Source organism: Heterocephalus glaber, unplaced genomic scaffold, assembly GCF_053883595.1.
Source record: "Heterocephalus glaber isolate CG9 unplaced genomic scaffold, H.glaber_assembly_v1.0 deba00001600, whole genome shotgun sequence".
In the NCBI taxonomy this organism is placed as follows: domain Eukaryota; kingdom Metazoa; phylum Chordata; class Mammalia; order Rodentia; family Bathyergidae; genus Heterocephalus; species Heterocephalus glaber.
The window spans coordinates 1,730,802-1,802,890 of NW_028258372.1; the positions used below are offsets into that span (position 1 = coordinate 1,730,802).

General features: G+C 44.4%; 3 long non-coding RNA genes across 5 annotated transcripts; 1 reads left to right on the top strand and 2 right to left on the bottom strand.

Moving 5' to 3' along the window:
- Nucleotides 1-2,926: 2,926 nt before the first annotated feature.
- On the bottom strand, nucleotides 2,927-23,832 carry LOC110350938 (uncharacterized). Its single transcript, XR_002397896.2, has 5 exons — nucleotides 23,524-23,832; nucleotides 20,950-21,188; nucleotides 17,116-17,209; nucleotides 6,453-6,526; nucleotides 2,927-4,942 (listed from the first exon to the last, which is right to left on the bottom strand). It is a non-coding gene; the product is annotated as an uncharacterized LOC110350938 (long non-coding RNA).
- A 6,981-nt stretch (nucleotides 23,833-30,813) lies between these two features.
- Nucleotides 30,814-31,508, top strand: LOC147823052 (uncharacterized). The gene is made up of 2 exons (XR_015444468.1): nucleotides 30,814-30,858; nucleotides 31,043-31,508. It is a non-coding gene; the product is annotated as an uncharacterized LOC147823052 (long non-coding RNA).
- Nucleotides 31,509-34,581: 3,073 nt separating this feature from the next.
- LOC110350937 (uncharacterized) lies at nucleotides 34,582-44,898 on the bottom strand. Of its 3 annotated transcripts, XR_015444467.1 has the most exons (4): nucleotides 40,901-44,898; nucleotides 40,674-40,778; nucleotides 38,838-38,925; nucleotides 34,582-36,523 (listed from the first exon to the last, which is right to left on the bottom strand). It is a non-coding gene; the product is annotated as an uncharacterized LOC110350937 (long non-coding RNA). The 3 variants fall into 3 exon arrangements; XR_002397893.2 differs by having other exon boundaries at nucleotides 40,674-44,898; XR_002397894.2 differs by having other exon boundaries at nucleotides 39,824-44,898.
- Between the last annotated feature and the right edge of the window lie 27,191 nt (nucleotides 44,899-72,089).

Genomic DNA, 72,089 nt, shown 5'->3' on the forward strand with positions numbered 1-72,089 from the left:
GTGGCATGAGGTTGCATTAACAAGAGCACTGAATTTAGGTCCTACTTTCTCTATGCTAGTCAAGCATGCATGGAATATTGTGTCCAGTTGTGAGTATACAAGTACCATTCTGGAGGGGTGTTGAAGAAGTGGAATTTACACCCAGAGAGCAACCTGAATGGTGAAAAGATCAAAAACCATGTCACACAGAAGTAATTAAGAGAACTGCTAGTGTTTATCCTGGCGAGAAGAGGACTTGGAGACCATGAATGACCTGTGTCTTCGGATATCCACAGAGCTTTCATGTAAAGAAGAGATTAGTCTTGCTGTGGAAAAAGCTAAGGCATAGAACCAGACCCAGTGAATGGAGGACACAGAAAGACTGATGTGCCTCAGGATCAGCAAGAAGTTTCTGACCACCAGAACTGTAGGAAGTCAGAGCAGGCTGTCTCAGAAGGCTGCAAACTCAGAGATTAACATGCAGACTGGACATCTTCATGGGAGGGTGCTGTAGGGTGGATTCAAGGCCCAGGAGGCAGCTGGACTTACATGGTTGCATGGCTGGGGCTTAGAGTTCACAGATTCCTCTCCTTCTCGTTGTCCCTGCCATCTCCAGCTCCTTGGAGTAGGCAGAGTGGATTACAGAGGAGAAAATGTCATCAAGGTTAGGCAAGTAAGACCACCCTAGGCTCCCTGCTCCCCAGTTCCCCTCTGTAGGGGAATCCCTTGAGACATCTCTTTTCTGAATGAGAGACTGACAGGCCAGGGGAGACCCACAGAGGTCACCAGGCAGGAGGCCACTGGCACCTGGCAACTGATCCAGCCCCTCCAAGTGTGGCTCCCATTCTAAGAGAGTCAAACACAAAGTCCTTTTCCAAGGTCAGGACCAAGGCTCTTGACAGATGTTAGCAAACTGGAAAAGGCAGGGGAGAAAATCTAACCTGCCTCTGTTTGTATAAATAAAGTTTTATTGGCACACAGCCTCACCCACGCATTACCAAATAAAGTTTTATTGGAACACAGCCTCGCCATTCATTACCTGTTGTCTGTGGCTATTTTCCTGTTTTTCAGGCAGAGTCCTATATGCAACAGAGGCATATGGCTGGCAAAACCTAAAGTATCTACTCTCTGGCCCTCTGCGGAAAAGGTTAGCAGACCTCTGCACCAGGACATCAGGGTAGAGTGTGGATTCGAGCACGTGCTTTTAAGGTAAAAATGAGAGAAGTCTGACAAGACTTAGAACACAATCCAGGAAGCAAAGTTCCTTTCACAGTATTTCCCAATGCAAGAGAAAGGACCCAAGTTTCTTATAAACTAAAAGTGGTTGGGATTTGTTGTTTGTTTGTCTTGGGGGGCGGGGGGGTTGTCGTACTAGGAATTGAACCCAGAGCCTTCATACTTGAGCTGTATCCCCAGCCCTTTTTCAATTTTTATTTTCTGAGACAGGGTCTCACTAAGTTTCTAAATTCCCCAGGCTTGGCTCAAACTTGCAACCCTTCAGCCTCAGTCTCCCACAGTGCTGGGATTACAGGCGTGCACTACCATGTCTGGCTTAAACAAAACCTTTTTACCTTATGTGTCTTAGGTTTTTATATCCCCTTGCTCTAGGGAACAACTATTACGGCCATTTAAAACACATATAATAAACCAATTGTTCCACCCTGTGACTGTTTTTAATAAGCACAGGCAATGTGTTACAGCATAGTTATGGAGAAGAGAAATTTAATTCTGTGAAGAAATATTAGGATTTAATTAGCCACTGAGCCCAGGCTGATAACAGCTTAACATGTGTTTCAGCCCAAAGAAAGCTCAGGTATAGAGAGAGAAAAAGAGAAAGAGAGAGAGAGAGACAGAGAGAGAAAGAACTCTAATTATGATAAACTGGTTTCCTTGGTAACTGTTTATAACTGCAATGATGTTGCCATATCTTTAATGACAAACACAAAGGTTTGACAGGAGATTATACAGTGCATACTGTCTCAGTGCTGGGTCTACTGTAGCAAAGGTGGAGCCAGCTACAAATTTGAAATTCTGTCAGGCTAGGAAATGAGAGAAGCTTTCTCCAACTCCTGCCTCACACATCTGTTATTCTTTTGCTCTCGGTACCAAGGAGGTAAGAATATAGAAGCAGGCACTGACAGTGCAGTGACTGTCAGGGGCCCAGCCGTCCCTTAGACTTTCAGGTCCAGCTTCGAAACTCAGATCCCCCTGGGTCATCCCTGACCAGACCAGTGGCTTGGGGAGGGACAGGCAGTGAGCCCCACAGAAGATAGTTCCCTCCCAACAAAGCTGCCAGCGTCAGAGTCAACCCTGGGTCCAGCAAATCATCTTATCACATCCTTTCACAAGCATCATCTTTAGGGACGTCTGTACCCACATTTGTGAGAAGTGATTTGGGGAAGTGACTGAATCGTGAGGGAATGAAACCACTGACAATGTCATAATTTGATGGGGACCATATAGGATCCCCAACACCTACCTCTCTGGTTCTTGCCCACTCTCTCTGCTTCCTGGGCCACCATGAACTGAACAGCTTTGCTCCACCATGCCTTCCCGCCATGATACTCTGCCTGGGGCCAGCCAACCATGGACTGAAACCTCTGAAACCATGAGTCAAAATAAATCGTTCCTCCTTTAAGTTGTTTTCTTGAGTATTTTGTCACAGTGATGGAAAACTGACCAACAATGACTCATCAAATAAATATATCCCTTAGGCCAAAAGAGACAAGGTGACTTCCCAACAGGGGCAAGTGGACAGACATGAGTTCCCAGTGATCTGTATACATTAAAGACCTTCATGTGTACATGAAGCCCTACGTAAGTTTAGAGGGTGCTCACTGTCATCTCTTACCAGCACCCACCCAACCAGGGTAGATAACAGCAACAAGGTCACCGAACACCATGAGCCACTGAAACTAATACCTTTACACCCATGACCACCTTAGATCCTTCAACAAGCTCTTGTAGACAGTCTCATTAGCTTCTGTTTTACAAATGAGGAAACTGAGCTTCAAAGTAACTCAGCAATGGGCCCACAACAGAAATGGAACCAACAGGGAAGGGTCTTTGAAACCAACGTGGTAGACTATTTTTAGATTGCTGAAAAGGCAGAGCTGGTAGAACTCAATGGGATATTGGTTCACCTGTGGGGGTAACGGCTGCAGGAGGCCTTGAACAGCAATTGTAATGGGTCTTCTCATTTGCCGCTGAGTCTCTGCGCCTGCTGTCCCCTCTGCCCAGAATGCCTCTCCATCTCCTTTCTATGCTATGGAAGCAGCAGCACCTCCCCTGAATTTCCTTGACATTGCTTTCTGTCCCTTTTTCACATGATGACTCCCCTATCTGAATAGTACAAGAAATTGCTTGTGTTTGTTTCCTGATCTTCCCCAGAGTTGGAAAGCTCACCCCTGAGAAATGCTAATAATTCAGTGGGCTGAAAGCAACACTCGAAGCAACTCTTGGATAGGAAAGGTCAAGTTGCCTCACTTCTGCAGCCACCGCATGCAGCTTTCGTGGTGACGTGACACCTTGGCCTTGGAAGCCACCTTGGTGGAATGGCAGTGAGTGGTGCAGGGGCCAGACAGCCTCAGGGAGACCCTGTAAGTCTCGTTCCTCTCTGCCTCGGTTGCCTCATCCACAAAATTAGAAGCAAAGACTGAGTGCGTGGATTACAAAGGATTTGTCAGATGAGCTGCATTGTTTTGGGCTGGCGCTTTTTAAGTGAGATATTTGTGTTGTGATCTCTACAGGAACGGGTGGAGGAGCACCGATGGAGGAGCATGCCGCTGTGTGCATTCAGTCAATCAGTGGAGATCCCGATCATCACTCTGTCCAAGCATTGCTCGAGACACTCAGGATAAGAAGGTCACAATCCTCAGCCTCCTGAGCTTACACTGTAGCAGGGGAGGCAGCCAGTAAGCACAATAAATTAGTAAATCCTGTGATGTGACAGAGCATATTTACTGTAGAAGTCCCAACAGTTGTCATCTTATGAGTGCCTGAGGACAGCTCTCCACTCTCACATTATTCTTACTTCCTCCCAAGCATTCACCTGGGGTCCTGAGGATGCTCAGCAAGTGGAAGTTGGTGGATTGACTTTAAGTATGGCTAAGTTCCTAACACTATGTACCTTGCACACCTTAAGGGTCAGTGCCACAGTGCTAATCTTAGAGGGAACCAGCAGAGGTCCACGACTGCCTCTGGGCACCAAGACCTCTTCGGTGATGATGGTGGTGGTGGTGATGGTGATGATGACATCATCCCTCAGGCAGGCTTTCTGTTTCTGACTGTGTCACAAAGAACGGAAGTGAGGATGAGTCTCAAGCTTGGTGAGGCTTTGAGCAGCAGAGAACTTATTTCATCACGGGGACACCTGACAGCCAAACGCAACTGGACTAGACCAGGGTAACAGTCACCTTCTGGCTCTGTTACTCCCCACTGTCAGGCAGATTTCTACATGCCTCTTTCCAACTGAGCCTGTCTTCATGGGATGGCTTTCCTTTAGCTCCTGTTGATTACTCTGTCCAATTTCTTTTTCTCACATATTTATTAGTGCACATTGGCTATGTGGATTAATGGGCTTCATCCTGGCAGATCCGTACATGCATGTCACATACATGAATCACCCCCATACCTTCCCTTCCTTTGCCTCCTAGACATTTGGCCTGGAGATACTCAGTCTTACCACCACCACCACCACACTCAACACAATTATATAAAATTGGAAGAATAAATTTCTCAAAGGAATACATTTAATTTACATCCTTTGCACATTTTAACTAATAATTTGTATTTATTACCCATTATGCAGCTCTTATAGCATTTTTATTTTTAAAAAGAATCATCTCAGTTCAAAATAATAACAGAGAACATTGAAGGAAACCTAAGTTCCCTTCTCACCACTTTCATGCAGGTTGCTTCTCCTCAGTGAGCCCCTTCTTCATTACTCTGAAAGTTCTTGCACCTGCAGGGAAAAAAGAAGGGAGAGGAATGGAGGGAGGAGAAATAAATCAGTGTCCTCAGAGGCCTCAAAGCAGCTCTGGGTTAGCAGAGCCCTTGTCACCGTCTCCAGGTATCCAGGCTCCCGAGATCCTGTGGTCTTCTTGGTCAACACCACACTATGCAGTCCTGATAGACATATGCGTCTTTGTACCTGACTGTGCCTCTTAATCCTAGACACTCGGTGACCACTTTAAAAATGACAAAACCCAAACAACATCCCTTCATTCACATACGCATTGTCTAAAATCCTACACAGCCTACATTTTTAGCCAGTGATCACTCCCAAGGCAAAGAACTGCCCAGTCCCCTCTCTGCTGGACAAGTCAGACCTTTGTGTTGGCTCCAAGGCCACACTCACAGAATTCCAAAACTTCCTGTGTTTTTGCAATATCTCAGATTTTGGTTAACGAATTTCCACTTGACCAATTGATACCTTTTGTGCTTTCAGTCATCCTTCATTCAGCATTTAGCTTTTATCCTGACAAATCCTCAACCTCCAAATTCCTTTCATACGTCTCTGCCACAATCTGGCAAGAACATCAAAAAATATTCCAAAGCTTGGCCTTGTCATTCTCCTTCTAAGAATTCATCTTAAAGAAACAATTAGAGATCCCTAGACAGATATGGGTAGAAAGTATTTCATTGTAATATTAATTATACAAGTAAATATGTACTTAATTAACTATAATCTAAATATAAATAATAGAGGAGTAGTCAGATGGTTTGGTGGATTGTTTGGTTTGCAGCACAAGGTTTGCTAAGTCACTAATTTGCCCAAGGTGGGTTCCGATTTACAATCCTCCTACTTCAGCCTCCGCTGCACAGAGTGCTGGGATTGCAAGTGCACACCACTGCCCTCAGCTTCACATACATTGTGTAGACCCAGCAACTGCTACATTATATAGTCACTAAAATGTTACAAAAGTATTTGATGACAAGAAAATATATGTCCAACAAGATACAAAACATATAACAAACGGGAGGCAAAATGTTATATATGTATCTGTGTATATTTACATACATATATGAATACATATCTACATTATATGAACATATTATCAACAATTTTGTTATATATGTTTGTGTACACAGAAAAAAGACTGAAAGGAAACACAACAAAATGTTAGACACTGGTATTTCTGGGTGGTAGGATAAGGCTTATATATTTTTTCCCTTGAATATTTTCCAAATTTTCTGTAGCAAGTTATGTTATTACTTCTAAAATCTGAACATAAATGTATATTTTAAACCCACTCCAATGCTTTAATTAATTCAGCTGCCTTGTCCTGGGTCTTCTCCAGCTCCCTGGTATCATCTTTAAGAAGCAGTAGCCAGAGTGGTACATGACTTCCAGGTGTCCACTCTGGGGAAATCTGATTTCTACCCTCTCAGAAGCAGTGCACATGCCTGTACCCTCTCCCTCTCTGCCACATCTGCCCCGAAAGCATGATCCTGTTTGCTGGAGCCTCTACCTGGTCTTCTATGGGACGAAGCTCCTAGATGTGCCCCAGGTCACAAAGTCCCAACGCCACCTGGCAGCATCTGCCTGTGATGAAAAGGAAGAAGGAGGTCAGTTCCCATCCCCAGCTGCAAGATGCATCTCTGCCTGGAACTTCATCCCCATGCGACCCCGGGACGAGGTGTAGGATGTTGTGAAAGAAATGAGAGGCAGAGCAGGGAGAACTGGCAAGTCACAGTGCCACCCCATGCTTCTGCAAGGGAAGAGAATTCAGGATCAGGGCTCTGCCTGAAGAAGGAAGTAAAATGCCATCCCTTAGCCTTTCCCCTGGGTTCTCAATCCACACCTCCCCAGGTGCCCAGCCCTCTGGGAACTTATGGAGAGTGTTCAGACCACCCAGAGGTCACCCAGGAGGGGCAGGATGGGATGAGGGAAGGGCAGGACCCAGCCACAGCCTTCAGTCTGACAGCACCCAGTAGACTGCATAGACCTGTGCATTCAGCATCATGAGCTTCTCTGTCTCTGAAACAGAAATGTTAGTGACCTCACCCTTTGCCACCCACTCTGGGCCATCGCTTCCTGGCCACTAAGACAGCCATCCCTAGGGAACCTTGCTATAATTGGCCTGCTTTCCAACTTTATTTTGAAATACAGCACTGCTTCGTTTCCCATGTGGTCCACACTTCTGTGTTTGAGAAGGTTTGCAGGTTTTATCAATTTGGGCTCAAAGGAGAGATGAGAATAGACCATCAGGGAGGTTTCCCACGGCTCCTCAGGTCCGGTTTGCCAATCTGTGCCCTTTCCAAGGGTCTAGGGCACATCAGCCAATGACACAGGCTGCAGCCAGGGTCCACTGCACAGCGTCCAGAAACAAGAATGTCACATAGGCATCAAGACAACCCCCAACCACATGGAGCCTGAATCCATCCTCCTCTCACTGCCACTAGGGTGTGATGTGTTACCCGCATCCAGGTCAGCTCTGGCAGTGGCAGTGGGACAAGGTGTGAGCAGACAGAGAGCAGGAAACCACTTTCCAATGGCCTGCCTGAATTTTTTTAGGTTATGTTCAAACTGCACAAAGTGTCTTTTTTTTTTGTCTTTTTTTTTTTTTTTTGATACCAGGGATCGAACTCAGGACCTTGCTCTTGCAAGGCAGGCGGTGGAACCACTGAGCTAAATCCCCGGCTCTCGAAGTGTCTTTTTTAAAGGATAAATAATAGATTCTTCCCTTGATTTGAGGAAAGAAAATATCCAAAAGACCTGTATTTGGTTAATAAAAATGTATAAAGACTACATTTTCTTTATGTATTCATCTGTCGATGGACATATAGGCCACTTCCAAGATTTAGCTATTATGAATTGTGTTGCTATAAATGTGGGTGTGCATGGATCACTGTAATATAATGTCTTTAACTCTTCTGGACAGATACCTAGAAGAAGAATACCTGGGTCAAATAAAAATTGTGATATTTACACGCAGTGGAGTACAACTCTGCTATAAAGAAAAATAAAGTTAAGTCATTTGTAGGAAAATGTGTATGCCTTGAAACCATAATGTTGGGTAAAATAAATCAGACACACAGCTTAAATATCATTTGGTTTCTCTTACATGAGAAAACCAAAGTGTAAATAAATTAAAGAGCAAAATAAAAGATAATAGGAAACAAAGAAATAGGTCTTGCAAAAAGGGACCAAGCATTGGAGGAAGGGGGAAGGGATGGAAGGAGGACCTAAAAAGAATTAAGATGTATTATGTGCATGCACCAAGTCCCCATAATGATGTAATCATCATGTACTGCAAATGTACCCATAAAAATAAAAATTAAAAAGAAAACACTCACACATATGGCAACACTACATTCACTGAAATAAACCATACACAAAAGACATTTAAGATGCACAAATAAATAAGTACTCCTTTCCTGAGTTAGTAGAAATTTGGTTTAATAAAAAAAAAAAAAAAAAGAGTAATGAGTAACAGCCAGATAGATGCCAAAAAAGATGAAGAGATTTTCAATCCGAATTTGAGAAAAAGAACCCGGGAATGAAGATCAGTAAGTGTTGCCTCACAGCCCTTCAACAAATCCAATCACTTATTTATGCATTTGCTTGTCTGTCCCATCCAGGAAGCGCTTGCTCTGTCCAGACTCTGAGCTGAGCCCTTCATTCTCACAAGCCTGCTCCATTGGGCATAGTGTATGTGGGGAAGAGAAAAGCACAGAGCTACAGCTCTCCTGTCCCACCCAGGAGAATGTGAACAGCCTTGGAAAACTGGGGCCATGTCCAAGTTTCAGAAATACCAAGCCCTATCACCTTCAACGGTGCGGGAATTTTCCGCTTCCCCTCGCAGACCCTGCAGAGATGGGTGAGCTCAGGGTGGGTGGGCGCCAGGCCCCTGTCTTCCTGTTTCCTCTCTGCCCGCCTAAGGTCAGTGTTGTGACAGCTGCCATATCCAGGCAGGCTTTTCATTTTTAAGAGCAAGGGCAACTTTTATGGAGCCACCCTTGGAAGGTTCCCCCCCATGTCTTACTGGCCAAACTTCGGTCACGTGCCCTAGCCAAAACTGATGCGAAAAAGGATAAAGAAGAGTCGGGCCATCTTCCTGTGTTTATCATCACAGCCCTCTGTGTCACTTTCATCCAGAGACACTAGCAGGCATGGGTTGGAGGCTGACCCTGAAGCCGTCAGGGAAATCAACTGGGAAGCTTAAGAAAACCTCAGAAACACCGAATCAAAATTTCTTGGACCCAGAAATGAACATTTCAACAAGCCCCACGACAATCATTCTCAAGTGCAATGGCTGAGATTTTTACTTTTTTTTTTTTTTTTTGAGATAAGGTCTCTCTGTGTAGTTCAGGCTGGCCTTGAACTCACTATGCAGCTGATGGTGGCCTGGAACTCACTATGATTCTCTTGTCTCAGTCGCTTGAGTGCTGGGATTGCAGGTGTGCGCCACCATGCTCAGCTAAGAATACTGAAATACACCCTCAGATCCAATAAAGAGGGGACTCAAGTCCCTAGTGTGGCCTCCCAGGCCCTGAGGAGTGGCTCCCACCTTCCTTCTTCATGGTGCCACCTCCTTCCAGTCACACTGATCCCAGAACGCACCAACCACGTCACCACTGCAGCCTCTGCATTCATGCTCCTGGCTACACCGACTAACAGCTCCCCAAAGATGGCCATGTCCTAAGCCATCAGCGATAACTGTGACTTTTCACGGTGATGGGGACTTTGGAAATGGGATTAAGCCACATCTACCTTTTTTATTTCTTTCCCATTTCCTATCCCCTACAAGACTGAGTTTTCTTTATGCCTTCATTTTCTTCTATTGATTTGAAAGCTGGAATTTTATATATATATATATATATATTATTATTATTCTAATCATCCATATGTTTTCATATACATAAATAAATTATTTTCCTAATTCCAAAGTTGTTTAAGGTTTCCAATCACCTACGAGATAAACCATGAGCTGTTTATCTCCTTTTTCATTAGTATATGTTTGCAATATATACTAATTACATAATAATTACTTATATAACATTACATCTTGGAGAATCGGCACATATATGTGTCACGTCTTTGTCATTTACTCCACTTCCTCGCTCCTATCTGCCTCTCTCCCTCCTTCCCCACATTCCCTTCCCATCTCCACAGAGTCTGTTTCCCTGTTTCTTACCATCTCTTTTATTTTGCTCCTTAAATTATTTATATTTTAGGGCCGGGGATTTAGTTCGGTGGTTCCACCGCCTGCCTCGCAAGCTCAAGGACCCGAGTTTGATTCCCAGTACCAAAAACAAAAAACAAACAAATTATTTATATTTTGGTGAGCTGTTTATCTTTTGAATATAGATAATTTTTCCTGTCACATCTCCTGTGAAATATTTTTAAAGGTTTTACAATAATTAATCTTATTACAAGTCAATATTAATTTCATTTTCCACCATCTGTTTTCCATTCAATTCCTTCTCTCCACACTGAAAAGATCACTTTTCTTCTCCTGAAGTACACTTACTAATTTATTCTAGAAAGGTTTGGGAATGCTAATCCTCTTGGATTTCGTACATGTGAAAAGGCCTGTGTATCATCTCAAGCTCAAATACAATGAGACTTTTGGCTATAGAACCGGAGTTAATGACTACTGTCACCCAGCACTGAACATACTCCTTTGTTTTCTGGTATTTAGGGTTACAAGAACTATATCATCACTGTATCTGTCGCTCCTGACTTCCACTTCCCCTATGGGGGGACTAGGTGCTTCCGGTTCAGACCCAGCATCCTGAAAGAAGTTTGCAGGGCAGCTCTGCAGCGTGTCTCTCCTCCTCTTCTCCAGACAAGAGGCAAACCTCAAAAACGATGGGCATTCTCTTCACAGAAGTTAAAGAAACACAAGAGCTCAATTATGTTTGCAAAATCACACTGCATATTTATGTACGTACATAGATTTTCATGTAAATAATATCATGTGATACATTTGGTGTGACCCCTTTTCTCATTCACATGTATTACAGACATTATACTATGTTCGTATACATAGATTCTATTTCATGTGGTGTTTTAAAAACTAAGTAAATCAGCTTTAATTTAAAAAGTAACATTTCTGATACCCTCACCACCTTCTAGCTCTTAATCAGTGATGACTACTGTTCACTCTCTCTATTCTTTCTCTGATCAGTTTCATCAGAGGATGAATTCTATGCTTCTCATATTGCTGTACCTTGCTTTGAACTTGACAGTATTGATTGATACCTCTATTCTTAAAAAAAGGGAGAATTTAACTCCCTAATACTACTTCCTACCTCACATCTATTCCTGGAGTTTCACTGGTTATATTTTTATTGTTCTACTGGTTACCCTTATGATGTCAAATATCCAATATTAACTTTAATGTCTGCTGCATTTGGAACTGGAGTGTCCCCAAAGGTCTGCCTGTCAAAGGCTTGGTCACCAGCCTGTGGTACTGCTGGGAAGGTGGCATCTTTACGAAGTCAGGCCTAGTGGGGTCTTCTGGGTCATGGGCCCTGTTCTCAGAGAACACCATGGGGCCATAGTCTCCTCTTTCACAATTGCATCCTGGTCATGAAGTGAGTGGGATTCCTTTGCTATGTGATTCCACCATGACAGCTACCTCACCGCAGGCCTGAACACAAAAGGGCCAAGCAACCATGGACCGAATCCTCCAAAACTGAGCCAAAACAAACCTTTCTTTTTTTTAAGTTGAATGTCTCAGGTGTTTTATTACGAGAGTGTTGACTAACACGGTAACTGTTAGACTCATGACTGAAGGATTTATTTATACTTTTGAGTAACATAAGTGAATGGTATGCTTTCCTTATGATTTTGAGTGAGTCTCTTTCCCAAGATGCTCCACCTAGATGAAGACATCGTGAATATATGGGAAGTCTGACAATCGGTTGACTTTGCTGTAGTACACGAGTTGGGAGCATAGAAACAGACCAGCTCCCAACACAGGCCAAAGTGACAAAAGCTGTGTTCTGAGACACCAAGAGCCACATAAGAGCCTTTCCACATTCCAGCCAGATCATTCACAAGTCGAAGAGAACCGGTATCCATGGATCCAGTACTACTGCTGCTCATCACTCTGGAGAATATGCACTTAAATTTATTAAAAGAATTGTTTTACTAAAACAATTCATATACAAACCTGGTAACATATGAGATGAGAAACTTCTCCAATAATCATTGGTAGCTGAATTCCAAGGATGCAACAGACCATGGCAGGAAAAGTCAGCCTTTGGCCAACAGCAGCACAACCAGCTCCGTCGGGTGGCTTCCCTCTAGAATTCTCTATAGAGGCATCATGTGACTGTGGATTGGGTGGAATCAGACTCATCCCTTCCACCCACTCTCAACTTGCAGAGAAGGCCACCTGGTGCAAACTGAGCACACTGTAGACACTGAGAAGGAGCAGAAGTGAGGAGCACAAGCACAAGAATCCAACAGAGAAAGGAGCATGCACCAACATTGGAGGCAAGAGACAAACATTGACAGAAGAGAGTCCTTACATTGTGTCAGTACTGAGCAAATCACTCTGCTCACACTATCTCACATAATACCTACAGCCACCCCATGAGGTGGCTACCCTGATTACCCCATCTTGCATTTAAAGAGAAAGCATTTATCCTAGTGACATTCAGGCCTCAGAGCCAACTGCTACGTGACTTGGGACAAGTTATTTAATACCTCTGTCCCCTAATGTTCCCATGCATAAGACAAGACAATAAGAGCATATACCTTGTGAAACTGTCCAAAGATTAAATTAATACAATCCATCTTTAAAACAGTGTCTCTGACATAGTAGCTGGTCGATAAATACACTTTTATTGTTCGAAGAGTTAAGTAGTAGGGCTAAGAGGTTAACTGCAAGTGTCTAAGACTCCTGTTCCATGCTCCTGTCCCCCTGTCTGTACAGATGGCTACATGGTAAGGTACCAAGAGGGCCCAGAAATGGTCCTGGAGGCCCAGCATTCCATTAACAACCCACTGACTGGATATTTTATAGGTAGGGTGGTCAATGAAAACTTTACTTCCTATTAAAATATAAATACTCTCCCTTATTTAACTTCTCCCCACACATGAAGTCATCAGTCAGCCATATTTGAGTATGAGTGAGCTCCAGATCTTTGCATAAAAACCACTCTGAACTGGGAAGGTAGTGTGTCCCGGCCCGCGGGTAAGTCAACGGAGACCCTAGAGGGGGAGTGAGAATGACAAGGGACAAGAGACACGAGAGATGGAGACAAGACAGGTTTCTGATCAAGTCTCGTTTATTGTGGAAGCTGCTACAGCATATATACCGTAGGGCTAGAGGGGAGGAACAAGGGGAGGGTACTGGGGCTATTTCCTTGTTGCCGGGTAGACTTGCAGCAGGCCCAGACATGCCCGTAAAAGGCACTCAAGAGTTCTAGCGGGGGGGGGGGGCGGGGGGCAAGGCCCCCCACAGTGGTGGGGCAGCTTGATGCGCATCTGAAGGAGGTGAAGTCAGAGAGGGCAAGCTGAAAGGAGCGAAGGCATCGAGATCCAGAATTTGGCACTTTAAAGACAAACTTTGGCCAGAGACACGGGATGGCACTTGATGTTTCCATACTGTCACTCATCCTAGCTCCAGGGAGCAGGGATTGCCACCATCCCTTTTTGATGCCTTGAGGAACCTGAGGCTCAGAGTTCCTAAGAGGCTTCTGTGAGGTGGGTCAGCTGGTAACGGACAAGTCCAAGACTGGAGTCCAGGTCTCGCAAGCCCAACCTTGCTGTGCCCATGGTGCTACTTGCCCCTCCCTAGCCTGGCAGGGTTTGGCCCTGGTTTTCTCCTGCCCACACCCACACAGATGCAGCTAGGCAGGGCCCGCGGCCTCATGCCCTACACCTCTGTCCATTCACTGCAAGCTCCTGCATTAGGCCCGGATTTGTCAAAATAGAGGAAAGGTCATTGTTCCCAAGCATTTGCAAGAATATCTGAGTTAAAAATGGAAGATTTGTCATTTGCATGGTGAAGGGAGGCGGGGGAGAGGAAGCATTGTTAGGTGTTGGTAATGTAAAAACATAAGTATGCTGTTATTTATGTAATTAGTTATTGCTTTCATTATGGGTGCAGTCTTAATGGTTATAGTATTTATGTATAATTACCTTAATATTCACTGAAATTTCCAAGTAGCTCCCTAATTAACTGTCTCAAATATATAATTACATTGCATCTTTACGCAAGACTTGCCTAATTAATGTAGTTACACCACTTCTTTTGTGAATGTGCATTATTAAATGCTCTTTGCATCATTCTTCTGACTTCTTGTAATTCACGCTTTACAAAAATTAAGACCTCGAATTAGAAACCTTCACAAGCAGCCTAATCCTGCAGCAAAGCAGAGGCTCAGAGCTACTCAGAAAAAAAACAGGGACTTGCTAAGCCTCATTATGAGTTTCTCCATATCCAACCTTCCTGCAGAGGTGACCGAGGCCCACGGTGGCAGGGCTCATTAGCACAGGCAGCCTCAGAGGGAGGCCTCGGTCTCAACTTTCCTGCCCAACTCTGCCTACTACCCTCTCGGTTAAACTTCTCCCAGCTTAACAGGAAAGGTCACCATATGTCCTGGGACCTCTATATGGCAGTGAGCTGAATCCCCATCCTCTTCCAACTAGTACATCTAGGATGACCTCCCTGAGCCTTAGTTTTCTAATATGTGAAATGGGTATGGTGACAATTGCCTGTCTCCCCAAGAAAACCCTACACAAATTAAAGGAGGTGCCAGACATGAAAGAGACTTGAAGTACATAATGAATGCAATGAAGAAGTACAAGAGATTAGTTCTAGAAATGCTTTTGCCTTTCTACCAGCATGGTCTTCTGGTGTGTATTGAACATTCAGAGCTGCCAAGCAAACCATCCCAAATTCAGCGACTTAAAAAACTCCCCATGTTATTTAGGTTACCATGGTGTCGGTGAACTAAGGACTAGGACCAGGCTCAGCTAGGTGATCTTTCTGGTGTGATTCAGGCTCAACTATTCTTGCTGGGCTTTCTCCCAAGTCTGGGGCCACAACTGAAATGACCGAGATCATTCTCCACACAGCCACTGAACTTCTACCACATTAGCCTAGCTGTGTCCAGCATGGGAAGCATTGCCAACCAAAACCGCCATGTGGCCTCTAGATTACAATGTGCACACAGAATCTTTCATCAATCTCCATTGGTTAGAACACCTCACAAACCCAACCATGGGAGGAGTTTGTGGCATTATTTTCACTTTGCCACACAAGGCTGATCTCCAATCCATTGTTTTAGAGAAGGAAATAACCCTTCCATTACTCAATAACCAAGGCTTTATGAAGCACCTGCTATGGAGACTTAGCTTTCTGATAGACCCACTGAGGAATCCAGAAGTTGGAACATAGCTTGTTTCAAAACTACTAAGCCTTAGTTGAAGAGGCAAAACCAACAAATGTGAAGGAAAAATAAAGTATGTGCAAACTATGAGGTGCAAGCTATAAGTCTCATGCAAATGCCCAGAAAGGAGAGCTCAGTGCAGTAAGCAGAGAAGACTTCATGGAGCCAGCAGGACTGGAGATGTAGAGAGGAGGAGGCACCATGGGCCAGACTGCTGCAGTGTGGTAAGAACGGGCATGAGGTGTAGAAAGCAGTGAGATCATCACACCCAGAGCAGGTACCATGCTACAAAGGCCCTGGGAGATATCTTGATTCGATGTAGGGGTCAGTGGAAGGACAAGGCGGGGTTTGAACAGACCAGGCCCAAGATCCATTAATAATTACTTCATCAACATTAAGGAGAAATTTCCCAAGAACACAAGAATTTAGCGAGGCCTTCCCAGTGATCCCATCCATGCTCACACACATCACACACATGCACACACATGCACACTCATACGTACACACAGCCTCACCCATCACCAGCCCCTTATTCAGCTTCACTGTCTTGAGAGAATCTGTCATGAGCACATACAGCACTGCATACTTTTGTGTTTCCTTGCTTCTTGTTTTCTGGCTGCCTTTTCCCCATAGGATGGCAAGCTGCATGGCGGCAAGGACATGATCCACGTTGTGTGGAGCTGTATCATCCCCAATCCCTTGAATGTCTCTGGCACACAGCAGACTTTCAATAAATGTCTGCTGAATGGATGGGTGAGTACCTGTGAACCATATGCCAGGAGACAAGCAGCTTGGACCAGGCAACCACAAGAAAAGCATCAAAATCAATATCCAGAGTGATCAAAAACTACTGGAAGAACTGCCATTGTATCTGCCAACCACTCCTGGAGTACATTAACATGGAGGCCAGACCAGCCAGTCTAGACAGCCTGCTGACCTATACCCATGTCCTCCAGAAGCTGATGGACCAGGTATGTGGAGCATGTAGTCCATGCTATCCAGAGACACAGAGTCAGATACACACACCTATTAGCATAGGTGCCCAAGGTACAGAGATAAATAAATTAAAATACACTTCCCTCAAAGAATTTCCAATGACAGAGAGGCCACCACCCCTTTGTACAATCCCAAGCACATGATTCACGTTGTAGTTTATGTTAAAAGATTGGAAAATAATTCCACAGACTGTAGTGCAGATGGGAGCTTCCAGAATTGCAAAGACAAGAAAATACTAGTAAGTGTAACAAAAACTCAACAGGCAAAATGATAACAAAGAATAGCAATATGGATTTGGAGACCAAAAAACCCTGAACTTAACTTCTGGCTCCATCATTCACTTGCCTGTGTTCTTGAGCAAGTCCCTCAGTTTCCTGGACCTCAATCTCTTCATCTCTAAACTGGCAATAAGAATATCTGCCATAACTGTTGAAAAGGTGTTGGGAGGATTAAATTAGATAAGGTATGTGAAAGCCCTTTGTAAACACATAAACATCCAAGCAAATTTTGGGTGTTGTTATTCATCTACAACAAAAGATGGGCTCTCTCAGGGTCTGTATTCTCCTGAATTAGACACCCCTCATTATCAAGGGTCTTTCTCTTGCCACAAATAAATGTTGAGCACACCTCAATGCCCAAAGTCTCCTAGGAAGTGAACAGAGAAGGACTTTGCATCTGGCAAATGTTGGAAACTGTAGCCCATATCTGTTAACTCTTAAGGTTAATTTTAGTCTCCTTTTACCACTGCTTAGCTCCAGGTTGTTGACTAAATCAACTCACCACTTTAGGTGGTAGATTCAGCCTCAGGAGTCTTGCTGTACAATGAGAAGTTGGGGCTATGTCAGTCATTTTCCAATCCAAATTTGAAGAGATTCTGAAAATTTTATGTTGAATTTCAGGATTAAAAGTGACTTACGAATCAATGGGAAACACACACTTAAATATAGCTTTAAATATATCAAATATTAGTAATTACATACCTTCAATGGTTGAACTTGAGTTCTTGGTGATCTCAAGAAAGTGCTGTACAGTAACTCTAAACTTAAGAAATTAATTTTAATATTATGTTACTTTTATGTCTTACATATTTCTTTTGAGAAATGAAATATATTAATAAAAAGAACTTTGAAAGTCACTAAACTGGATGATGCCTGTGGCCCCTACAGCCTCTGAAATGTCTTTAATTATGTGGATGAACAGAATCCTGCTTTCAAAGAGAATGTAAACTTTCTGAGAAGATAAAAGGCAAATCGTGATGAAATACAGCACAATTGTGCTACCTATCCCTTGATATCATTACTGCCCCTTTTTTTCAGTATCACCTGCATACATGGTTGCCTATATTTCCCACCAACCCCCCTGGTATCTTGATATGGCCACATGTTTGAGTTCGGGCCAAATGAGATTATACATGCAGTAAAATTTGTGTGTATGCATATATACATGCACCCACATACTCACATACTCACATACTCACAAAGAATTCCCAGTAAGTTTACTTAAAAAGAAATCTGTTTTCCTTTATTATTCACTTTCCACTGGCTAGAATGTATACCTCATAGTTGGAGCTATAGTAGCTGCTTTGGACTGTGAGTTAGAAGTTACAGGTTAGCAGAGCAATAAAATAGAGGAATTTCACCCTGATCATGGTGGGCAACCTCCCTGGACTTCCACACAAGTCAGAAATAAATAGCCACCTGATTTAAATCACTGTTATTCATGGATTTCTTCCACTCACAGGAAAACTAATCCTAATTAGTACAACAGCCTATCATTATGTACTTACCTTCCCTAAGGAGCTACAAGCTTTCTGACATCTTGCCCTCATATTGTCATGAAACGTGATGCTCCCAGACTGTCATCAGTCCACATAAATGATAAGTGACCATCAAAGCTGGTTCCTCCCCCATGCATATTTTTGAGACTCAGTTTCCCTGTCTAATAGGATTACTGTAGGGAGGGGTGGAATGGGGAAGCTGTCCTGTCACAATTGATGTATTGTGTGTGTGTGTGTGTTAGCTTTCCAGAGCTGTAGCAAATTGCCTGAGAAAATCAACTTAAAGGAGGAAAAACTGACTTTGGCTCATGGTTTCAGAGGTTTTAGTCCATGGTAAGCTAGCTCTATGGCTTTTAGGACTCTGATGAAGCAGAAACATCAGGGTAGGGAGTATGTGAAAGCTGCTCACCTTATGGTGGCCAAGAAGCAAAAGAGGGCTGAATTTTATAACAAAGCTCTTCCCCAAACCCATCAAGCCATGAATCCACAAATGGATGGATTAATCCATTCATGAGGTCAGAACTCTCAGGATCCAATGACATATGAGTTTTTGGAGGACATTTCAGATCTAAACCTCAAATATACATATTGAGAGAGAGAGAGAGAGAGAGAGAGAGAGAGAGAGAGAGACATCTATATATATGTAAATGCCTATGACCAGGAGCGAATTCATTGTGAAGCTAAGGCACATAAGCATCTGCCCACTCCTTATGAACAGACTCCTAAGGCCCTGAAAGAGGCCTTCACCACATGTTCACATGAGCATGTTTTGCAAAAGTTGCAAACATGAGCTATTTGGCCTGAGCTAATTAAGATCTCTGTCCTCTGTCTCTGACATCGACTCCTCCTCTCGCTGTTCTGGTGCAGGAGGGGCTATAGGTATTTGCAGATTCAGCTAAGGCACATTCAGTTTGGGTTTCATAGCACATATGTGGGTGGCCCACAGGCCCATGTACATTTGCTATTGATGGCCCTAATTCATAGTGACTGCCAGCAGGGCTCCCAGTGCCCCCAATTCACAGAGAATTTAAGAATCATATATGAGGAAAACTTAATGGAGGTGTTTCCAATTTTGACAAAATTTAGAACCACCTGCGCGTCCTTCGACAAGCTAATCAACTTCTCTATGTCTTGGTTTCCTTATCCATAAAATGAAGATCATAGTCTACCTCATCAGGTGGTTGTGAAGATTAACAGTCAATTCAGCCAGAGGGGGTGGCACAACGCCTGTAATTCTAGCACTCTGGCAGGCTGAGACAGGAGGATCATAATTTCAAGCCCAGCCTGAGCAACTTAACAACTTAGTGAGATCCTGATGACTCAAAATAAGTGATAAAAAATGGGAAAGTAGGGGGTAGCTCAATGTGAAGGCTCTGGAATCAATCCCTAGTATCACACGTGAAAAAGAGTTAATCATATGAAGCATGTTGACGGAAGCCTGACCTTAGTAAATGCCACCACGGCTACTCTTATCATCCTGAAACTGGAAGAGCTTTCTAGCAGCTTCCCCATGAGGAGCCAAACCAACTCCTGGTGTTCTCTATGAGTACCTCCAAGCTACTACAAAAAGATGGATCTTCTGAGTATGGGAAGGGGACCAAGAAACAAAGGGTGCAGGAATGGAGGGGAAGGGAACTTAAAAAGAATTAAGATGTGTTATGTACATATGCCAACTCCCCAGGATGAAGGTAATCACTATGTACTGCAAATGTGTACTAAAGGAGAAAGAAAGAGAGAGAGAGAGAGAGAGAGAGAGAGAGAGAGAGAGAGAAAGAAAGAAAGAAAGAAAGAAAGAAAGAAAGAAAGAAAGAAAGAAAGAAAGAAAGAAAGAAAGAGAAAAAAAAGTCCAGTTGTCCTTGACCTGCAAGGAGGGACATAGGAAGGGACTCAGATCAGTCTCACAGCCACACTGCAGAAAAGCAAGCAACACCCAAACACACACACAACCCCTAACTATCACTCTGAGTGGAACACAGCTCAACAGAGCTGTATCCACTGCTGGGCCCAATCATCTTGCAGATCACCCAGGCCTCCTGTGTTTGTGGACAGTAATGGACATGGATCCATCCACTAGGAACAAAACAATCACCATGCTGAGAAATTTTGGGCACCAATACAGTGGACACCCACTGGTTTCCCCTCATTCACAGAACGTCTCATCAAATTCAGGTCTCCTTTTTAAAACTGTAGATGTCTGTGGAGTGAGAGACACAAGGAACTGGGGTCACAGCCATGACAAGAAGTGTGCAGGAATGGTTAGCTGCTGCCTTCCTCTTCTAGGTGGTCTCCATCCAGGCACAAGGGAAGGGCCGAGACCACGATTTCTCCATAAGTATGTAACTGTTGGCTTGAGAGTCACTTCCCACTGTGGAGTGGAAGGAAGTGGATCTGAGAATGGCTGGGGAAGTGGATTCAGTCACTTGAATGGTTGGGGATGAGCCCTGCCTAGGTGCCCACAACCTGATTTTTAGGTCCCCACAACACTGCTCCTCTAGCCGAGCCGCTTGGCCCAGCAGCCCCAAGTTTCCTTCTAACCGTGCACTATCTCCTTTGCCTGATCATGGTATCTCCTGCACCCAATCACAGAGCAGCACCACCCAGAGCTGGTCTCTTTTTTGTCAATTGTTATCTATCAGCAGTGTCACCTGGGTCCTCACCATGGTGTGTGTACCACACAGCAGTGTAAGAGTCAGTTGTCCAGAGATCGGAATTCTGATAGGAGGTGGCCTGGTGTCAGGGCAGAGAGAAGCACTCCCTGCACACAGCCCAGCTCTGCCACCGCCATGGCCACCAGCAGAGACGTGACTAAATGGTGTCGAAGGAAAATGTTTCCCTACCTGCAGGATCTGGCCCACACCGAAGTAGCTAATGAGGCTCTTCCTATAGCTCTGCTCAGGCCAGATTCCCAGGCACTGCTGGCCATCCTGGTGCCAGCGATGTATTAGAGTCCCATCGGAGCAGCATATGTCTTCTTTTGCTCATACAGACAGGCAGGGCTTCTGCTGCCATTTGGTGAGATTACTGCATTGGGGTTTTGTTGTTGTTGTTGTTGTTTCTGCTGTTTTCAAAATGACAGCTAGTAGAGAAGAAGTGTGAGAGATGCGAATTAAAACAACACTGAGATTCCATCTTACTCCGGAAAGAATGGCCGTCAGGAAGAAATCAAACAATAACAGATGCCGTCAAGGCTGTGAGGGAAAAGAAACCTTCTGTATTGTCGGGGGGGTGTAAACTAGTACACCCACCACAGAAATCAGTATGGAGAGTCCGCAAAAAATTAAAACTAGACATGACATTTGACCCAGCTACTCCCCTTCTATGTATCTTCCTGAAAGAGTTAAAGACATCAAATTACAGTGATCCATGCGTACCCATGTTTAGAGCAGCACAATTCATTATAACTAAATCTTGGAAGCAGCCTATAATATGTCCATCAACAGATGAATGTGGTATTTACACACAATACAGAACTACTCTCTAGTTCTCTGTCTTACTGTAATGAAGGATAAACTTGAGGCCTTCACAGGTAAATGGATGCACCTTGAGACCATAATGTTAAATGAAATAAATCAGACCCAAGCTGAAATGACACATGGCTTCACTTCTATGAGAAACCCAAACTATAAATAAAAAGCAAAATGAAAGATAGATAATAAGGAGTAGGGAGATAGACTGTTCTCAAATGGGAAGGGGGTCAGGTGATGCAGGGACAGGGGCAGAAGGAAGGGAAAGGGAATGAAAATGTGTTCTGTACATGTGCCGACTCCACACAGGGGACGGAGACATTTTGCATGGCAAACATCTGCTAAAGAAAAAGAAAAAAGGGCTGTCAACCCTCACACCTAAAACTGACCTACAGGGAGGATCGGGTGCTCAAGACATTACATGCAACTGACATCTACTAAGAGCCAGGGAGGCACGGGTGTGCCACACAATCTGGTACTAGAGGAGGGACTGACCACATTGCAGATGAGGTCCTTGTGACAGCACCTACCTGACCCCTCTGAAGCAGTGCCCAGCCTGGGATATGTGTATGGAATTTTTTTTCCAATATAGTTTTTTTCCATTGTCTTTTTTTTTTTTTTTAAGATCTTGTGATGCCCAGATAGTCACCAAAATAAGCACTGGCTGCAACATCTGGGAACCCAAACAGACACAGGAAAAATACAGCAGAAGGGGAAGATCCATGAAAACAGGAAACACGGAGAGGAGAGTAAAAAGATTTCAGAACAAAGGCAGTGTGGACAGGCAACAAGCGAGGGGGCCAGCGAGAGAGGCCGCAGGTTCAGTTCCTCAGCAGTCTGCAGAGAATTGCCTGCTGGCACGGCCCCATGCCTGTCTATTCAGACTTTTCACCTCTGTTTTATTCAAAAAGCCAATAATACTGTGGCACCACCACCAACTTTCTGTCCGGGCCACCAGCCCCAGACATGAGCAGGCCTGGAGAGGGGAGAGTTGCAGGGACCTTGTCCCGCCTGCACCCAGCTTCATCACAGAGGCCTCCAGATGCTCCTGTTCATCTCCTGCACCCCTACATCCCTGCATCCTGACTGGGCGAGGCCTGGGTACATAGGTGCTCAATTAATAACTGAGCAATCTAAACTAAAAATACATTTGACCTTGCTACTTATTGCTCTTGCCACACTAATCTCATTTCATAGCCCAGGTTTTTAGGTCCGACAAGAAAAAAGTGCCTCTCCAGTGTTCAGAGGGGCCGCCCTAGGGCTTCTCCTGCATGGCATGGGCAGCAGACAGTGTCAGTTAGCTCACTGACAAGCTGAGCTTTCGGGGTTGGGTGGGGACCTAACGTTCAATTCCACCTTCTTCCTAGATGTGAATCCTTCATTCCTCATTAAGGTAACAGAGAAGCTTCAGTGCACGAGTCCCCAGTGCCAGAACAGCAGCAGCTGGAAAGGGGTACTTGTTCACCTCCTACTATGGATAACACCGTGGCCCAAGGCTTATCTGTCTCTTTATTTTTTATTTTTCTTTAAACAATAAAATGCCACCACCACCACCTCCTCTTCTTCCCCCTTCTTCCACATGCCAGAATAAAATACCACCTTCTTATTCTGCTTTTCCAGCAGTTTCCTGAGAACTAACTGCTCGGCAAAGATCTGATCTCCTTTGATTGGGCCATCACCTCCTCCGAGAGCAGCCACTAATGCCATGACATGTTGTCCTCCTAGGACACAGTGAGAACACCATCCCATCCGCATTGTCACTTTCTCGGGACAAGCAGGGCTAGTTGGAGGGGGACGCAGACAGCGCCGTTCCCACAAATCCATGGAAATTTCCTTTTCAGCCTTCCAGCTGGTCACCACCCTGACTGAGTAAACTGAGAAGGGGCTTGGGTGATCCTCCATGGCTCAAGGGTTGCACCAACTTGGCTTTAGCACCAATACCCCTACCTTTGAACCCAGGAAGGGTTCATTGCTGATCGTTAGTCACGTGGATCGTCAACCCCTGAACAACTCCAATTGCCCATGGTGCAGACTGGCCCTTCTATGAGGGCAGCTTCCTTCTGGGAACTCAGTGTAAATCCCAGACATCCAGTCACCCGTGTGGGTCACCGGACACCACGCACTGTGAGTTCACTGTCTCTATGTCTCTCTTCCCTACTGGATCCCAACTGGACAATGATTTGATTTTCTGCTTTTTCCAACTGTGCAGCAATAAGTACATATTTGTGCTAAAGAAACATTAAGCTGGGCACGAGCAGAGCAGCCAGCTTACTGTGACATCACACAGATAGCAGTGAGCTAACCGGGAGGCTAGGGGAAGTGGCGCATTTTTGAGACTAAAATCCCAAATCTAAAGCTGGAAGGGATGAAGTGGGGCCAGGAAGAGGTTCCCCTGCATCCCATGGGAATCTTTCCCAGCAGGCTGTCCCAGCAAGGTCCAAGGAGCAGCGTGGACACAATGCCCAGTGTGCAGGGCTCCCACCTCTTGGTGCCCACAGGAGGCCCCCAGCCCAGCTGGCGGACAGGTCTGTCTCGGGAGCTTTCAGCACAAAGCAACCTCCCTCTTGAACCCTTCTCACTTTGGGCTTCTTTGAGAGGGCGCCAGGGCTTCGCTGGCTGGCTCGGAGAGCAGCTCCTTCCTGTGAGAAAGGCAAGACAGGAGGAGATTTTGTTGCTTGGGCGGCTGGGAGGGGCCAGGGTCCAACGGTGAGACCCCAATAGAGGAAGGACCTTGGACAGCTGTCTGCCAAGGCACAGAAGCATGTCTTTCTTACTTGAGGAGAAAGAAAACAAACAAACAAACAAAAAGATCTAAGGAACAGGGAAAGAAAGGTAACCATGGAGCTTTTTCCAAGGAGCCTAAGACAGCCATCTCCGCCAGCCGGGAGTGGGAAAGCTGAGCTTTGTTCTGATGAAGGGATAGGAGGCTTATTTGGACCAGAAAAGAAAAAACAAAACATCAACTGAATAATCAGATGCCTCTGGACTGGCTACAGAAGGCTCTATCTGGTGCAGTCCATTCTGCCCGCCTGCTCCCTGCGGAGATGAGAGGCTCCCCAAGACGGCTGCCTTTCTCCTGAAGTCGGGCTCTTGGCATGGAGCGGGGCCCTCACGAGAAGGGATTAGGTGGTCCGGGGCCTGCGTGGCCTTCCCCCTGCCAGCTCTCCATGGAATTAAAATGCCCAGAGCCGAGCTGCCCACTGCGGCCCTGTCCCCATGCCACCCCCCAGTAAGTCTGTGATTCCAGGGGGCTCCCAGAGTTGGAAATGAGATCGAGGCCATGGAGACCCGGCTCCTGGGAGAAAACACCCCGAAGAGCAGGGGGAAAAATAAGCCCCAAGACAAACTTGGTTTCCAATTATTTTGCTTATGGCAAGTTCCAGAAAAGGAAGAGCTTCTTTTGCTTATAATGGTCCAAGTGATACTCTGGCTGGCAGAGAGAAGATGTCTTCTCTTCCCTGAAGAAAGGTTCGAGTCACTCACACAGAGCCCTGGCTGGGGACCCAGCAATGGGAGAAGGGGCTTGGGACAGCTGGATCCTTGCTCTATGTCCCTATGCTAGCTTGATGGGGCCTGATCAAAGCAGAGCGAGGGACATCGATCGGTGTGGCCCTCTAGGTTTGCCCAACTCCTGAAATAAGCAACTGACCCAAGGACCTTTGTTGAGTGGGGGCCGATCTGCCATCTCCATTTCAGCCACTGTGGGGTCCACCCTCAGCATCTCCAACGGTGACCACAGACACCACAGGACACAGGTGCCATCTGACCTCCCTGGCTAGAATGTCTTCTCTTTCTCCTGTCCCCTTCTACCCTCCTCTCCTGCCTGCTCCCCAATTTTCACACACTGCTGAGACCTCCCAGGGGCCCCACACTCACCCACCCTCACTGGGGGGGGGGGGGCTGCACAGAACTGTAAAGACCACTGACTCCCCACTCGCCCTGAGGTGACACAACACAATGACTTTGAGAGGAAAAAATGTCTCTTCTTTCTAAGAAGTCCCTACCCTTCTGACTCACCCAGCGATCCCCAAACTTAAAAAGGTGAACAGGGCACAGTGTCTCTGTACCTAGTGCTTATCAACTGTAGCTTCCAGCAAATGCTGCTGTGGCTTCACAGCTCTGTAAAAGAAGTTGAGCAATTTCCCAGAGTTAACCATTAATGTGACTCGGCTTCTAGACAGCCGTAGCTTCAAAACTAACTTATTTAAACAAGAAATATTTGTTGCATAACTACGGAAGGCCAGATGCAGGTCTAGACACTGGGGATGAAGGGCAGATGCAGACATCTCTGCCTTGCCCTCATGACCCTACCTTTCCAACAGGGACACTGACTGGTGCACATGTAAGAAAAACCAGACAAATAACACGGAAATACATGGCAGACAATGGTAAAAGCTCTAAAGGCAATAACGATAGGGTGACAAGGTGAAGATGGAGTGGAAGGGAACCAGTCTCTGACCTTCAGAGGCGAAGCTGACCCCTCTGGGGGCCTGGGACTGGTGCTGAGACTCGACTGATGGAGGGAAAAGGCTTGGAAAGACGCAGGGAAGGGATCATAGGCAAAGGGTAAAACAAGAATGCAGGAAGTTTGAGGGGGGACATGTCCGGACTAACTGGAAAGTCCACTTAGGCGATGACTGACCAACAGTCACAGCAGTCCCCTGTCCTCCAAATGCTTTTTTTTCCCCTCCAGATCTGAATCTGTCATAATAATTCCTTTGCCAATTTCTTCCTGGCCAGGGCCTCTTGCTCTGTACTGACCTTTTCCTGCCCCTCCCTCTCCACTCCCAACACACACAGGCACAAGTACCAGCAACACGGGGGCTCCAAGGAGAAAAAGAAGTTCCTGCTTCTAGACTTTGAGACCACCCACAAGTCAGGCACATGACCAAAAACCTGAGCAGAATGTGTGATTCCGAGGCCCCAAGGCCGGATGGAAAGAGAAGGAAGCATTTGTGGGACTGTGGGACCTGGTTTTGTTTCCTCCTCTTTGGTCCTATATGAGCAACACTACTTAAGATTGTGTGTGTGTGTGTGTGTGTGTGTGTGTGTGTGTGTGTGTTTCAATAGACTAAGAGTTAGTCTGAGGCAAGAAAGGTATTCTGGTGGTTGGAAATCAGAGCAACTTTTTCTTTCTTTCTTTCCCCCTTTGAAGGACTCCTTCCCCTCCTCCAGTCTAGGGCACACAGCCCTGCCCGGAGTTCCATGCCATCTTCCCTTTGCCTGTGTTTTGTGCGAAGGAGCATTCAAATGTTGGACAAAACGGCTTTAATTCAACTTGATCATCTTCTGAAAAAGAAAAAAAAATTAAAGGAAGAAAAATAAAGGAGGAAGAACAAAAGTTGGGAGAGGCCAGACTAAATGGATATGATCTGAATGCATATTTGTGTTACAACTAATACAACCAGCGCAGAGAGGGACCAAGATCAAATAAATGGTAAAACCTGACAAAGAGAAGAATAGATGGTATGTGGAGCCATCTGTTTTGGAGGACACCCAAATCTGTCTGAATCTGTGAGGCCAAACTACCAGCTATTCTAAGACGCCCCATTCCAAGAGTGGCCTAATGCGTAGCTACACAATCAGTTTCTCTCACTATCACTTTGGCTGCAACTTTTTTGTGCAATTAAGTAATTTATTCCTTTCTTCAGCCTCCTGATTCTAATGAATCCGAGCCACAAACAAGCCTCAGTTGCTCCTATTCAAGGAGTCTGATTACATCTGGCAGTGATTGCTGGAAATCCTGAAGAGGAAACAGGGAAGGGAAGCATATTGTTTGGGGGGGTAATAGGTGAAGACCTGCCTCTCTTGACCTATAATACATTAGTGTCAGTGAACATTTGGCAGCCTTCAGATGATTAGCAATGAAGATGAATCAAGCAAAAAAGAGGTAGAAATCTGCCTCATCTGAATCGCCAGAACTGCATACATTTGCATGCTGATTAGCTGTTCTTTTGTCTGTGTTCCTAATTATTATGACACATTATGTCTTCATCATGCAAGATTCTGATCTGTCTTGTTCAAAATGCATGTAGAAAAAAGTGCTGTTTATTGATTCAACATGTAACTTTTATTTTTATGTTTGCTTTAATTAAATACATATTTGATTGCCTTTGCCTGCTGTCCTTTTTTTTCCTCTTTTTTCTTCTTTTTTTGCTCTTATTTATTTCATCTTGTTGACAAACACACAGGTAACCCTCGTTTCTCACGCTCGGAGCATTCGGTGCTCGTGCTCACCCCTGTCTGCCGCCCTCCTCAGGTGCGCACTTGCACCCCCTTGAAGAGGCAAAATAAAAGTAGGACAGGAAACAAGACAGCATCCGGGGAAAGCGAGAAGGCGGGGGGGTTGCACGGGACAGCGCGCTCCAGCCTTAACAAGAGTAAACAAACTGTTGTGACTCTGCGGAAGGGTTTTCTAGGGGAACACGAGCAGCAGAAGGGGGTTAAAAACGGCATGATCCCGTGAAAAAGGAGCCCCTCTTGTCATTCCCAGTTGTGGCGCGCTACTGATGCTGAGGGTTTGTCGACAGGGTACCCACATGCCTGTCTCCCCGCCCAGGCCTCCAAAGCTCCCATACGGTCCAGTGGCTCTGCTGGAAATCTGGGCAAGAAGGGCAAGCTGCTTCCCAAGGGGCTCCTCAGACTCACTTAGCCCCTCCTTCTAGAAGCAGAAGGGGTGAGGGACCCGCCAGACCCCAGAAACCCCTTTCCCAAAAGCATCAAGAAGCCAGCATCCCCGGGGCAGAGGCACAGGAAGGAAGGAGGGAGGCAAGGAAGGAGGGAGGCAGGGAGGGAGGGAGGGAAGGAGGGAAAGGAAAAACAGAAAGGACTTCCTGAAAAGACAGGAGTGTCTTTTCTCCCACAGCAGGCCTCCTACTATCTGTTGGGGCTATTTCCTCCCAAACTACTGAGAATTCTTTCTTGGGGTGCAGGATGGCATCCACAGGGCAGGTGTGAGCGAAAAAGGGAAAGGCAAGGTATTTGTTTCCTGCTGGTTACAGCCACCGCCAGCCAGCCTGCCCGATGTCCTTACACCCTCCACCCCGGGACATGCTAAGCAGCTGTAGTGAGCACAAAGCTATTTGGCGAATTCAATCAAGACACTTAGCAAGGGAAAGAGCACCACAGAGGAAGAGCCGGATGCAGGAGTAATTGAGTGCTGAGAGTCCATACATGCTCGGAAAGAAAGCAGGGCCCAACCAAATGCAAATGGCTCCTCACTGAAGAGGCATAATGCCCACCGCTCTTCCCTGCTAATGGGCAATGATTGGCTGGGAATGTAATCAACAGCTCTGCCCCCAACATCCATCCCTACAGTGAGGGATGATGGAGATCCATATTCATGAGTGAGCAGGCCGGTGATGTTTACTGGGTGCAGAAAGGGGGCAGGGCCGGCCTGGGTGAGACCAGGTCCTGGGAGAGGGACAATGAGACCAGGAGCAGGAAAATGGGGCTGGTGCTGCACCCACCCCAGCGGCCCCAGCCCACCGCTCGCCTGTCTGCTCCCAAGTGGACACACATCCACGGAGCCCGGTCCTCAAGAGACCTCGCCACGTGGTGCACTCACCATTCACCCAGGCGCAAGGTCTCTTTGGGTCCCTAGCTCCTCCCAGTCCTGCCCATTCCAAGTGGGCACCGTTGGAGGAACAGGGACAGAGCCGTGGTAACAACAGGTACAGGTAGGATGCAGCCTTCTGGAAATCCGCCATCTTAGAAAAATCCATCTTAGTCTCAATCTTGCATCATGCACCGTGTTGGCTAAGTTTTTTTTAAGTCATCAGGCATTATCCTGGGTTTCATGGTGTCCATCCCAGTTTGCTAGGGTCATCAGGACAAAGTACCATAACCTGCATGACTTGAACAGGAGCTGTTAATTTTCTCACAGATCTGGCAGCTAGAGGCCTGAGGTCAAGGCCTCCTCTTCGCTCTAAATCAGCTCCTTTTCCTGTCTTGAACACTTACCTGTCCTACTTTGACTGAAACAATGGCAATAGAAATGGAAAGAATTTCTCTAGCGTGCATTCTTAGCAAAACAAGAAGCTAGTGACCCCAATTGAAAAATAAAAACCCTTTACCAATTTCCTTTCAAGAACCTCCTCCACATTTCCCACTCCTCTGATACTGATGCAGAAATCTTACATTTGATTTTTCTCTCACTTATTTTTAGCCCCATAATTGTCCTCTGGTTCTTTTCAAATACACTGCAAACTCACAGGGAAAAGAATCAGGTTTTTTTTCCAGAGCTGGGAATTGAACCCAGGACCTCAGGCACACTAGGGAAGTGTCCTACCACTGAGCTACACAGCAGGCCCAATAGCATGACTTCCATCTTCTGTTGCTACTTTCACACAGAACAGAGCAGCACACTCATCAGATACCCAGTGAATGCTGAATGAAGGACTAGAAGAATTAAACAGATATGGGTGATAAAACTATCCAACAGGCGTTTCTTAGGGTGGGAGAAATATTCTGTGTGATACTATCACAGTGGATAGATGTCATTATACATCTGCCCAACTGCATAGACAGCCAGCACCAAGAGCAGACTCTGGGGCAAATGTGGGCTCTGGGTGATCATGACATGTCACGGTATGTTCACAGTTTTCACAGTGTATACTGTGGTGGGGGTGATAGTGCTAGGAGAGGCTGTGTATGGGTTGGGAAGAGAGTATATGGGAAATCTCTGTACCTTCCTCTTAATGTTGCTGTGAACCTAAAACTGCTCTGTAAAAGGAAAACAAAGTCTTTTTAAAAATTTTTATGACCAACAAATCTTCAATAGGCCCAGGAAAACATAGGAATTCATAAAGGGATGGTGGGGACTTGGTAGTTCATTGGGATAAGGAATAGACCCTTGCATGGCTGAGGTGATAGTGAAAAGGACAATGCGTTTGCCACTGGCCGGAGGCTTCTGGAAGCTTCCCTGAGGAATCCGTCCAGAACATGAGGCCTCTGGATACATCGGCAGAATCCAACCACTTCTCATCACTGTCTTTCACTGAACTTCATACACTGACCTCGGGGTAGACAGGACAGCGGCCTTCCAGAGATGTGCACAGCCTAGCCCCCAAAACTGGTGAATGTGTCACCCTATAAGGTGAAAGGGACTCTGTAGAAGTGGCTAAGGGTCTTGAGACAGGCAAATCATCCAGGACAGTGACAGTGACACGGTTAGAGAGCCATAAGGACACAGGACAAACTCCTTTGTTACTCATTAAAAGCATCACTGATGCTGTCTTCTGAGGCAGTTGGGGACCTAGAGGTGGAACCATCAGATGCCCAGTGAGTAACTAAAAACAGGGTAAAGGTTGGCCTCTCTACCTTCATTTTATACTCTCCTTCATTCCCTTAAAACTGTGGATGTCCTGCTCAGCTGCGCACACAGGTCTGTTACCACTGGGGCACTGTCTGAGTTTCAAGCCTGATGAGCCCTAACCTTACCTCCCCTGTTCCATCCCCCTTCAAGACTGAGGACACCAAGATAAGAATGACTACAGAGATTTTCAGGATCTGCAGGGACATCCCACTATCAGCTTTTACATCATTCAGTTCCAGACCCCCTAGAGCAATGCCTAAAAATCTCCAAACCTGTAATCACCTCACTTTCCAAGAAAAGCAGAGCCCCACAGACAACCGTGATGAAGGCACCCTCGCCCCCAGCAGCACGGACAATCAGGTCATGGGAATGGAACTGCCCTTGAGCCATAAGGAGCCCTCCACAGCTACAAAACCAGGCCTGATGGGGGACAGCAGACCCGGCCCTTCTCAGCACCCCACAACGGGCCAGTGGGATCCCATCAGTTCCTCAGACTGAGGCGTCTGCCCTGTCTCCTCTGCCTTTCCTTTGTAGGAGCCCATTTGATCTTTGTCAAAGCCGTCCCCCCTCTGCAATTTCTCTCACTTTCCAATTAAAGCTTTTTCCTGTAAATTCATGCTGAATGCCTCAGTTTTAATTTCCATTATCACTGAAGTAAGGACCCACGCTAGCAGATGACAACAGGGTCCTCATGTGGAAAACAGGAGGCTCGGGGCCAGAGAAGCAGGGGTCTGAGGTTTGAGGATGGCCTGCTGTTGGTTTTGATGATGAAGGAAGAAGCACAGATAGAGGAAATCAGGGGTCTTGGAGCTGGAAAAGGGAAATAGATTCTCCACCTCCCGAAGAAACACAGCCCTGCTGATTCCTGGATTGTAGGGCTCTGATTTCCAGTAAAATAATGCACTTGGCCTGTTTTTAAGCCACTGAGCTTTGGTAATTTGTTATAGCAATACTAAGAAACTAATACACCCTCCGCACCAGTCTCCCTGCTTCTGCCCTTGTCTTCCACAGGCTATTTCTAAAAGATAGGAGTGATCTTTTCAAAACCTAAGTCAAATCAGCCCCTTTTCAGCTCAAAGCCTTTCTATAGCATCTATACATGATGCACTATAAACTACAAAGTTCTTGGAATCATCCACAAGATCCTCCCTATCCTAGTCCTCACATCTCCTGTGGCTTCCTCTCCTGCTGTGGTTCCACATGGTCTACTATGGCCTTATGGCCTCTTGCAGCTCTGGGCATTCCCCTGCCTCAGGGCCTTTGCACTTGCTGTGCCCTGTATTTGGAAGGCTCTTTCCCTCAGACAGCCAAGACCTGGTTTCCTTATCTCTTTGTGTCTGCGCTCAGGTGGCAGCCGCTCCTTGGTGTGGGTAGCCTGGAGAACCCTATTTAAGACTGAATCCATGGCCAGGTGTGGTGCTACATATCTGTAACCCCAGCACTCTGGGAGACTGAGACAAGAGGAGCACAAATTCAAGCCCAGCCTGGACAACTTAGCAAATTAGTGAAAACCTAGCTCAAAAAAAATAAATTAAAATGGGCTGAGGGTGTAGTTCAGTGTGAAGGCCATGAGGTCAATCTCCAGTACTGCAAAATAAATAAGAATAAAACCAAAAGCCTTTCCCAATCCCCACCCGATATATCTATGGTACCCCACCCCTCTGACATGCTCTATATCCTACTTATCTCCTTGTTTATTTCCTATCTCCAACAGAATGCTCACTTCAATAGCACCAGGATTTTCTCTGGTTTTTTTCTGTAGCACCAAAACACTGTTTAGCACATAACAGGTGCTCAATAAATATCTGCTAAATGATAGTTGCTCTCTGCCAGCTTTTCCCCATAGGGTCAACATTGATGTTCTCCTGTCTCACATGAGATCCTGATTAGCAACCTCAGTCATACACATGGAAGCTAACAGGGTACTTACTAAGTGGCAAGCATAGTGGTAAGTGCATTACATGTATTAACTCAGTGTCTTAGTTACTTTTCTCATTGCTGAGACAAATACCTGACAGCCACAAATTAAAGTAGGAAAAGTTTATTTTAGCTCACATTTTTTAGCGGTTTCAGTCCATAGTCATGCCTCCTCCAAGGCAGGAGGCATGACAGAGGAACATCATAGAGGAGAAGCAGTTCACGGTAGGGTAGGGAGAAGGCAGTGGGCAGCAAGCAGCAGCAGCCAGCCTGCTTTTCCCTTTATTCCTTCGAGGTTAACAAGCCTTCTGGGTGATGCCACCCCATGACTGGCCTTCCCATTACCCACATGCAAATCTATGCTAGATTAGATAATCCACTCACTGGATTAATTTAGTTATCACACCCTTAATCCACATTCATATACCCCAGATCCAGCCACCTCCAAAAAGCCCCACCTATGAGCACATGAGGCTGTGGGGAACATCTAGATACAAGCCATGACGGTCGCAGCACTCCTCACATCTGATCCTCAAAGGACCTCCTCGAAGATTAACAAACTTTAAATCCTATGAAGCATGGTCAAAAAATATGGTGTGTTTAAATTTCTTTTTAAAAAAATTATTACAGTAAAAGACATATGGCCATTAATCTCCCTCAAAATACTCCCAACCACTTTGAACAAACTTATCCCACTGTTCTGGTCACTTTCTGAAGCAGCTCTGGAAGTCCTCTTTCCTGAGTGTCTGTAGTTCCACGGTTGTGGCTGCCTTGATGTCCTGAATCTATTCAAAACGTCCACCTTTCAGGATCATTTTGACTTTGAGACAGAGATAGAAGTTTCATGGTGCCAGATCTGGTGAGTAAGGAGAATGAGGACTCAGTGTAATGCTTTTATGAGCCTGTGTTTCCCTTGACTGACTCTGGGCAGCAGGATTCACCTTATTTTTTATCATGCCTCATAAAAACATGAAAGATGACTTCCAGGACTGCTTCAGAAAGTGGCAAGAAGATGGGATTTGTGTGTTTGCGGCAGAGGGGAAGATTTTGAGGGGACCGATGGCAATGTGTCTTTCACTGGGTTTTTTCACCACCCTGTATTTCACCACCTCACAGGGTGGGAACTTCTGTTTTCTTATTAAACTCCCAGCTTGTTGAGGGCGAAAAGAAGGAAATGTTTACCAGACAAAAGCAGTGTCACCTCCAAAGCTCGGATCCCATCACCCTCCGCAAGCCTCTGAAAAAGGAGGCAGCCAGAAACATTTTTAACATTTGTTTAATCCAACCCCACCTGCTACCATGAAGAGAGAGAGGGGACACATGTTTGAGAATGTGGAAAAACTCACAAAAGTCTGACACGTCTGCTCAAAGCCCACCTTGTTAGAGCCTTAGGGCCCCACCCACCTTCTGGTAGAGACCCAAGTGCTTGGTTTAAGAGTGAGAGTGTGACTAAGAATCAGAGCAGGAAGGGACACAGAGGAGGAGATGGAGTGTGGGCCACCAATATGGGGGTGCACAGCCCCTTCCTCCCCGGAGACTCACAGATGGAGAAGTGCACTCCACGAGCCTGCAGTCACCGGGTTGACTTCCCAGGAGAAGCCCCTGTTTCTGAAGCCACTCCACTCACACACGTGACCATCCCTGAGGGGACAAAATGGAATCCCCTTGGAGGCCACATTGCGGGTGGGGATTTCCTTTGTTTGCAATTGTAATCTCAGTAGTTGCTCTAGTCAATAAACAAACAAGAGAAAAGATTCAGCGAGGTGTAAAAATAGATTTGCACAGGGCAGACAAGTGCACATTCCATTTATTTACGTCTTCTAACAAACCGATACCTGGGGTGACGTTTATTAACAAACGGCATTACCAGGTGCCCGATACGTGGCTCACAGAAATTAATTACCCAGCCCATGGTAAACCCATAACCAGCCCGCGGCGCTGTGACATTTGTGCTAATTGGAAATGAGCTAAGTGCTGCGGGTGCACTTTGCACTCAACGCAGTGTGTTAATTGTCTTTAGTTCTCTTCATGATCAATCTACCTGACTGAACCGCTCTCCTAATTTACTGGGTAATAGCGTCACAAGTGGATTCCCTTAGGTATCCAAGGCTGGAGTTGTGGGGAGGACCAAGCCTGCTGCTCTTTCGCCGTCTTCGACCAGGTGAGCTCAGATACTCTTCTTACCTGCCTCACAGGGCTCCTGGAAGACACGAAGTGAGCCCATCACCTTCTCCCAAAGCCCCAGCCCCTGCACAAAGCCTTCCCCCCTCTTCCGCCACACAGGCAGACTGTACCAGAAGCAAAGCGGGCACTCTTAGCGTTAAGACAGCTGGGCTGCACGGTAATCGTTCAACGACTGCTGTACACGGCATATTTACTCCGCGAGGACGGGCCGTTCACTAGTCACTGCCCCCACGTGAAGTCAGGACTTGCACAGAAAGGAATCGATATTTGCACTACAATACCAACCAGGAAAATGTAGACGTTTAAATCTTGGGCCGTTGCAGCAAATTAAGGCTTGGAGATGCTGGTTTGGACAGAGAGTGCCCACGTACGATGGACCACCAAGCCCCTCGGTACCGCCAGAGAAGGAAGAGAGGAGACACCTTAGGGCATGGAGTTCTCCACCCCTCCACTGCTGGGACCTTTGCAAAGTCTTCATCGTTTCCTGGAATTCCGGCAATGTATTCCCCTTGCCTTCGCCCAGCAGAAGCACACATAACGGAGAGATGACGACACCAATAACAGCCGTAGCAGTGATAGCGAGTTAGGGCTTTACTGTGTGTCAGGCACCAAGATGAAGGCTTAATTTGCACCGTGTGAATTAACTCTGTTCGCTGACTTCCCTGCTCTCTCTGCCTGAAGAACCCCCTCCCCCAACACACCCCAACTCCAGGCCAGCATCGTGCTTCCTTCTTGTCTGGCACTTGTCCCAGCTGCAGTCACCTTGCTTAGTTGTTCACCTAGAGATGCCTGTGCCTGCTCCCTAATCAGCATGGGAGCCCCGCCTGTCACCCTGGCCATGTGCCTGGCACACAGCAGCATCTTCAGTCAAATTTGTGGAATGAATCTGAACTTCTAAAACCCCCAAAGTAGGCGGACTCAGTCGAGGCAGCGCTGTGTCCTCAAATTCATCAGTTCGCAAGGTGTCACAACCATACTCAAAGAGGCCAGGAAACTTGTGGCTCCGACCCAATTCTAAGCCTCCTGACAGTCCATGTGAAGACAGAGTGCAGCTGTCAGATAAATCAAACTAGGGCCTCGAAGGATTTCTAACACTCAGGAGGACAGAGAGGACACTGTTCCACGTCCAGCCTCTCAAGCGCAGTCCGCAGTCCGGAAGCAACCTCGGCCTGCAGCACTTCCCTGTGAATTAGGGAGGAGCCGCCTCCGAGCTGCTGCCACCCCAGGAGGTCACAGGGCCGGAGTTAGGTCCTCCTCAGTCAGCCTTAGGCAGGTTACCTGTGCCAAGCACAGGTCCCCGGGGTTCCCTGTGGAGAAGATGCACGCAGCTGCTCCCTCCCGAAGCCCTCAAGCTAAAGGAAAACCCAGCCAAATCACCTGCACAGAGACCCGTGAAATGTGCGCCCTGGTCCCAGGTCTCAGTGCCCTGGTTGCTGCCACACCGTCTACTGCCACCAACTCCAGATGCCGGCAACCCCGCTACTGTGTTATGCTTCCGTGTGACAAACGATGGAGCTCACCGGGCTTCTCCTATGAAAAGGATGACAGACTTTGTTTTAGGTAAAGGAGTATACTCTCCATCCTGGTGAAAACAGAATCTCTTTTATTATGTCACTTCCTACCTGATAGGAGCTGAAACCATATGTTAAAGCCCAACCTCCAATGTAACTACTAGGGAACTGGGGCTTCGGGGAAATAACTGGAGTTAAGTAAGATGGGTGGGGTCCTGATCCACTGGGACCAGTCTCTTTGTAACAAGAGACATGAGAGGACATCCTGTGTCTCTCTCTGCCTTGAGGGACACAGCAAGAAGGTGGCCATCTACACTAACGCGAGAGGCCCCAGCGCGGGTGGAGCACCTCGCTTGTGACTTCCAGCCTGCAGAACCAGCCTAGGCTGCGGGCAGGCAAGAGAGCCAAAGCACTGCCATGACAGCAGGGCCTCTCAGCGACCCTGGGCCCCTGGAAGCTGCAGGAGAGCGCATCACAGGGCTCGGGGAAGGAGAAGGAAGCTAAGCAGCGAGGATCTTAAAGGCACGTATGCCCCGAGCTACATTCACATTTCAACCTAATACATTCTCCACCCCGCAGCCAGGTTGGTCCTCTGGAAACACAGATTCCATCAACCCTTTGCTCACCATTTGCCAGCAGCTCTATCCCCCTCTGAATAAAACTCCAAGGGCACACAAGGTCCTACAAAGCCCCCATAATCTGGCCCAGCACCCTCTCCGACCTCACCGCCCCATTATCCTCCCCTTAGCGTCCTTTACCCCAGCCATGCTTCTCAGATGTCACCAAACACACGCCTACCATCACTGCTACTTATACCTCAGACTCCTTATCCCTCATTTCCTATCTGTCTCCACTCCACTGTTACTTCCTAGGCAGCCTTCCCTAGTCTTTCTGCAGCAGCGTCCCTCAAACCCTCCTTCCAGCTCGCTCGCTCTCTCTCTCTCTCTCCTCTCTCTCCCTCCCTCTCTCCTCTCTGAATGCCCTATCTATCTTACTTCCACTTCGCTTTTCTCCATAGCCATTCTCAGTTCCTGCCAGGCTATTTTCTTATCAGTTTGTTCACGCTCTGCTTCTCCCTAAAACAAAAGCTTCACAAAGACAAGAACATCATTGCTCTCCTTATATTGCAGCAATTTCAATAGTGCCTGGCTCATAACAGATCTTCAATAATTACTTCTTAAATGATTGAAAACATACGGCTAGATGGTAGCCAGCAATATTAGGAGCAACACCTGTTGAGTGAAGGTCTAGCCTTTTTCTATCCATTATCTGTACATATGCTGGGTCTTAAGCTGAATGCTTCACACACCAAGAAAAGAGACAAGAATCACTTGGGGTAGGTATTTTTATTCCCATTTTGCAGGTAGGAAAGCTGAGGCTCAAAGAGCACGTCGTCTGCCCTAGCCCACAGGGATAGCAGGGAGTGGAGCCAACAGGATTTGAACATAGGTCAGCCCAATTCAACCCATGCTCTTAACCACTTTCTATATGTGTGAACTGATACCAATTTGACAGATACTAGGAGTATTTCCTACTCAGATGAATCCCAAGTTGTATATTCTAGGAAACAAATAATACTCTTCATTAGATAGCCCTCTAAAGTATCTACTGTAATCAGTACATCAGCTTCATTTTAGACCAAGACACACCATGATTCAAAGACCATTTTCATTTACCTTTCTGATAAAACGTGTGACATTTTTACCAGGAAACTGACCTCCCTAAGTAGATTCTGCTCCGGCTGGCACCGAAATGGACTTGGGCCCACCCAGTCACACCAGTGGGCAGAGAGGGAACAGGACGGCCTTTACCTGCTCACTAAACAGGAACACTCGCTAAACACCGTAACTGGGATTGAACCTTTGCCAAAAGAAGACACAAAGACCTCATGTGGTGTTGAAAGGGTCAACGTGAAGACTTTCGCTGTGGTTGGAAATTATCATCATTCTGCTTCTTTAAAAATAAGCACACAGTCCAGTTTTGCCCAGGCAGTCAAACATTTTATTGCATCACTTAGAATCCTTGTGATTGAAAGCACAGAATAGCACAAGGGCTTCCGGATGGCACTGAGGCTCCTGGCTGACTTGCGGGACTCAAAGAGTAATTATGCACTGCATGTTTGTAAGATATATGCTCGTCCCATTTCAAAAGAGGAGTCACACCAGCCGGGGGCCAGCAGTGGGCTCAGCATGGCCCACGGCCCTTCTGCCCACCTCTCCACTGAATGTGAGTATCACTCAGAATTGTGGCATTTAAAAATCCCTATTTTCTTCAGCACCGGTTTCATGCTATACAAAATAAAAGTTAACTGAATGTCGTATTATTCTGCTTACCTCATTTGGTGCAATGCATAGGACAGCAACAGCATTCGATGGGCTTATGTTCTCCCAAATTATTTTCATTGCTGTTAATGGAGGAACCCTGGAATAAAAGAAAGAAAGAAAAGTTCCTGTGGTCAAAAAAAAGGTAGTAAAAAAATAAGTTTGACTTAATCAAATGTCTCTGCAGCAGCATTTCTCAGGCTTCTAACAGCCTAGAACAGTGGTGGTGAACCAATGGCATGCAGGCTGCAGCCAGTTGTTTGTTATCATTGAAAGCTCTACAATGTTTTCATTATTGTTCTAGAAGAAAGGAGGGAGAAGTGGGAAAAGGATGATCATAAACACTAAATTAGGAGCAAGTTACTGCATCTTATCATGCAGGAGGGTGACTATAGATAACTGTTAGCTTTCCATTCACTTGGGTAAGAAAATACTTAAGATAACTGACCTAAAAGGAGAAACATTTATTTTTATTTCAAAGGTTTAAACTACGCTTGATTGCAGGGCTCTGTTGTTGTTCTGGCCCTGCAGAGAGGCAGAAAGTCAGTGTAGGGAGCACACAGTGAAGCCAAGCTGCTTACCTCATGGTGGCCAGGAAGCAGAGAAAGAAGGGAAGGGGCCAGGGTCCTAATAGTCCCTTCAAGGCCACGCCCCCAGCACCCTAACTTCCTCCCACCAGGCCCCGCCTCTTAAAGGTCCCGCCACCTCCCAATAGTGCCTCGGGCTGGGAAACATGCCTTTAGCACATGGCCTTTTAGAGACATTTTAGATGCAAACTATGGCAACAATGACAATGTGATGCACATTTCAAAAAGCTATGAGAAAAGATTTTGAAAGTTTTCATCATAAAGAAATGACAGATGGGGAGACAGATACATTCATCTGATACAAACATTACACAATGTATACACATATTGAAGCATCATGTTATCGCATTAATATGTACAATTTCTATGTGCCCATATTCCAGTTAATTTCTATTATTTAAAGCCACTCACCAGGTAGTACTTGGTGAGGATAACATTCATGATCTCCCACAGGGAATGAGAAGTGTGATGCCGAACTGCACTGCATATCACGGGTGTGCCCCAAACAGCAAAAGCTGCAAGCAAGGGGGAGGAGGGTGGGACGTACAAAAATGTCTAAAGAGCAGGGCAGCCTGAGGGATGAGCTCACAGGCCTTCAGGGTGGTGGTCCGAGAAGGCTCAAGAAGAAAGCAGGGAGACAAGAGTAAATATTACAAGGAGTGTTAAACACACAGAGACAACTCAACTGAGTGACCAGAAGAGACTGGCACACCTTTCCAGAGCCCATCTGCAGGCCCATGTCTCTGCCCAGAAGGCATCAGTAACCTAACAGTCCTTCAGAGACACTCCAAATGAGTTTTGGAAAATACACATTATTTCCATTTTTGTGAGCTTTGAATTTCCAGGGTCAGTTTGCATGTCATAAGAACCTCTAAAAAAACAACAGCTAAACAATTAATAATTCTAAATCAAACCAATTACTCCATATAGCCCTGTTTCAATAGGAAGACTCAGAATGAGAAAATTATTCCTGAAACTTTGGAGTAAAAAATCCCCATTGACTGTAAGAGCAGTTAAGGGTTTAGGTGGGGGAAGGGAAAGGAATCAGGAGCACCTTAACTTTTAGCATGAAATCCATCTGTTAAATAGACCTACTAATGGTGTTATTGCAGCTAAAAACCACGACTTGAAAATGTTGTGTACATTATTACTGTCATTATCCACCAACTGTAAGAATGCTATGTTAAAACTAACTCCAAACACCTCGGGAAAGGTAATTGCAACTAATGGATCTGAAGTGTGCAAAATTGGACATTATTACCCCGCCAGCAAGGAAGCTGCTGGAGATGGCTGTCAGTGGCTCCGTCTTTCAATCAGTGAGAAGGGGGCCAGGCTTGCTTTCATTCCGTGGCACGGCAAGTCCACCCTGCACAATAGAATAAGCAAATGTTTATGGGGCAGAGCGGAGGGCAGGAGGCGAATTTCAGCACTGACTTCCCAAGCTGCTCTTCAGGGGCAGGAGGCTGGGCCAGGACAGCCTCTCTTTACCCTGAACATCTCCTGCTAGGCCCCAGAGTCTCCGGTCAGCTGCCACCAAATGAGTTAAATCATGCTGGCTCTGAAATTAAAGGGAGCAAACAGAATCAAACATCAAGCTGGAGGCATCTTTCACACCCCAACACCTGTGCTCCCTTGAGAAGAGAGACTCGGCCTGGTCCCTGGGCTGCAGTCTTACCCTGCTCTGGGACCACCCCAACCAGCCTCTCTTGGGGCACAAGACCAGCTTTTCTGAGGCATGGCTTGGCCTCCTTCAGCTGTAACCACTGCTTCCGCTCTGGGCTGACTCCCTTCAAGTCAAATCAAGCCCCCCACCCCAATGCTAGTTGATATGAATTTAAAAATCTTCAGTCCTTCGATGTATTCCAAATTTTCAAAACAAATGTCTGCAAATAGCACTGCATATGTGCATCTCTCCTCTGCCCGGGTCTCTTTATATCTCATATACACGCCCTGCATTGTACATATCCCCCACATCAGCACGCACTGGCACCAAAGTTCCAAGAAAGCTGAGTGACCAGGAACTGCATCCTCTTTTCCCAATGCCAGTCTTTGGTGGAATTTCTCTCTTCCTTCCCGGCCACAATGTGGGAGTAAAAATAGAGGAGCTAGAAGCCCAGAAGTGGCATCAGTAAACACTGACCAGAACATCATTCCCTAAACTCTAAACTTAGAATAAAAGTAAAATCATCCCGTCCTTGTAAGCTGCATCTTCCCTGCCTGAAGGCTCCAGGGGAGCCAGATGCCCAGCATCCCTGGAATCTTGGGCCCCTGTGGTTCCCATGAGCCCCTTTACCCCTTGGGTCCCAAGGGCCTGAGAGCAGAGCCTCTGGCCACTGAGTGAGGCTTGGAAACAGCCCGGGTTCACACGGCGCAGGCTGCTGCTAGGGGAGGTTCCGGGAACTGCAGCCAGGGATCGGCCCACCTGGCAAAGCACTCTGATTTTTAAAACAAATTCTTACAGGAAACATCAATATAGGTCCTATCATTTGTTCACTTCTGTATTAATGTTATTTATTTCTTTGTTGATTCAGGCATTAGTTTGGAGTCTTCACTGTGTCAGTGTTTGAACAAAAGAGATGCAGATGACTGAAGAACAGGAAGGAGGCAGATGAACACACAAACACATCATCTTTCTTATGCAGAGAAGTTCAGTATGAAAGAGTGACAAGATGGGGTGCTCAGAAGTAGGTGCTTGGGGCCCTGTGACAAAAACCAAAGAAGGTGAGGTTCATGAGGGAGGAGGCTGCAAAGGGAGCAGGCTGAGGGCAGGGCAGGACAGCACAGAGCCCCAAGCCTGGACACCAGTGAGGTCACGGGGATGACATCAAAGAGCCAGGCAGGACTTACCTCGGCCTTCTAACCACAGTGGGGACTTGGGATGCTACTCTGGGGGACAGGAGGAGCCAGGGGAGGTCCGAGCAGAGGGGGAATGGGTGGGACCTTTGTAAATGACCCCAGATGGAGGACAGCCAGTTGGAAAATCATGGCTATGACCCAGCGGTGGGAGGAGGGAGGATGGGCTTTGGGGAAGGCAGAGGTGAGAAGTGGTCAGATTCCCAGGATGCTGCAGAAGAGGAGCCACCCGGACTCCCTGATCGGGAAGGTGGGTGTGAGAAGACAGGACTCAGTCACAACCATGGCCGGAATGACCACAAGAATTGACAAAGGCAGTGTGAGCTCGTGCAGCATTTCTGTCCCTTCTGGGTCCTCATCTCCAAAGTGAGACGGCCAGAGTAAAGATTTCTAAAGCTCCTATGAACTCAGACATCTTTCCTGTTATTCTTTACATGAAGTAAGATTATAAAGCCGACCATTCTTTAAATACTCAGCTACTACCTTAGCAGTCTTAGAAAGCAAATTCTACCTATGAGACCATCATCCATTTCTTTCTCTTCTTTGATTTTTAATTAACCAGCTTCTGCCAGATCTCCAGTTGTCAAATCTTTGCCAATAAAGGAGCCATTATCACTACAAATAATTTAATGAAAATCTGGGTCTTCTACAGGATTTGTGACTTTATTTTGTGTATTGATCAGCGTTCTGCTGCTGGGACAAAATACATGACACCTGCAGTTTAAAGGAGGAGAGGTTTATTTTGGCTCATGGTTTCAGAGGTTTCAGTCCATGGTTAGTTGACTCAAACGCAGAAACACCATGGTGGAGGGAAGGGCCTGGTGGAGGAAAACTGCTCACCTCATGGCTTCCAGAAGCAGAGAGCAAGGAAGAGAGTCAGAGCCAGAGATAAATCTTTCAAAGGCACACCTCCAACGGCCCACCTCTTCCAACGAGGCCCCACCTCCTAACAGTGCATTCAGCTAGGAACTAATCAATGGGTTAATCTATTGATAAGTAGTGTACCCATGATCTAATCACTTCCCAAAAGCCCCACCTCTGAACTCATGACATATTTTTTATACAAACTATAACATTTTGCAATCCATTTATACTTTACTTTGCCTTAAAGTTTTCAAATGTTTCCTGTTCCCTAAAAATGATCTAAACAATAAACTGAGAGCAAAAGGTGTCAAAGACATTGGCCCAATGGGCAGGGGTAGGCAGTGTAAGGCAGGGAGGGATGTTTGAGCAGAGGCTGATTTTCATAAGTAGTTGCATGGTTGCTGAGTTCCTTCCATGTACAACTGAAGACTCACATAATGAATACTTTGAGAACAAAAGGATCCTCAAACCAATGGAACAGTCAGCCTCACAGTTTCTCATGATCGGCCTGAAATGTCTTTTAGCAGATAGGCATGATGTGTAACATCTAGTGCCAAACCTGACTGTGTTTATTATTATAATTATGAATAGTAGATATTCTCTGGGTCCCCACAGAGAAACTATTTTGTACAGCCTGTTCCTAGACTTAGCATATTAATTGTACAGATACCAGGAATAAATAGGAAGAAAGATGTGCAAAATTTATTTCTTATTTTTCTTTAGGGATAAGTTCATTTTTCTTCTTTCTTTTTAACTTTGACAATGACCCAACATCATTATCCACCCCCGTTCACACTCAGAGCTGCCACAGTCCTTGATTTACAGCCCACTGCAGACCATGAGATGTTTTCTGAGCTCTGTGGAATGTTAAGAGTCTGGAGACGCCCAGGTGAGCATGAGGAGATGATGAGCTCTCCATGCAGTGCTGCCGAGGGTTGCACAGCACAGATTCCACCATTCAAAAGCCAGCCCCAGGCCCAGACTGAGAATGAGCCCTTTGAAGATCCCCTTGACTTGTATCACTCTGCCTGGAGCAGAAGCCAGGTTGCATTCCTTTTGCTCCTGTCCTGGGTGGGTTAAACATTTTAATCATACTTAGAAGAATAGAGGGGAGAAACTGATATCATCCTCATTTGCTACCATAAGAGAAAAAAGAAAATTCTGGGGAAGGAAATAGAATCTGGGAGCGAGCAATTAAGAATGAACAGAGTTTAATGTGGACACCAGAGGAATGAGCTAGGGAGGAAGAAAAATAAATGGATGTGGCCCTTACTGCACCTTCAGTTCCCTTGAAAGCACAGCCAAGGGGGAAAAGCATGTGGTTAGTTCTGCAGGATCCACTGCAACAAGAGGAAAACATTTCAGAATCCATTTGCTGCCTCAGGGAGCACACAGGATTGATACAGGGCAGCTACGACTTCCACTGCTTAGGTCTGGGACTGATTGGCCAATGCATGGTCATGTCTACTCAGGGACGGAAGGAAGAGGCACCATGTGCCTGCATATCCCTCACCTGAAACATGCACGTACACATGCACAACTATACACACACCTCACGGAAGGTGCTGCTATACTACCTTGACACCAGGAGTGCCACGTGGGATAGAAGCATCAGCAGTTGGTACAGCTCCCACTCTATAGTCAGTGCTTGTAAACATTTGTTGAATGAATGAATCACTGCACTCTTCCTCATTCAGCCCAAAGGCTAATGGAAGAGTCCTCGGCTCCGCAGTGGAGTTACTCCCAAGCAATCCACTATGATTACTTGGAAGTGGACATAACTGGAAACCCACCCACCACTCCCTCACAACAGCTAAACCAGAACTCTCTCCCTTTACGTGATGCAATTTGTGTCTAGAAATGTAGGAGATCAATCCCTTGGCCCTTTGAGCTCCACCATGACATCCAGGTTAATCTGACACAGTTGTTTTCAGGAGGAGGCAGACAACTTCACAGAGTTGTAAACAACAGATTCTGACTGAGGCATAAAGCCTATAGAATGGATGCTCTTCTAATTCTCACTTTATCAATACTGTGTGTGCATATTTAATAATTATGCTTTCTCTCTAATTACTGTTTAAAATATATTTTAATTTGTTCTTATTTTTAATAATTCAGGTAATCAAAATGTTTACCAATACATTCACACGTCTTTCCTTTCTGGAAGTATAGAGATCACACTTTCCTGACCTTTGACAATTAGTCAGGACAAAGGACACAGTCTTGAGGATGAGGCTGGTAACTGTGGGTCACTTCTGGATTGAAGCACTTAAAAGGCAATGCACCTAGCATGGTGCTATAATTTGGCTCTGTCCCCCAAAGGGTGATGGCTCTATCTTCATCTTGACACTATCAGGAGGTGGTGGAAGCCTCAGGAGGGGGACCCAGTAGAAGAAGTTTGGTCTTTGGGCGTGTGGCCCTGAATATACACACACTAGCCCCTTCCTCTTTCTTTCAGTTGCCAGTCACTGTGAGATAAGCAGCCTCCCCTGCCATGTCCCCCTGCTGTGGAGCACTGTGCCACCACAGGGCCAAAGCAATGGGACCAAAGAACCATGGATTAAACCTCTGAAACCATGAACCAAGATAAACCTTTCCTCCCTAAAAGGTGAATTACCTCAGGTAGGTTGTCCCAGCAATACAAAGATAACACACCTGGCAATCCCAAAATCCTATTTTAAGATTAAAGTGCCACAAAAATCCAAGCAGACTGGATTGCTGAACCATCCTTTAGTAGAGGACAGCTACCCACATGTGAAATACTCTTGATTTTGTGAAGGAACCAAAATGTTAGTGCTGTTTCTTATCACAGCAGTACCTAGCCCATCCTTATTAATAGTGAAATGAACTGAGTCTGTTAGTCGGGATGGATACCTGTCCCCAATCTTAGCTCAGTGTAATTCATTAGTGGAGACCTGGTTTCCAAAACACAAGGTCAAGACAGTTGATGGAAGAGCAAGTTAGCTGCTACAGAGCAGGTGGGAATTGAGAAGGCAGGCACTCAGGAGAGAGGAGCTGGTAAGGACAAAGAAAGATTGACAGGGAAATCAGTTATTAGAAATTTACAGTATACATTTGGCTGGCGGAATCTATCATTTCTGGGATCTAAAACACCAGAAGCCCCAATGCCATCTAACTGAGTCCTATCCCTCACTCCCAGCTATTCCCCACTTCCTGCCCCCAGTTCGGGTGCCTCCTTCCTGCTCAGCCATTGCCACCACCAACTTTCCACTGAGTTAAAATGAGCTTTGGCAGAACACTCAACTGAATAGTGAACTTAAACCCTGCATTTCTCAAAGAACTAACTGGTCCTCAAAAACCAGAGCAAAGTGGAAACTTATTTGAGATGAGAGTTTGGAAATATATAGTAAGAGTCTTCATCTGAAATTTCAACTTGATTTTACATGGATTTCAGACAAGGGAAAGGTTCCAGAAAAGTGATTGTGACATTAACATCATCTGGAACAGCAGAAATTGGAAATGGTCTGAGTGGTCAGCAAAAGAGGAATCATTTTTAAAAAACAAGTAAACAATAACACCCCAAACAGGGGACATGCGTATATAATAGAATAGTATTTGTAGAGCAAGATGGTACTTTCAAAGAATGTTGATTGGCACGTGGCTATGGTTACATCATAAGGTTAGATGAACAAAACGATGCAAAATTTTCTGTACATAAGAATCTTAATTTCATAATATTGATTTTAAAAAGGACTAAAAGAAAATGTGCCTCAAAATGTCAAGATTATCTGTGAATGGTGGGTTATAGCAAGTTTTATTTCTTCTTTGAAAGTTTCTACATTTTTCAAATTCTTTTTAAGGAATATATATTACTTGAAATTAGGGAAATTTTTTTTTTGTTTTAAGAAAAATAAATTTACATAAGGGCTTCAGTGATTTTAATTATCCTTTTCCTCAACCATCTGTACCCTCTAAACATATTCCCAAGTAAAGGTCATTCATGCTTTGATAATGGCTCTGTTGAGGGGATTTTTTTAATTTCTCAGTTGATATATTATTAATTAAATAAAATAGTATTATAACCCTATTCAGAATCTTGTTAAATTATTTACTGAAGAGGAGCAGAGGCCCCCAGTGTTGAGCAGCTGAGCCTTTCCGGCTGCCGTACCACCACCCCCAGTGCAGAGGAGCAGAGCTCTGCCCAACACCGAGGAGGTGAGCCACGATGGCACAAGCAGCACACCACCCCCGACCCCTGTTGAAATGAGAAGACACATAAAGAAGTCTCAAAACCAGACTTCCAGATCACCTAAAGCAACCCCCAAGGGAAACAAGATGGAACCATCTGATACTCAACCACCTGGACTCCTTGAACAGGCAATGAAAGAGGATCTGGAAAAAACGAAATAAGAAATAATTTCTCAGGTAACAGCAGAGATTGTGCCCACAGTGCAAGACATAATTAATAAATCTAGAGAGGACACAGATTAAAAAAAAATAGAGGAGCTGAGGAACATGAGGGAATCACAACATAGGAAACAAATGGAATCCATAAAACAGATACAAACAGATTTCCAAGAGATTAAAAATTCCACTGAAAGTTTACACAGCAGAATGAGCCAATGTTAGGACAGAATTTCAGATACAGAAAATAAGATTGCAATTAGTGACCAGGAAAAGAAAAATTTCTTTAAAATAGTAAGGGACCATGAGAAATCAACCCAGCAGCTGCAAGATGATGCAAAGAAGAATAACATAAGACTGATTGGAGTCAATGAAGAAACAGAAGAGAGTTCAGATGACATAAAAAAACTGTTCACAGAAGTGATAGCAGAAAACTTCCCAATCAGGGGGAAAGAAATTGACATACAGATAAATGAGGCATATAGGACACCAACTAGCCTTGATCAAAAAAAAATCTACACATAGGCATATAATAGTTAAGAATCCAGAAACCCAACAGAAGAAAAAAATTCTACAAGTAGTTAGAGAAAAGAAACAAATCAAAGGAAACAAAGGAAAGCCCATCAGAATCACAGTAGACTTCTCAACACAAACCCTCAAGGCAAGAAGAGCTTAGAGTGACTTATTGCAAGGCCTAAAGGAAAACAGCCTCCAACCCAGAGTAATGTACCCTGCAAAACTATCTTTCAAAATTGATGGAGAAATAAGATACTTTCATGACAAAGAGCACCTTAAGAGCTGCATGAAACCAAACCAGAGCTCAAAAAAACTTTAGACAATATCCTAGGAAAAGACAATGAGGATCATAACCCCAGTAAGCCCAGCAGAATGAATCCATCGGGCACAACAAGAAATTAAATGCAGAGGGGGAGAATCCAACAAGAAGAAAAAGTCATGACAATAGTAAGTCAATATGTATCAGTTATAACCATCAATTTTAATGGTTTCAATTCACCAGTCAAAAGAAATAGACTGGCGGAATGGGTCAAGAAGCAAGATCCAACAATATGCTGCATACAAGAAACACACTTAATTCAAAAAGAAACTCATGGACTGAAAGTTAAAGGGTGGAAAACAATACTCCATGTGACAGGAACCCGAAAAAAAGCAGGAGTAGCTATCCTCTTTGCAGATCAAGTGTATTTCAAACCAACACTGATTAAGAGAGACAAACAAAAAAAACAAAGAAAAAGAAAAAAAGAGAGAGACAAAGAAGGACACTACATCCTCATAAAGGGAACAATCCAAGAAGAAGAGATGACAATCATAAAGACATATGCATCAAACACTAGTGCACCCAACTATATAAAACAAATACTAATGGACTTGAAAAATCAAATAAGCACTAATACAATAGTAATGGGGGAACCTCAATACCCCACTGTCACAAATAGGTTAACTAGACAAAAAATAAGCAATGAAATACTAGAACTCAAACTTTTGAACAAATGAACTTAACAGGTATTTACACCCCACAAAATCAGAATACACAATCTTTTCATCTGCACATGGTTCATTCTCCAACATAGACCACATACTCACTCATAGAACATGTTTAAGTAAGTGCAAAGGAATTGAAGTTATCCCCTGTATATTATCAGACCATAGTGCAATGAAATTGGAGATCAATAGCAACAGAAACCACAAAAATTTCATAAACACATGGAAACTGAACAACACACTTCTAATTAACCACTGGGTCACAGAGGAAATTAAAGAAGAAATCAGACAGTGACAATGATAATACAACAGATCAGAATCTATGGGACACAATGAAAGCAGTCTTATGAGGGAAATACATAGCAATGAATACTCATGTTAGGAAAACAGAACGAGTTCAATTAAACAAACTGATGCTGAGCCTCAAGCTTCTAGAAAAAGAAGAGCAGGACAAACCCAAAGTTCATACAAGGGAAGAAATTATAAAGATCAGAGCAGAAATCAATGCAATGGAGACTAAGAGAACAATACAAAAAAATCAGTGAAGCCAAGAATTGGTTCTTTGAAAGAATAAACAAAATTGACAAACCCTTAGCCAAGCTTATCAGAAAAAAGGAAAGAAAAGGCCCAAATCCACACAATTAGGAATGAAAAGAATGAAATTACAACGGACCCAGCAGAAATCGAGAGGATTATTAATACCTACTTTGAGAAGCTATACGCCAATAAAGTGGAAAACACAGAAGAAATGGACAGATTCCTAGATACACGTGAATTACCAAAGTTGAACGAAGAAGACCTAAAAATTCTAAACAACCCAATATGAATCAATGAAATTGAAAATGTAATTAAAAACTTACCAACTAAGAAAATGCCGGGTCCTGATGGCTTCACTGCTCAATTCTCCAAGACATTTAGAGAGGAAATACTGCCATTACTGTTTTAACTCTTCAATGAAATTGAAAGGGAAGCAATATTCCTAAATTCATTCCTGGAAGCAAGCATCACCTTAATCCCCAACTGAGAGAGAGAACTATAGGCCAATCTCACTAATGAACATAGATGTGAAAATCCTTAATAAGATACTGACAAATAGAATGCAGAAGATCATACACTCTGACCAAGTGGGATTCATCCCAGGGATGCAGGGATGGTTCAACATACACAAATCAATCAATGTAATACACTATATCAATAGAGCCAAGGACAAAAACCATATGATCATCCCAATAGATGCAGAAAAACCATTTGACAAAATCCAACATGGTTTTATGATAAAAACCCTACAAAAAATTGGAATAGACAGTCTCTACCTCAATCTGATAAAAGCCATCTATGAAAAACCAACAGCCATACTAAATGGTCAAAAACTGAAATCCTTCACACTAAAATCAGGAAAAAGATAAGGATGTCCACTATCACCACTCCTATTCAACATAGTTTTGGAAACATTAGCCACAGCAATTAGACAAGATAAAGAAAAGGAATAAAGATAGGAAATGAAGAAGTCCAATTGTCATTTGCAGATGACATGATACTCTATATAGAAGACCCCAAGAACTCCACTAAAAGTCTTTTAGACTTAATAACCAAATTCAGTAAAGTAGCTAGATACAAGCTCAACACACAAAAATCAATAGCTTTCCTCTACACAAACAACAGACTCACTAGAGAGAAATAGGGCAAACAATTTCTTTCACAATAATATCAAAAAAACCCTGAAATACCTAGGAGTCAACCTAACAAAAGAAATCAAAGACCTCTTCTCTGAAAACTACAGCACTCTGAAAAGAGAGATTGAAGATGATATCAGAAAATGGAAAGACATCCCTTGCTCCTGGGTAGGAAGAATCAACATAGTGAAAATGGCCATACTTCCAAAACTGCTATATAGATTCAATGCAATCCCAATTGAAATCCCAGCAGCATACTTCATGGACCTTGAGAAAACAATCCAAAAATTCATTTGGAACAAGAAGAGACCTAGAAAATAGCAAAAGCAATTCTAGCTAACAGAGACATGGCAGGGGGTATCACAACCCCAATTTGAAACTATACTACAAAGCTACTGTGATAAAAACAGCATGGTACTGGCAAAGAAACAGACCTGAGGACCAGTGGAACAGATTAGAAGATGAAGAAATAACCCCAGACATACTCAGCCACCTCATCTTTGACAAAGGAGCCAAACACCCTCACTGGAGGAAAGATAGCCTCTTTAATAAATGGTGCTGGAAAAATTGGGTTTCAACTTGCCAAAGATTAAAACTAGACCTGTATCACTCACCATGCACTAAACTAAAATTGAACTGGATTAAAGATCTAAATATTAAAACAGAAATGCTGAACTAGCTAGAAGAGAGGTTAGGTAGAACTTTGGAAGACATTGGTGTAGGAAAAGATTTTATGAACAAAAACTCAGTTGTTTGTGAACTAGCACAAACAACAAGTGGGATCTCTTCATATTAAAAAGCTTCTGCACAGCGAGAGAAACTACCAAGAGTGTGAAGAGACAACCCACAATGTGGGAAAAAATTTCCACCTGCTGTTCCTCAGACAAAGGTCTACTATCTCGAATCTATAAAGAACTTAAAAAAAAATCAGACCTCCCAAATTTAAAGACCCAATCCAAAAACGTGTATCTGAAGTAAACAGACATTTCTCAGACAAAGAAGTAGAAATAGCAAAGAAACATATGAAAAAATGTTCAACATCACTGGTCACTCAGGAGATGCAAATGAAAATACTGCTGAGATTCCACCTCACCCCAGAAAGAATGGCTGCTATCATGAAATCAACCAATAACAAATGCTGAGTGGGTTGAGGGGAAAGAGGAACCCTGCTCCACTGCTGGTGGGAGTGCAGACTGATGCAACCACTGTGGAAATCAATATGGAGATACCTCAAAGAACTAGGACTGGAAGTCCCATTTGATCCAGCTATTCCCCTGCTGGGGATCTTTCCCAAAGAATTAAAAGAATCATACCACAGTGATATATGTGAACCCATGTTCATAGCAGCACAATTTGTAATAGCTAAAGCTTGAAAACAGCCCAAGTTGTCCATCTACTGGAGACTGGATAAAGAAAATGTGGGTGTTTTTTTTTTTTTATAAAACGGAGTACTACTCAGCCATAAAAAGTGAGAAGTTAGAGACATTCATAGGTAAAGGGATCCACATTGAGGAGATACTCTTAAGTGAAATAAATAGGACACACATGTAAATACCAAATAGTTTCTCTAGTGTGAGAAATTGAATGTGTAAATGAGGACTAAAAGGTATAATAGACAATGTGAAATAAGAAGAAAAGGGGCAAAGGGGAAGGGGAAGTGGGAGGCGTAGGGGAAAGGAAAGAAGGGAATGGAATTAATATGAGAAAAGGAAAAAATGGTAGCAAAGACTTTATAAATAGGGAGGGATGGAGGGGTTGAAGGGAGGGCAGGGGAAGGGGGACAAATAAGAACCAGGAGAGATTATGTAAAGGTGCACATTTCCAATGATGAATGTCATTCTATTGTATACCTAAAATGTACCAATACAATTAATTAAAAAATTACTTATTGAACTTCTTGGTAATACGAAGCTATCCCCATTAGCTCATCCAAAACCCTAAGAAGGCTTCAGAGATTCTTAAAATAATCAGTGTGGCTAGGAAGAAGGTTCTGGATTTGCAGGGTTTGGGCACATTCTCCACTCACCTTCATCAGGGGAAACACACTTTCGTCAGGGTGTGGGCCGTGCCTAGGAAGAGCCACGTCCCACATTCCAGCCTCAGAGATGCCCCTGGTACCACCAGAGAGAACAGGCTGGCACAGTGGGCCCTGGGGTCCAGGCATCTACACAAGCATGAAATTTATTCTAATGTTCAGGTCACCTCAGAGCTGAAGGAGCTGGGGAGGTGTCAAGTCTCTAGGCTTGCTTAAGGAACGGGGAGGTCTCAAATGTCGATTTCAGCCTGGAAAATCCTAAAATGCATCTTGACAGGAACACTGGATATTGCTAATGGTTTTCAAATACATTAAAGCTCCCAGGCACAAAGCAAGGATTCACCTTCTCCTCCCCACCATCTCCGTATCCGCCATCATGGAAGTGGTTAGGGGCTCACTACTCAGAGACCCCTCTAGCTGACTGTGGCCTGGTTTGCTGAACACTTAAGGCTTTCCCTTAGCAGTCAGCAAGTATTTACTGAGAAACCAGCCTATGCCAAGCCCTGTCATGGCACTGACAAAGCCAAAGAGGCATGTGGTCCAGTGTTTCTCAATCCTGGAGATCTTGTTAAAAGTTCAAATCCTAATTCAGTAGGTCTGGATCGGGCCTGAGACTGCCAAGCTTTCTGGTGATATTGATATTTCTGGTACATGGACAATATTTGAAGTGTCAAAGAGCCAGGGGACAAAATAATTGTGAAAAATAAGCTACTGTTATTGAATGTCAAGCACCACAAGAAGCGTAGTCCATGAGTTTTGTCCCTAAGTTTCTCCTAGATTTGATCTTAGCAACAGGTGTCTGGAAGGACACAAAAGCCACTTGGACAGATAGTTGATGCTTATGGTCAGACCTGTGCCCACGTGTGGTTGGGTCAGGTAGACCAGCAGACACATTACTTACTGTCCTGCTACAAGTCTGCCCTGCCTCTGGAATCTCAGGATGAAGATGAGGATTCCCTTGGGGAAGCACACGGAAACAGAATTCACGCAGTTCACAAATTCCAGGGGAAGCGCATACACAAATTCTAAGAGGTGCCGGACAACCTGCCTTCTCTGCCTTGCTTACCTCTGCATCTTCAGAGCCATAGCAATTCTTGGCACACTGCTCAGTAAATATTTATGGACCGGTTGACTGTCGACTGCTGTCTATGAGTAGCTTGTAAATTATAATATAATTACATACCAAATTTCAATTTTAAAAGCAGTGCAATGGTTGCCCTCAGCATTTATTCAGTTGAACAATGTTATATTAGCAAGACATGGGAACAGATAGCTCCTTCTTTTAAGGAATCCCTGTTTCCTCCTAAAACTCACTAAAATAATAAGTGAAGGAATATACAAAAGGCAAATAAAAATGAAGAGAAGCAGCAGACCACAATTTCTGCAAACATTTTGAAGACAGAAATTGGTTCATGAGTAATAAACGGCTCTGAGAATGGAACAAACCAGGAAGCCTAAGAGCCAGTAAGAGGTCACCCTGTGCTAGGATTGCTTCCTATAGAGAGCCCCAGAGAGGCTCAGCACCGTCCTGGGGAGGCAGCTGAGGATGGAACTGGAAGAGAAGTGTCTGCTGGTCCCCCTACTACCTTCGGCAGCCAGGAGACACCTCTCCCCAACCCAGCAAGCCCCAAGAGGTTTATTCCTTGTACAAATAGATCAGAGAGACTCTGGTAGAGGTACCAGACACAAAGGAAGGTAGAGGTAGGATGCCTCCTGCCTCCTCCACGATACTGACATCCAGGCTTAAGGAGACCAACTGATGCTTTTCAAGAATCTGACCAAAAAGAGACAACTAAAAATGCTGACCTAGCCGGGGATTTAGCTCAGTGGTTCTGTCGCCTGCCTTGCAAGCGCAAGGTCCCGAGTTCAATCCCTGGTACAAAAAAAAAAAAAAAATGCTGACCTGTGGTGCATGCCCAGCAGTGTGACCTGGCCCCTACCAATCACCCTTCAGGAAAGTCTAATAGACAGACTTACACTATGTGTTAGTCACCTTTCCCTTACTATTACAAACACCTGAGATAATGAACTTAAAAAGAAGAAAGGCCTATTTTAACTCATCATTTCAAAGGCTCATCAATTCATGGTCCCTTGGCCCTGTTGCTTTGGGTCCATGGCAAGGCTATATGCAGTATGATCAAAAAATACAGTGTGTTTAAATTTTTTAAAAACATTACAGTAAGAGACACATTGTCATTAATTCCCCCTCAAAGTACTTCCCCTTCCTTTCCATTGTTCTTGTTGCTTTCTGAAGCAGTTCTGGAAGTCCTCTTTCAAGGCTGTATTTGCTCTGTTATGGCTACCTTGATATTCCTTTGATATTGATTCAAAATTTTGACCTTTCATGGTCACTTTGACTTTGGAGAAGAGCCAAAAGTTGCACAGTGCCAAATCTGGGTGAATAACATGGATGAGAACACACCACCATGCTTTTTATGAGCTTACCTTTCTGTTGGATGGCACTTGGCAACAGCATTCACTTTATTTTCTCGTTCGTTTGTTTGTTTTTGGTACCAGGGATCGAACTTGGGTCCTTGTGCTTGCACAGCAGGCAGTGAAACCACTGAGCTAAATCCCTGGCCCTCTTTATTTTTTAATTATACCTTGTAGAGACATGAAAGAGGACTTCCAGAACTGCTTCAGAAAGTGGCAGAAATGATGGGACAAGTACTTGTGAAGAGAGTAGAGAATATTTTAAGGGGATTACTGACAATGTATCTTTTACTGCAGTAAGTTTTTACAATTTAAACATTCTCTGTATTTTTGATCACCCCTTGTACACTATGTTGGGAACACATGGTAGAGAAAGCTGCTCACTTCTTTTGGAAACAAAGGAGAGAAATTCAGAGCCAGAGTCCAGTATTCTCTGAGAGGCTTTGTCCCCGTAGAACTGAAAGACATGTCTTAGTCCAAACCTTTAGCACATAGACCTTTGAAGGACACTTACCCAAACCTTCCAGGTCGCACACAGACTCCAGCTAGCCTCTCGGAGCTCCACACTGAGCGGGAGAGCATTTTAGAGGGAAGTCTCTACCATGAAATATAGAGACCAAAGCAAATAAGCCAGAGAGGAAAAAGAGAGTCAGAAGTGTAGCACAACCACAACCACAACCATATTTCTGCTCCCACATTCTCTTTACCAGCTTGGCCCTTCTCCCATCGAGAGGCGGTGTTTATGTTCTCATGCCTTGATCCAGGTGGGGCTTCCACTAAGATGCACATGTGGCTATTGAGCCCTTGAAATGTGACAACTGCAACTGGAGACCTGAAACCATAATTTTATATCATTCTACTAATTTCAATTTAAAAACTGAAGCAGTATAAAATATTTTCCTCTAACTTTATTGCTTTGATGGGACAAAAATTCACATTCACTATTGAAAATTTAGCATCCTAAAAAAAAAAAGAATTTAACACCTGAATTGAGATGTACTCTAATTAAAAAACATACACTGGACTTCAAAGATAATAGGAAAAAGGGATGTAAGCTATGCCATTAATCATTTTCTATTGATTACATATTAAAATGGCATTTTGAATACATTAGGTTAAATAAAATATATTATTAAAATTAACCCCACATATTTCTTTTTTATATTTTTAACATGGCCAGGAAGCCTGAAATCACATGTGTGGCTTGCTTTCTCTTCTAATTGGGCAATATCCAATAGGGCAAATGTGGAAGTGACAGCATGTGACTTCTGACATGAGGTGATGGGAAGGATGCGGTTCACTCAGCTCTTGCTCTCTTGGACGTGCACCTTATGAGTCTCAAGTCATCATGCAGAAGTTTGATGGTCCTGAAGCTCCATTCTGGAAAGACCACATGTTGCCCCAGCTACTTCAGCTTTTCCAACTCATACACCAGACATGAAAGTGGGCAAACTTTCAAATGATTCCAGGCCCTGCTGGCATGGAATGGACCAAAGATGAGCTGAACCTGCCGCAGCCAGCTCAGGTTCAAAGTTCATGAGCAAAATAAATGATACGATATGATATGCCATTAAATGTGGGAGAAAGGAGAAGAAATTTGTGACACAGCCCTAAATAACCAGAACAGTGGGGATCATGGCAAAAACGGGAAACAAAAACAAAAGCTAAAGACTAAAACTAGAATTCCCCTCCCTTCAGGAGGTAGAAATATATATTTCATTCATGAGGCATGAATAAGGTGCTATGAAACAGATACTGTCACAGAAGAAAATTTTTTAAAAGTAAAAAGATGATGGCTGAAGGAAAAGTCAGTAGAACAACTAGAAGATTAAGTGGAAGAATTTCCAAAACAGAGTAAAAGTCGAGATGAAACATAGCAAGAAACCGTGCCTTGGCAGCTTTGCAGGACAGGCAGGATGAGGAATGGAGGTAAGGGGTCAGGGAGGAAGAATCAGAGCCCCCTCTGTGGGCCAGGGCCACCTGGAAGGTCCTTCCCCGAAGAATCAGAGCACCCTCACTCCTCAACCATCAGACTACAGCCTCTTTTTTGTCTCTGTGTTAAGGACTCTTACATAGAGACCCTATAGCACTGAACGATTTTCACTGTGAGCCTCTTGAGCTGAGCCTGAAACTCTTTTCCTGTCCCTTTTGATAAGCCCAAATTGCCTGCTCAATAACTGGTAAACACCAGGATGACACCTCCCACTTCTAGGAACTCTCTCAAACCAACTGTCCTCAGGGGGAGCTTCAGCTCCTTCTTCTTACTCAGTCTATGGAAATATCCCTCTTTTCCCCAGGCAGAACATCCTGCTGTGTCCTCAGGCTGCAACAGCCCCAAGAAAGTCTCATGTTAATGGTTCTTGATGCCAAGACTAAACATTTCCTGCTTCTCTGCTGCTCAGCAGGCCACTCTGATGAGGAGAGAGAAGGCTCAGAACTCCTTGAATCTTGTCTGGAAATCCCAAGGACTAGACAATAAGTCATCCCGACCCCTAACTCATGGTTGCCTCTCTTCACTGAGGTACCACCTAAGCCTTGCTCTTCCTCCATAATGATCCCTGAAACAAATCTTTCACTGGATTGGCTTCACAACTTCAGGCTTTCAACAAGATAGATGTACATGGAATGCTGCGATTCTGAGGGCGATCACCAGTCATTCAATGGACTCCAAGTCTTTGACTCCTTACATGTACAAACATGGTGCCAGGAACACCAAATATTTTAGGCTCTGATGCAATTTTGCCAAGAACAATTTAGCACATCCATTGCTACTCTGGCTAACCTAAGGGTCTGAGTAAGTTAATCCACTGTAGAACCAAATAGTTCCAAAAATCCAAATATTCAATGATCAGGATTTTTTACTGGTAATAAAGCAGCTTTTGAAAGACAAGAAAATTCTGAAATTGTTTCCTTTAAGAACTCCTTAAGGAAATCTAATAAAAACCTAGAAGATCTAAAATCCAAACCTAGAACCCTCCTCACTCCCCCCACAGTTAATGGCAGACTGGTCACACTTGGGCCCCCTGAGTCCAATTTCCTCCTCCCTCTTGCTCAGCTCCTCCTCTTCCTACATCTTCACCAGACCCTCTTTCCTTTCCTCCATGGTCTCTTCCCAAACTCTTCTCTCACTGGACAATAGGTCCTTACAAGGCGTTTTAAGTATGAAGATCACTTCAAGGTCAATGGCTTTACAAACACAATCCTTGGTCAAGATCAGATTTGCATATACCAGCTAAGGACCTCTCAAACTCTAGCAAGGGAAGACAAACATTCACCCAAAATTAAGAATTGTCCTTGGAACATGGATTCTAGGACTGGACTCCTTAGTCTCTATCAGTTCATTTGATTATCAAAATGATGACAAACCTCTGGATAAAAATTTGACCATGAATGGATATGAAAAAAGTATAAGCATGAAAAAAGATCTTCTAGAAGCTCTCCCTAAAATCTTACGTGTCACAATTGATTGGCTGAAAATCCAATCCTATAAATTGGGAAAAAATGAAGCCATCTCAATCTAATAGACATTTGCCATCTCACCTTCTAGAATTACTCTGATCTCCACGTGACAATATCACAATTGCCTTAACTACTGTCTGTGGTCTTATATCAGGGTGCCAATATCTGGTACCATTAAATCCAAACGCTGCAATGCAATTTCAAGGATTCACCCTATTGGATTCATGATTCCCATTCACACCCTGGGCCTCCACATTGGCAAGAGATCTATAACTGGATCTTCTAAAGCAAACGGATCACACTGGAGACGGCTTTTCTGAAAATGTCAAATCAGGCAGCAGATAATTAGACCAGGACAGCTGCTGTTGCCCATGACCTCTAGACCTAGCCTCCGGTCACAGACTGCCATATCCTCAGTTGTCTCTTTCTCATCACTGTCCTTTCCCTTCTCTGTTGGTTTGACACTTTGTTAAAATGAGATTCTTAAAATTCCTTCCTCTAATCATGTTATTCTGGAGGCCAGAAATTAAACCTTGGTAAATCAAGATAATGAACAAAATGTTAGGCAAAACTACTGTTATCAAACTTCTCTTCTCCCTAGGCTGAAGTCGAGGATCTTCTGGCTGATCCTAGGTGGGGCAGGATCTTGACTAGGAGGCATGTCCCATGGACTTCAGAGAATTCTGTTAATATGTGCTGTCTCTGCCATTACTCACTGTGCTCTCTGCAGAGTTGTAAATGCTACTCACTTAAAATGGTCACCTACTCACTCAAATTCGACTACAAAGGCAAAAATCACATGAAAGTGCTTGCCAGTGACTCTGAGCCTGCAATTGACATCAGTTGTGTAATTTGGAGTGAACAAATCAAAATCCAATCAAATGATGAGACTTGGTCTCCCTCTTGACCAAGAAGTAAGAGACCCTTAAGGACTGAATATGACCCTTGTGTAACTTGGCTTCTGCAGCTGTTTCTTCCACACCTCTAGATAAAAACCCAGATTTCCCTTCTAAGGAATGGTAGGTCTTAGAAGAATCCCTGCTGTTCCAAGAACTATCCTTGGCCAACTATTACCAAAATTAGCTGAGCATTGGCTGACTTACCTCACTAAAAGTATACAAAAACTTTGCCCTTCCCCAAGGCAGAGCCCTCTCTCAGGGTCTTCTCATGCTTTAGCATTCTGAGTAAAATGTGCTTACTGGTGTTCTGGTTGATTTCCTTCTACACCAGCTGTGGCTTCAGTGGGTAGCAATTTTGTGCCCAATATAGACAAAGAATGCAAGAGGATTGTTAAAAATTAAAAACTGCCTTTGTGTTATAGTAATGTGATTACTAAGGATTGCTTCCTCTTCTCCAAAGTCTCTCTAAAGTAGTTAGATTTTCTTAGTAGCATTTACATCTCCTGATGTAAAAGGGAGGGATGCATTTCTCAGTTCATACACAAATATAACCAACTTCAAAAGGAGATTCCTAACAACATCTTTAAAATATCAATATAAGGCTGGGGATTTAGCTCAGTGGTTTCGCCGCCTGCTGCACAAGCGCAAGGACCCAATTTCGATCCCCAGTACTAAAATATATATATATATATATATATATATATATACACACATATATATATACACATATATATGTGTATATACACATATATATGTATATATATACACATGTGTATATATACACATATATATGTGTGTATGTATATATATACACATGTGTATATATACACATATATATGTATATATATCCACACATATATATGTGTATATATATACACATATATATATCTTCCAGGAAGATACTTGAAATGAGTTCTGAGTCATCCAGGGTATTAGTTTCTCTAAACTTTTTCTTAACTTAAAAAAAAATGAGCCTGTTTCCTCGGCAGACATGTTAGTGTTTGGTTTAGAAATGACCAGTGACTCAAAAAGCTTTGATTATCTGCCACCTCCTTCTCTCCAAACTGCCACACTAACAGCATCTGATCCTGACCAAGAGAGGCGTCCACAGCTAAAAATGTCTTTATAATGGGGGTAGGGAGAAAGGGGGGAAAAGCAGGAGGAATTTTTTCCCAATATGTTTGTCATTATTATAGGTTATATATACGGAAGGAAAGTTAATTAAGCTTTAAAAAAATCCATCACACATCAATGGCTGCATTTTAATGAGTACAAAAAGTTGAGGTGTTTACTACCAATTAAAGTGGTTTTTAAATAAGCATTAATTAACACAGAAATTCAGAAGAAAGTTATACCTTGTCAAAGAAAGGCCAGTGCAGGCTATGCCCACTTCTGCTCCCATTCATATTCAGATAGTAATTACCACCAACCCTATATTTTCCATAATAATGAGGAGATGCTGTCATGTCTGTCAAACAACAACATACACACAAAAGTGCTGGAATTAGAAATTCTCAACCTGAAGTAAACTTTTCAGATTTTTTTCCTTCTGGGTTTTTCCCTCATCCCTGTCAGAGCTTTTCAGAGAGGAGGCTGGTGGATGGTAAGGGTGAGTTTCTTTCTTCTTTTCCCTTCCGTAGGGAACGTTATGGGAGCCTCATTGGTGGGAGAAGTGTTACCCACGTCCACATGGGCAAATCAGAGCAATTGCCCAGCTGCAATTTAAGAGGCCCTGTGTTTCTTCTTTTGTTTCTTAATAATTATGTTAATTGAACGATCTAACTCCCACTACTGGGCTTCCTTTTAGGAAATTCTGCTCGAAGGAGGAGAATGATATAAAATCTTTAAAACCTCCAGACTAGCATTCAGTCTGATGGATGGTCTCATCCTTGCGGGAAAAGCAATGGGGGACATGCTGGAATTTGGGGAGACCGATGAAGATGTCTGGCGTGGGACAGAAAAGGGCTTCTCAAGTACCTCAAAACAACAGGTTCGAGACTGGTCCTCAACCTTACAAATCAGAGAGCAGATTTTCCATTTGTTGTTGCTTTGGTTTTGTGTGCTATTGTACTAGGGACTGAACTCAGGGCTTTTGCACTGAGCTACAGTCGTAGCCCTTTTTAAAATTTTTATTTTGAGACAAGGTCTCACTGAGTCACTAAGTTGCCCAGGCTGGCCTCAAACTTGTGATCCTCCTGCCTCAGCCTCCCAGAGTGCTGGGATTACAGGCCTGAGCCTCTAGCTAGATACTGGATTTTCTAAGTGATAATCTTTTTCTAATCAAGTTGATCGATAAATCAACATATGAATCTCCTAATAAAAATGGAGGGTACAGTTACTCCTGTTCCAGGTTTGCTCCCTACCCAGGTTATCTTTCCAATAGCAATGTGTTTAGAAGAAGCTGAGTTGTGAATCAGAAGCCTCCCTGGGGAGCACAAAACCACAGCAAGGAAACAGAATGATGTGGGGGATTCTGTGTAAGGAACCCCCTCTGTCAGAGCCGTGGTAGTTTCTGCCCTGGTAGCTTCAGAATTTCTATTTATGACAAGTTTAGGAAGTAATCCAGTTGGAAAGGGCTTAAAGAGCCTGTTCTGAAAGCTACATTCAAGGCAAAAGTACTAATTTTACCTAGGTTAACCGTTTCTTGGAGTGGCCTGAGGGCTGATGTCAGGTGGAGGAGGACATAACGCTCTGCTCTTTGCTGTGGATTACTGAGAGGGCTAACTTAGCTTTGCATCACATACAATGCCTAGCAGGATGAGAAGGACAAGACCAGTGATGAATGTTTATTAAATGAATGACAAATGGCTTTTAGTGTCATGCCAAAGATAGTAAGTGCATAAGCCAAGCATGGTGATGCACACTTACAATCCCAGGACTCTGGGAGGCTGAGACAGGAGGATTGCAAGTTCAATCACAACCTGAGCAATTTAGGGAGATCCTGTCTCAGGAAAAAAAAAAAAAGAAAAAGGTTGGGTATTCAATCCTTAGTACTGCACATGTGCATGCCCACTTACACACACACTCACAGAGATGCATGCATGGGTTTGGGTTTGCTCCCTTGTAAGCCCACTAGCCTCCCTTTACTTCTATCACCAGTGACCAAGTTCTTAATTTGGACCAACCCACTTGCATACCTGCCCTTGTCACAACTAGACCCAGGAATAGACTAAGAGTGGGCCAGAAAAAAAAAAATCTGAAAAACTGATGCCAAGGAATTTAGCTTGGAAAGTGTATCAGTCACTTTTCCATTGTTGGGACAAAATAACTGACATAACCAACTTAAAGGAGGAAAGGTCTATTTTGGCTTCCGGATTCAGAGGTTTCAGTCCATGGTCAGTTGGCCCCAAGGCAGAGCATCATGGTGGAAGGGTGTGGTAGAGAAAAGCTGCTCACTTCATGACATCCAGGAAGTAGAGGGAAAAGGAAAGAAGCAGTGAGGAAGGATCCAGGAACCATATATAGTTCCCCAAGGCCACACTCCACGACCCACCCAGGCACACCCATAAGTGTGCTTTCCTGATCCAGGAGGCATCTCTCAGGACAATCAAGCTTACAATCAAGTTTAACCATCACAGAAAGAGAACAGGCTTCCTTGACTCCTCAGAGAAGGCGAGGCTGGAATCCAAAGTGCGGATGGATGTCAGAGGCCCAGGCTCCCAGAAGAAGCACAGAATGGGAACACCCTGCCATCCAAGCTGCAGGGCGCCTCTTTTGAATACAGTTGTTCACTGTTGGCATCACTGTCATCTTATCTGATCCATGTGTAGAAGGAGGAACAGTCTTCCAAGAACAGTTTGGTGCTAATGTGCATCTTACTTAGAAGAAAACAGTGAAAGCCTGGCAACCTCCCAAAGTAGGAAGATCCACCATCAAACGTACCAACACCTGGGCCGTGGCTTCTTGTTCCCTTCACTGATGTGGCCTTCGTAGAAGGTGCTTGTCTGGGTACCACTAAAATATGCAATGCATGGTATTTCTTTTTGGAAAAGCGCATTTCCCTGTGGAGCAGATGTGGGTGGAATGCCTCCTTGGTCAAGGCTGGTGAAATGAAGCATCCCTTTTCCTGGACCCCTCAGTTATATCACACCCATTCTCTTACTTTGTTAAAATGGAAAGAACTCTCCCCGATGTGTGTTGCATTCTGCCATTTATCAGAATTGGGATAGATGGTGCCTTTCCACTCAATTTGGACAATGAAATGAATTTCATTTTTATTTATGGGCTTCATAAATCCGTTTCACTTGCTGCTTTTCATGCCCCAGTTCCACACTGTTGTATTGGGATTTCCCACCCTGCCAGGCAATTAAACCAAAAACTCAGGGAAGAAATTTTTTTCTTTACAAAACTCTTTCAAATTCAAAATATACATAAATCATCTCCATTTGGGGTTCAATATATTTAAAGGATGGGGCCTTTAAGTTTTCTTTTTAAGCACCCAACTCCCCAGATTAATTCTTTTGCTGTCACCACCAAGCCCTCGTTTCAGTTCAAAATTCCAGGATGGAAAAAACTTTTAATTTTAGACACTATTTCCAGAGCTGGTGCCAGGCCCTTGAAAAGATAGCACAGTGGCCATGTGGCTGAAGGGCTTGGGAGCAGCAGGGGGTCATACACCTGGTCACCAGTTTAAAGCAGCAGGCATCTGGGAAACACTGGAGCAGCAACAATACAAGCTCCATGTTCTACACCAGATTAAAAAACAGACAAACAAGCCCCAAACCAGCCAGACCAACCACACAGACCTGGCCTCTAACGGAAGGGTGGAGAGAGGCAGCCCCATTGCTGGGTTCTCTACCCCTCAGCCGGGAAGTTCCCACTCCTTCTCTAAATACAGAACAGAACAGCAGGCTTCGACCCGATAAGGCAATCCAGTAGGATTCCACAGGTCCGATCCAATCTCATGCAGCTTGTGAACTGGTTCAGGCATAGTTCAGCCCTGTCACACAACAATCCCAAGAACAAAACTCAATAAAACTTTATTTAGACATAAACTTAGTTATGTGAAATTTGTGAAGGCTGAGACACAGGCCAAGCTGAAATTTATTTTGATGTTTTCTCTGATTCAATTACATCTTTTCTCTCTCCCTCTGTATCTTTCCGTCTATCTATCTACCTGTCTATGTATCTCAACTAGTGGAAGTGGGAAACGAATGTTTAAATCTGGCCCCACCAAGCTAGAAGCTACTTAAGATCAGGAACCTGGTGGAAATGCAGGTAAATGTTGAAGTCTGCTTCTCGTAGACTAAGGTGCTTGAGATCAGAACTCATGGCTGGCTCCTGTGTGTCCAATCCATGGAAGGTGCTCCTCGTTTGCTATGAAACTCTCTGCATTTGAGGTGAGCTGGCTGCTTCAAATGTCATCCCACTGATGATGAGGCTGACCCATATGCTCGCACTGACAGAGGAAGGGGCTCTTCCTCCCTGCGTAGCGTCTGGGAAGGTGAGTTAGCAAGCAAGAATGTGTAAATGTGTGTACAGCACGATGTTGACACGGTTGACACAAGTGTTTCGATCCAGCTGGCAGGTATCTCCCTAGAGTGGAGATGGGTGGATCAGAATGTGATGAGAATGTCATCAACTATTAGGATCATTCACCTCCCTTCTGGCTTCAAAGGTACTTGCCTAGCAGGGAGAGAAGAGAGCTAACATGAGTACTACTCTGCTTCATATAGCAGTTACTATTACTATGAAAAATTAATAAACTGCCATCCTGATTTATATCACAATCCTTTGAACTTTTGCTAATGTAGGTCTAGTCCCCAAACCCGATGAATTGTAGGAGTCAAGCTCCAGGCCCGGCCAACAAGAATCTAGAGCCCAAATTGTGCTAGCTTCAGCAAGGCTACAACTCTACAGGACTTCCTTCCTCGGCTGGCTGCCAGCCCTGTTAAACATTCCTCATACTACATAACATCTCAAGAAGTGCTTAATTCCACCCTAGGGGCACTGCATGCTAAAATGAGCAAGAGAAATATTAGCTAGAATAGCACTGTCTCTATCCCACTGGATTGTAAAATGGCACTGAAGTAAAATTCCTCAAGGAACAATATGGCATTAAAAAAAAATCCTTAGTAACACTCAGCGGAGATGAGCTTGACCCAACAAGGCCATTTCATAAAGCTATGCCAGTTGTACTGCACAAGGCACCATCCAAGAAACATCTTTCACACCACAGGCACCGCAGATATTTCTGTTTACTGGCCAACAGCAGTAAGCACCTTGAAGAAAGGTGGCCTTTTTCTAAAGAGCACAAATATACCAGTAAAGGGTAGTATCTGTCCTATAGATAACATCTGATAGAAGGACAAGGTAGCCCACATCTACTGTGTGTGTCTATGTATATAAATAAACAATACTATGATAAAAAATATATGGTGTTTAATTTTTTTTTTTGGTACTGGGAATTGAACTCGGGTCCTTGCGCTTGCAAGGCAGGCAGCAGAACCACTGAGCTAAATCCCCAGCCCTAAAATTTTTAATTTATTACAGTAAAATACACATTGCCATTAGGTCCCCTCAAAAATATATAAGTCCATTTTATGCCTCACTCAATTATAACCTCTCTCTAAGTAACAGTTATCCTATTATAGTTACCACTTTTTTGCATTTTAAAAATAATTTTATCACCTAAATATACAAGTTTAAGCACTAGTCTTGCCCTTCTTAAAATTCTTGACATCTTCTAATTCTCTAGGTTTCTTCTCCACAACTCATCTTTATTCTGGATTCTCTGCTGAAGGACCAGGCCACTGGCTATGCAGCTCCTGCGGCGTTTGGATGTTGCCTGCCGTGTGGTCATGGAGGTGTCCAGCACGATCCTTGCTGTCAGCTCAGCCCACTTCAGCTTCAAACCCAGACTGGAGCCCTTTAGCAAGACTGGTGATGTCAGACAATTCCACAGGGCACATCCATCTTGCTGCTTTCTTTTTGTGACCCTAGCAGCTGTTTGTACTCAGTAATGCCTGACGCCAAACACTGGGCACAGCAAAAGGGTGACACTGTATTCTATCTAGCACATCTTTTTCATTCTGAAGAGTTTTGGGATCCAATGGTACAGCTCATATAAAAATAAGGATAAAATGTTTGATTCTTTCTCTTTATTTCTCGTATTCAAGGTAATGAAATTGATCTCTATAATTTTTCAAAGGTGATCAATTATTTTAATGTCATTATCAAGTCATGGTTTTAAACATAGTTGATGAGTTGCAATACTTATCACTTTTGAAAGTCAAACTGTCCCATTTTTAGCCAGTAGGAGGTTCTGAGGTTTTCTAAGAAGCCCTCACAAGTCTTTGAAAAAGACCAGAAGACCTTAGAAGTCCCTTCATTACCAGTTAGAAGCTGTTACAGCCTGTTCTGGCCAACTTCCTGTACCAGACTTATTTCTCTAAGAAGTCCTCATCTCTTTTAGAAGGAAATGGTCCTTTTAAAACCACAATCTGGCACTAAAGATACTTTCTGGACATTTTTTTCCAGGGCTTTTCAGTGGAACAAACTAGGAAATATTGATTCAAAGTCTTAGAATTTTTATGTCTTTATGCATCAGTTAAAATAAATTTAAATTAAAAGGCAAAGATTAAAAACACAGCACAAATTTATACTGAGAATTTCTATTGAAATTCAACACTACACAGTTCTTATTTAACCACTTCTTTGTAACACTGGGATCTCCTTTCTTCCATTCTGAAAATATTGATTCTTTTGTGTATGTGTAGTACTTTTTTTGTGGAGTGAACCCAGGACCTTTGCACTGAGCTACATCTCCAGCCCTCGTTTTATTTTTTATTTTGAGACAGGGTCTTATGAAGTTGCTCAGGATGGCCTTAAACTTGCAATCCTCCTGCCTCAGCCTCACAGGTTTACAGGCATGCACCTTCTTGTCTCACAAGAATCCTGGTTCTTAAAAGCAAAGGAATTGGTATATAATTTCCCAATATTATTTGTTCTATCCCACATGTCTTACCCTGGCTCCCCTGCTATAATAACATATCTTCCATTGGGTAATTTATAAACAACAGAACTGCACTGCTCATAGTTCCTGAGGCTGCGAAGTCCCAGACCAAGGCATCAGCAGAGTCACTGCATGGTAAAGATGCTCTCTGCTTCAAAGATGGAGGCTTCCTGCTGCTTCCTTATAGGGTGGAAGGGGCAGGCAGCTCTCCCCCAACATCTTTTATAAGGACACTAATCCCACTAGTCACTTAATCACTTCCGCCAGAAACCCTACCTCTTAACCTTATCACATTAGGTGTTAGCTCCAATTTAGGAATTCTGTGGGAGCATCAGCACTCAGACATAACACCCCCTATTACAGCAGGTCTCAGAAGGGCCATACTGATATCACCACCAAAACGCTCACCAAAGCACTCAAAATGTTTCGCCTGTGCTCTCCCTTCCCTATTTCAAAACATAGTTCTCCTGCAGCCACTCTGTCAGCATATACCCATATGCACCGTTCAGGACCCTCTCCTCTTAGTCCTCTGGTACTCACAGCTATATAGTAACTATTCTTGTTTTTATGTTGAGGTCTTTCCCCTCACTTTCAGTTGTCAGCAATACATTCTCTACCAGATTTCTGGGTTAGCGCTCATGGGGACTGTTACAAAGTAAATGTCTGTGATCTCAACTCATGTTGAAACTCATCCCTAATGTGATGGCACTGGGACGTGGGGCTTTGGGAAGTGATGTGGATTTGATGAGGTCCTAATGGTGGAGTCTCCATGAGTGGGATTAGTCCCCTTGTGAGAGCCATGAGGGCACCTGCTTCCTCTCTCTGCTCTCCCCCACCTGAGGAAACAGGAGGGTGCCTATATACAACTGGGAAGAGGATCTGCCTGAGAATCCAACCAAGTCAGCACCCTAATCTCAGACTTCCAGACTACAGAATGGGGACAAATAAATCTCACTGTTTATAAGCTGGGTAGTCCATGTCACTTGGTACAGGAGCCCAGATAAGACTGGAAAAATACTCCCTAAGTTCTTGCATATGTGCCCTTCCCACTTAAAAGCCAGTTTTGCTGGATATAAAATCTTTAGCTCACACTTTCCTTGACTTTTTAAAATATTGTTTCATTTTTTTTAATCTTCAGTAAGTGCTGCTGTTGACAAGTTTAATGAAAGACTTTCCCCTATAAATCGTGGTCCCTTTTTTTTCTAGAAGCACAAAACTCTCTTTTCTTTCAGAATCACACTGTCAACATGCTCACACACACAGTGTGCTCTTTCCATATGTAGTTGCATGTTTTCTTTTTATTTAAGGAATGTTTTCTTGGATTTTTATTAGTTCAGTTCCCTCGCTTTGGTTCTCTTTGTGATCTTACTAGCCATATGCTCTATGTTCTTTACCTGCCTCGATATTTGGCACTTTCTCTAGAACTCGCCTCCCCTTTAAATTTTCCTAATTTTTTATTTCTAATTAGATACTCTTTTGTTGTTTTTCTTCACTCTTAGGGCCCGCCAAATTTAGTCTTCATTTCTAAAATAATTTCTTCTTTATTTCTAATTTTCCTGATTTTGTCATCTCATTTCCGACTAATCTAGTTATGATGTTTCGTGTCTTATATAATTTTCTTAAAGTCTTTCAGTCCATTGTGAAACAATAAATTAGCTTTGATGGGTGGGGGTTTTTTCCAATTTTTTATTTTTATTTCTATTTCATTTTTTGGTACCAGGGATTGAACTTGGGTCCTTGTGCTTGCGCAGCAGGCGGAGAAACCACTGAGCTAAATCCCCAGCCCTAGTTTTGATGTTTTTGTAAGCACGTCCTTTAGAATGCTTTCAGTGTGTATGATATTATTCATTCTTAATTCTTTATTATCTTTGCACAGGACATGATATTGACTTTTTTTCTGTTGTGGATTTTTATGTGAAATTGGTTTTCCTAAACTATGAGAATTAAACAGGTTAAATGTTTTTTAAAGTTTCTAACTTCACAGAGCTCCCTCTTCTGTTGTTTTTGTGAAATGTTTAAAAAAAAAAATTGTGACATTTCGCTGCCTCTCTGACTACTCTTCATTTGCTCTGGACTTTCCTCTTCCTGTCCCTGTCCTGCTCACTTTTGATTTCATTCCCAGCAGTTTCTCCTTCCTTAGGTGGGAGGCCCTGGTCCAGAAGGCAGCTCCAGAAGGTCAGTTTCAAGAACCCCAAGACCAGAGCCCCCCTGAGCCCTCTTATCCTGAGCTCTTTGCCCACACCAGGTGCCAGGGCAGGGAACGTGTCTTTCGCCAGCAGCTCCCCAGCAAAGGCCACCTGGTGACTTGGGAGTTCTCCTGTTTCCAGGGCCAACGTGCAATGACACTTGCTCCTTTTTGTCTCTCATGCACCGTGCAATCTTTGGCTGCTGGTATTTCATCTCCAACTACCTGTATTTTGGGATTTAGGGTATCTTGTTACCTTAGGGTCATTTTGCTTTGTTTTTGCAAATGTTGCCTACAAATTTTTGACCCTGCTATTTAGTTGCTGTGTACATCTTTATTTGGGACTTTGTATGTGGGCAGGATGCTGTTATCATCTCTTTCTTCCCAGGACCATTATTTTTTAATTCAAGTTAATTTTTGCTTCCCCTTGACTCCTTCCCCTTCTGAGTCATGGGTGTCCATTTTGCAAAGAAGCCCTGTATTATATGTACTGTGTGTGTTTCAAAAGAGAAATACGTGGGCTGGGTGCCAGGGGTGTGGAAAGGTTACTGATCGGGGCAGAGCTGAAAAAGGTCAAAGACACAGTCCCTGCCCTTAGGAGTTTATAACAAAAAAATCCAACATACCTGTGCTCGGTGAGGTAGAGCCACAACCACCACCATCCCAGTGCCAGCTTAGTAGCTTGCTGTGCCAACTGGCATGGTCACCTTCTTGGGACCTTAGCGTCTCCATCTGTAAAACCCAGAGCATCTCCTGCCCCAGTCGATCACAGACTTCGGGGAAGAATGAAATAATGGAAGCATTTGTGTTCTGGTCACCAATGACCTGCATCCTTGTTCCTCATCTTGTCTCTGCCCTTCCATGTTGTGGACAATGAAAGCTTGACACATTCTGAGCACCCGGTGTTTGCACCTTGAGGAAAGCAGTTAAAACCCTATTATGTGACAATTAACTTAAAATGCTCCTCAGCCTCGTCAATGATGACAAAAGTTAATGTTCCCATGGTTGAGGGCCAGCCTCCAAAAGGACCCTTCACACTGAAGAAGTGGCCTTCACTTCAAAAGTCAACCATCAGAAGACAAGCAAGGGCTGAGTTTTTTAAATGAATTTTTTATTATTCAGCCTTCAGCAGAAATGTCACCTTTCTAAAGCAAGCTGTTATCATGCGCTCCCTGTGCCAAACAGGCGCCTCTGAGGAGCAGGATTTTATCTCAGCATTTTTAGTGATTTGTGTTTCTCTTTCAAGGAGCTCCATGCCTTAAGGCACCTGAAACAACAACACCACAAGAAGGTAAAGTGACACGAGGAGCCGGTTCCCGGACATGAAACGGGGATTCTGCAAAACAGGTCAAGGGTGGGATCAAAGCGCGGTCCGTAGCCGCCCGCCCACTAACGCATGTCCTCTCCTCGCAGCTCACTGTTTGCTGGTGGGCTCCTTGGTTGAGACCAGATTCTCAAAGAAACTGCATTTTGTGACAGGGCCCCCGTCAGCAGGCTCAGCCACATGACAGGCCTAGTAGCAGCCAGCACAACTGCGGGCAACGCTTGCCAATAAGCCAGATGCTGCCACATATTGGCATCTGGGTCCTGGAATAGCAACCATGTTCTCAGTCTGGCTAGGGATTCTGACCCTAGCTATGGAAGGAGACAAAGGAAGGAAAGAAAGAAATGGAGCAAGGGGAGGGAGGGCAGACTGGGGAAGAGTCTCTTGGTAATTTCCCTACCGTGGATTTAGAGCTTCCACAACAAAAGACTGGCTGGAAAGCTGTGACCATGCTGCAACGGGCGGGAGAGGTAGAGACGGGAGCATTCTAAGCCCGGCAAGTTATTCTGGCACCTGGGAAATGGGGGTGGCTGATTCAAAAGGAGACAGCTGCATCAGGCAGCAACTGCTCTCCCCTCCTCTCCCTCATCCATGATGGCCCTCAGTGGAGATGAGCTACAGGGCACAGCTTTGCATCTGCAGCCCAGGGACAGCATGGCAACATCAGGATGGCTGTCACCCATCTGGGCGCCAAGATTTACTAGGGCCAGCAGGGCCAACCACACAGCGAGGGCCACGTCCAGCCCCCAGACAGGGGGGTCCTCACAATCAAGGGTGCTCTGATCACGGGAACAGGGTGCAGGGTGCCACCGCCTGACAGCGACTTCTGGTCTTGCCGTAGTCACAGCAGGTATGGGCTGGATCTCCGCCTAGGGTTTGAAGTAGGACACAAGAAAAGGAGATGCAAGTGACAGTTCTTGATCAAAACATCAGGTTCTACCTGGGGTCCTCTTTACTACAGATCACGTGGTTGTCAGGGGTTGCTCAGGGCCTTGCACTTGAAAGATGGCTCACAGGAGCAAGTGGAAACGAGAGGTAGGTTCTGTGGGGGATCAGCCTGGCTCGCTCCTCTGCAGAGGGCAGTTTCCTTTGGGTCGCACTGGCTTTTCTGTCAGCCTGATGCCTGATCCCTA